The following is a 72,089-nucleotide window of genomic DNA, read 5'->3' as shown; positions in this document are numbered from 1 at the left end:
AAACTAGGTCTTTCTAAACTCTGTCAAGATGTCTGGTGGCAACTTCTTTGATCTGTCCTGGATCAAACACAATTTCAGGTATTGAATTAAGTCTAGATGGGAGGCAATGTATGGTGTTAGGGAGAAAGTGGTGGTGCAGATAAAGAGGACTAGGGTTACATGTCCTACAAGGTGCCTATTTTGTTTGTTCAGGTAATCACAATTATTACTCTGAGAACACTTCATTACTCATGCTATTCATATGAATGTAATTCACATCTTAGTACAATTTTAAATTCTCAGTTTGCTTAGGAGGAGAAGGAGGCACCCTTTTGTTGGCCCTGCTTTTTGAAAGGCTGGTGCTTGCTGGCCTGCTGTAAAGATAAACTTCTGAGTCCTTCTAATGCACTTCATTATACCTTAATAGCTGGATCCTGGTTTTGGCACGAGATGAGAAAGAAAACTGAAAAATGGGCTTGTAGTGACAGCAGCCACAGGGAAGGAACAGAAAAATGATAGGACAGACTGTGCTCATCAGGAGCTGCACTTAGATGCAGCAGAGATGTTTTAAACTGGCAACAATTTCTCCTTTGATCTGCCAATGTATAGTTGAGGGAAATGTAAGAAGAGAGGCTTCAGAACTGGAGGCATTCTAATGTAGTAATTTCTAAACTATTTTAAAAGTATCTGAGAGATATGGTCAGACTCAGAAGGATAAAGGGCTAAAAGATAGTGGACAGCTAACAAGTACCATGTATGGAGTAAAGGGGAGAGGTGGAGTAAAGAGAGGAGGAACTTTCCAGGGGGTGCAGGTGAAGGAGGGAAAAGCAGTGAAATCTTTGGCTTAGCTGGTAATGTCAGTGAGCAGGGTGGAAGCCAAGATTTTTTAAAGGGTCTGGCTGACAAACTCTGTAAAGCACTGTCACAAAAACCAGCATCACAGAGTAGGCACATGAGTGCTTTGCTGAAAGGGTCTTAAAACAGTTTTCTGTTGGTTTGTTTTTTTTCTTTCTTCAGCCTTTCTGTACCATCTTTAGCCATCTTCTACATATATTGGCTATGTAGTGCACTGCAGTTTTTCCCTTTACCATGTTCAGGCCTTCTCTCCTTGCCACTCCCTTTCACATGTCATGAGACTCCACAAAAAGAGTTTAACAAGTTCAGCTCACTGGCCTTTTAAAAGAGGGATGGGAGAGGTTGCTACTGCCTAAAATGTGGGCTGTTCCAAGGGGTTGGTGGCTCAGCCCCATGATGTAAAGGAGTGTTATTTCTGTAAAGGACAGAAGGAATTGACCAAGGTCTGAAAATAAATAAAGCAAAAGTATCGTTTAGTTTCTTTCCATTCAGAGCCTAATACACTAATTTCACCACACAAAATACAAGCTGTTGCAATTACCCCAGGAATTAAGAAAAAGGAGAAACAGGAGTGTTTTCTTTTAGAAGTGGTTCTCATGTGAAGTTACAAAGATGAAGTGCATTTCTAGCTACTGATTAGCTTTAAAACTATGCTATTCAAAAATCCACTCGAATTTTCTGTAAGATATTCTTTAACTTCATAGACAGACTTTTCTACAGTTTACCTATTTGATCACTAGAAACACTTGGGGAAATTGAACCATATTTCTGTACTCTGAGGTTCTGAGAAAAGACTGAAATAAAAAGGGGAACAGAGAGTTATGTGGCTTTAGTTATGTAGACTTTAGGCTGGAGGTTTTTGACACTTACAAGGCCAGGCACAGAAAGCATTCCACTTAAGAGCAATGCAAAAGCAGTGACAACTCATTTCTGAAGCACTGAAAGTTTCTTTGGGTCAAGCCAAGGATGGCTCTGCTTGTAGTAGTAGTATCAACAAATATTTCAGGGTGCTTTTCCTCCTCCATGCTGATGAGGAAAGCCTAGTACATTTAAATCCAATTTACAACACAGTGGTTGGAGTTGTTCAAGAATCATAGAATGGTTTGGGTTGGAAGGGACCTTAAAGACTATTTAATTCCAACTCCACTGCTGTGCAGGAACACCTTCCACTAGACCAGGTGGCTCGACACCCCACCCAAACTGGCCTTGAACACTCCCAGGCAGGTGGCATTACACCATTCTTGCTGAAATGCTGCACAGCTATGGGAGCTGGGAACACACACTGGGATTGCTTTGAGTCATAGAATTATTACTCAGAATCTTTGAGCTTTTCTCTTTATGTCTTAACAGCAAACCTGTACTTCTAATTACTGCTTTTAAGCACCCTGGTACCACTGCAAATTGAATACCTAAATCCAAGAGGCACCTTTGGCCATTTGAAACTCCCAAGAAAAAGTGTATGAGAATTCAGCATGTTATCTGTGTAAATCTGGACTGCTACATCCTGATTCTACACACATCCAACTCTGTGCTGGAAATAGCTCTCCTTCACTATTGTATGCATAGAGTCATAGAGTATCCTCAGCTGGAAGGGACTCATGGGGATCATCAAACCCAGTTCCTGGCCCTGCACAGAACTATCCTCAAGGGTCACACCATGTCCCTGAGAGCATTGTCCAAACACATCTTGAACTCTGTCAAGCTTGGTGCTGTGAGCACTTCCCTGGGGAGCCCATTCCAGTGCCCAAACACCCTCTGGGTGAAGAATCTTTTCCAACCTAAACCTCCCCTGACACAGCTTCAGGCCATTCCCTCGGGTCCTGTCATTGGTCACCACAGAGATCAGTGCCTGTCCCTCCTCTTCCCCGCACAATGAAGCTCTAAACTGAACTGAGGTCTCCCCTCAGCTTCCTCTTTTCCAGGCTGAACAGACCAAGTGTCCTCAGCTGCTCATGGCCCTCAAGGCCCCTCACCATCACCACAGCTCACTTCTGGATGCTCTGGAACAGCCTCTTTATAATGTTGTGCCCCAAACTGCACACAACACTTCATGCATATTACCTTTTCTTTAACGTTTGTATTTCCCCTGCCTTAAAAAAGTATGCTTTAAGTATGTAGCAGGTGAGCTTGTTACTTGGTTTTAAAGGCTCGTCAAGAGCACAACCCACCTGGTCTTGTACAGACAGCTGCTGCAGGCTATAAGGATACTGCTCTGATGAACCTTCAGGTCATCAACACACTTATCCAGGGAAACTCTGTGATTTGAAGTCCCCAGGTATTCGTACAGCCTAACAGGAGGAGAGAGGAGCAAAACCTCAGGGATTTAAGGCACAATTATTTTACAAGTGAGAGCTTGCATTCACCATTTTGTTTTTATGGAAGGCAGTTTTAAAGGTGCACACAGGTCCTCATGTTCTGTTTCCCAGTTCAACTGGACTTTACTGTTTTCAGACGTGACAACCCATAAATCAGAACAACTAAATGTCTTGAAGTTAACTCCATAGGCAGGCTTTATGCCTGAACAAACATATTCAACCCTAGATGTGGTCTTAGCCTTGTGAAAATGTCAGTAATTGCTTTCAGTCTGAAGTGAAGTGATAGCTCAGGATGAAGGACTGCCTGGCTTTTCCCTAGCACTCTGCTCAGGCTACTTATAAAAGGGCAGCTCTAGGTTAGGTGAGGCCTCTGCTCTCCTCTGCTCTTTTTTCCATTCCCTATTTCTGTTCTTATTATCACAAAGCACTGAAGGAACACAGTCATTCCTACAAAATTACTGTGGTAAGTGGAAACTTTGCAAATAACCTAAATGGGTGACCACAGACATTATTTAGGGAGAACCCATGGGGCTTGAGGAAGGAGAGGAAGGGAAGCTGGCATTTATTTTGTTGTTTTACAGCTAAATCCCTAAGTTTAGTGGCTGAACAGCTGAAGTGACATGCTGAAGGAGACAGGTTCCTGACATCTCCTTTCTCCATCTCCTTCCAATTGGTCTCTCACAGAGAAATGCTGGAAGGCTTAGCAGTAATGTCTGAGGCATGAAAGTGCCCAGCTGACATCACACTCAGTGCCAGAGGTTACAGATTTGTAGCAGGAGAAGAAAACACAAATTACATCCATCTTATTTCTCCCTTTACCTTGTAGTTTATATTTCACAGCCTAGAAGAAACCCACATTTTTTTGATAAAGACTCCTCAGATATATCTGGTGCTGCTGAAATCTGTATTTTTTTAACTTAAATCACTATATACTCTATAAAGAATCCAGGCAAGCAGCTCCATGCACCCTACATGTTCTACCAGCTTGAGACTCTCCTAGCAGATTCTGCAGAGGACCAGGATCATCACACAGGACAGCTAAGTACTTAATGAAGCTGAAATTTGTGTTGGTTTTTCTTCTAGTTACCTGATCACAGTTACATCTGCATTACACTGAACAGGTTTAGTGCCTGTCCTCTGACTCTAAAGGCCAGTGGCACTGCCCAGCCTGTGTCCATGTGGCAGTATTTTCCTTGTCTCCTAAAACAAGTCTCCATGATGTCTCCTGGGAACAGTTTCTGGCTTCTGTCTGGGCACGGACTGAGAAGTATGGGCTGCATGGACCAAAGCCATCCCAAGAAGCATGCTGTCAGCATGAACTCATCAGTCACCCCTTGTGCCCTGTTTAGCTCATTATTTTTATATTGTAGTTATTAAAAAAAGGGAAGTGCTCTTCAGAAGAGAACAAAGTAGTTATGAAAACAATGAATTGGAATACAGACTTACAGGCAACTGTGCAACAGGGAAGCAGAGTATGGGGTGCTATGGGGACACAATGACCCAGTCCTTCCAAAACCATGCAGCAGTTCAATCTGCATTTTAGGAGGTTTTAGACCATGATGAAAAGAAAAGAAAAGAAAAGAAAAGAAAAGAAAAGAAAAGAAAAGAAAAGAAAAGAAAAGAAAAGAAAAGAAAAGAAAAGAAAAGAAAAGAAAAGAAAAGAAAAGAAAAGAAAAGAAAAGAAAAGAAAAGAAAAGAAAAGAACCCCAAAACAAAGTAACCATGCCTGGCAGCCTAACTCTTACTTACTGTGAACTGTAAAATAAACTCTGGAGGCAATGTTATGCTCTTAAGGAGCCACTGTCAAATTAAAAACAATAGAAAACACACTTGCATTTCAAATCTATTTGTCTCCTGGTATTGTATGTCACACAAACCTCAAAACAGATGCTATTAGCAGTATTTTATTCTTTCGCCTGGTGTGTTGGCAATCTTCAGAGCTATTTTGGTGGATCTTCCAACCAGCAACAGGAATGAGAAAACATTTTTGAAAGTGTGATTGTGAAACCACAAAATACAGACTTGGGAACTTGGTCACTTGTCCCTGAAGCTGCCCTTATTTCAAATCAAAAGGAACCCAACAGACATGCACTAAACTCTCTAGATTCCCCACCCTAACTAGTCACCATTTCCTCAGCTATACACAAACTTAAAACATTCTGGTTTAAAACTGTCACTGCTGGATGGGTTGTGCTACTCTGTAAATAAGGAGGTTTTCCCCTTCTCTATATCCAGAACCCTTAAGCCTATTTGCTTGTCTATTTTTTCCACAAGACAAACAGAACAAAGGAAACTTCTGGCTTTGCCAGAGCCTGCTCCCTGGTTTGCTGAAGCATATTGATCTCTGGCTGGGCAAGCCATCCTCTCACAGGGCCCAGCTGCCCTGTTCTCTCACTGCCCTCCAGCCAGAGCCTCTTCCAGCAATCAATAGCTATCCCAGCGCCTGCCTTTCCCGGGGAATGCAGTCCCTCTCTCCACCGGGCAGCTCAGGGGAGGGAAATGAAGGCAGCAGCCGGGGCTGGCTGAAGCGATGGGCTGGGCTGGGTTGCCCCAGCAACAGGTGGCACTCGGAATGCCAAATCAGCTCACTGTCACTCCTCGGGCTCCAGGGTGCGTCTCACAGCCTGCAGCACCCTCCCAGGGGCCTCACTCCGACAGGCTGAAATGGAAAAACAGCCACTCTGACCAGGTCTAAATGGGAAGAGAGGTATTTTTGGATAAACAGAATATCTCAAAGGGTATTACTATTTCAGTCAAATGATGGTTTAGAACTGTGCCTCTTGCACAACTATGTGAAAATGCAGCCTGTAATTACATGAGATGTTCTAAGGTGTTTTTTTTTCCTGTGGGATTCTAGCATCATTGGTGAGCAGAACAGCCAGTGACCACTTGGTGAGTACTTGCTCAGTAATTTGATTTCTTTCTGTTCTGCCTGTGTTTGTGCATCTTCCTAAGTCAAATGTTGCCCCAGCTGTGTTCTGCACAGAGGATTATTCATTGGTGTTCCTCAGGGGCTCAGAGAGCACAGTTTCTCACCACTGCTAATGCAGATGTTGTTAAACACCTTCAGGAGCAGAGGAGCAAGTTTTCACACCAGTGTTACTACTTGAGTGATGATGGCATCACGATGTTACAGGAAAATTACCTCCCATAGCAAAAGCAGACATCCTCTCTTTCTTGGTTCCTGTCTCCGGCTTCCCACTCCCACTCTGGAAGCACAGTTGGCTGTCTCCATAGTAGCACTGACACCATCATTTACAAGGCTGGCCTGTAAATCATCTGCACTGCAAGCCCACAGACAGTGTCACTGGGGCATTTGTGGAGCTGCCACACAGAGCAGGGAACAGCATAAGGGCAGATGTGAAGTGAAGGAACTGAATTTTGATAGAAAATCTTCATTTAACTAAACCTTATGGCTGACAGAGAACAAGAACAAGCGACAAGATACTTTGGATTCTGAATCTTGAGACAACTTTTTTATTACTTTTTCAAAGTATTTAGGTTTTTTTTTTGAGGGGGGACTAGAAGTCTGGTGACCTCAGCTGTAGCCATGACAATGCAGGTTGCATATCTGAGAATGGGGCACGTACCTGCAATGGCCACCAAGCCAGACTTTAAGCTGCTGCCCAGAGTTGTGTAAGCCGCTGTCATGCATGCTAAGTGGCATTTAACTATCTTGCTCCTGAGACCATCCCATCTCCATCATGCCTCCCCCACATCACTCACATGGTCCAGTTTTTGCAAAACAAGAACCGCAGCCACCCAGACAACATCCCTCTAAGTGTCCAACTACCATTCATCCCCAGAACACCTTCCACCGCAAGCACTGCGGAACAGAGGCACCCTGTGGAAAACAACACACAATCTACCATTACAACCTGCAACATGCTGAATATATGCAGGAGGAGGATAAATGAAGAACAAGCCCTGCAGCATAATCTTTCAGATCAAATTTAAAGCAAAGAGAGGACACCCATCATCAGAATTCATGTATGTCACCACAAGATCATTAGCAGGCTTGATGAATGCTGTAACTCCACAACATGGCCTTCTGCCATTTGAGCTGGAGGATTAACCTCTGTCAGTGGCAAATTGCCATCTTTTACACTGATGAGCAGTGCAAGAGCTTGATGGTTTCTCACTGTTATTTACTGACAGCAGAGGAATAGCAAGTTGTGGGCGCAGCTGTTCCATGGGCAGAGGACATCTCACTGCCCTGAGCTCTGCAGCTGGGAGAGATGAACCCCTCCACGGCTCTGCCTCCTTGCCCTGGCTGTGGATGAGCAGAGGGCAGTGCAGGGGATGAAGAGGGATGGAGGCAGAGGTGAGCGCTGCGGTGTCCCTGGGGCCACACCGGCTGTGGGCAGTCGGCCCCAAGGGGTAATGGGCGCTCCCCCAAGCTCGGGAGGAACTGAAGAGTGCTCCTGCTGCCTTTCTGCTTCCCAGGCACACTTAAAATCCCTCCCGTTCAACCCGCTGGGTATCTCTGCCTTGCACAGAAACCCTGGTTTTACATTCCTGCCACCCCCCGCACAGCAGGTCCCTCCAGGCAGCTGCAGCCGCCACACTCGGCTCTTGCCAGACACCGGAGGAGGAGACTTGCAGCACCATCTGCCTCCGGCGGCTCCCGCCCGCCCTTCCAGCCGCCCTGTCCCGCCTCATCCTCTCTACCTCCCGCCCTTCCCGCAGCAGCCCCTGTCCCGCCTCAGGCTCTCTCCAGCCCCGGCACCTCCCGCCCTTCCAGCCGCTCCTGTCCCGCCTCATGCTCTCTCCAGCCTCGCCACCTCCCGCCCTTCCAGCCGCCCTGTCCCGCCTCATGCTCTCTCCAGCCCCCTCACGTCCTGCCCTTCCAGCCGCCCCTGTCCCTCCTCCTGCTTTCTCCAGCCCCGTCACCTCCCGCCCGCCGGCCCCAGCGCTGCCTCCCCGCGTTCAATTCCTCCTCTTTCACCCAGGGAGAAAAACCCGCCAGCTCGGCCCGCTGCCGCTTTCCTATGTTAATTAAATTCAATAAATATAACAAATGGTTACTAAATGCTGGCTACATTTGCACGATTCCTCCCCACCCCGAAAAAAACCACCCTCCCCCAAACCAAACAAAAATACCCCAGACAAAACAACAGAAAAACCCCACCACGCAAAAAAAACCCCGCAGACGCGCTAGCACTGCGTGGCGCTGCTTTCTTCCAGTTTGTCTCTCTCAGCTGAGCTCTGTCGGTTCTCCCAGCCCCGGGCGGGCTCGCTGTGCCCCGGCCCCCGGGCAGGCCCCGGGCCGGATCGCGTCTCCATGGCGGCCGCGGCCGCTGAGCCCGCCCGGCGCCTCTCTCCCGCTGCTGGCCGGGAGAGGCGGGAGCGGCCCGGCCCGGCCCGGCTCTGACAGCCTCCCGGAGGCCTCTCCGGCGAGCCGGGGGGGAAAACTTAACCGGAGAGATTATAGGGGTAAATCTTTGCTTTCCACCCCAGAGGATGACGCAAGTTCAGGGAATGGCCTGTGAGAGGGGCTGAGCGCCTCAGGGCAGCCCTTTCCAGCCAGCAGTTTTCCCGGTCTCTGGTGGACTAGCAACAGCAGCTTGTTTTTTCCAGGAGGGGGCTGGTGTTCCCCAGGATAATTCTGTGTCCCTGTGGAAAGCACACCGGTGGCTTCCCAGGGCCAGAAGTGGAAAGTCGTGGCCAGCACACAAGGGTGCTATGCCAGGGAAAGAGTCAGTGGCCTGCTCCTGAGCTGCTGGGAACGTGCCTTTCCAGACAGCTCTTTTCCAAGTGCAGTCAATATTCCACTCTCAACCGTTCAAGGTTTTACTAAAGTAACATATTCAATGGAAAACCCAGCCATAAGTGTCTCCTCGAAGGTACCACTGCTGATCAGTGGGGGGATGACATCATAGTCAAATTGATCTGAAACATTCATTTCAGACCTTTATTCATTCTAGGGTATCTCCATTTTTCTACACATAAGCAACATTTCAGTCACAGGAAAGACGAGAAACCACAGCAGCACAGTTAATGCTTTTCATTTTGTTCGCAGTTTTGATACTGAAATCTTCCATGAAAACGGAGAACAAAATGTTTTTACAAACACCAGGGTTATTGAAATAATTTAACTTTAAAAAATAAGAGCATTAAATATAAGCATCAACAGTACGTTGCTAGTGCTATGTAACTGCATGCATTATATCATGTCATATTCTAGGAAACGCAAGGAAATCCATTGCTTCCAAATGATTCACTCCTCCAACCTGGCACCCAGTTTCAAGTGAGCAATACAGAAGAGTAACACATCCTACACATTCCCTGCAAACTTTGTTTAAAAGTCAACTTCAGGAATCCGGGATGGGCAATGCTCTGCCATAGCCAAGCTCTATACAGATACTGCCTTGTACAGAAGCCTTCTTGGCTATGTAACTGTATAAACTTGTTTGATATTTTGATTATTATATTGCTGCTAAGAACTCTCACCCAAATTAAATAGCTTCAGAGAGTTGCTTTCCAAGCACATGTGAAGATTAGAAGCCCCTTAAGGTTCCATTTATGGGCTATTAATTATTATTATTATTATTTATGTAATTCTCTTCTGTGCTAAGTACTTGTGACTCCATGTGCTTAAGGAGCTTACTGGAGGGATTCCAAAGCAAGGATGTTGCGAAGGAGGAGAGGGAAGAAAAAGCTGCTGCTGCTTCTTAGAAGAAAGCAGTGTGTTGTGTAGGCCTCATGGAGGAAGTTGTTGCATTGAAGTGTGTAAAAGGAGGAAAGCATAGGAAGGGACAGTAGAAGGGTTTCAGGTGTGTGCAAAGACAGTAGAAATGAGGAGGTAAATTCACACTGGGGATTTAAAAGATGCCAGCGCCCCTTTGAATCTCAGTTTTTAACATATAGCAACCATAGATTTGAAATGAGCCCTCTTCCCTCCTGAAATCCCAAATGTCAGCAAATTGAACAGGGATCTCTCCAAAATAGCTGTAGGAAATGCTAAGGAGAGAGCCACAAGTTAACCCCAAGGGGCTAAGGGGCTTAGGCTCAGATTCTTAAAGGTAATTAGGTACCTTTAAATACAAGTTAGACATCTAAATCTTTGAGGCTCAGGATCTTACTTAACTAACTCTGGACTGGAGGAAGTCTCCTTAATGGATTCACAGTCATGAACCCTTTCCTGGATTTGGATCTTATTTTGTCTTGCAGAAAGACATTTTGAGCAGGGCACAGTTTTATGGTGATAGCCCAGCGTGGTGGGGACAAATACTCTCCAGGAAACAAGAGATAGAAATGTAGAGTGGTTAGGAAATGTATAATCACTGGTCTCTTGTGGGGAAAAAAACCTACATGACTTTTGGTCAACAATGAGATTTTCTTAGTATAAGAAAGCCAGTAAAACTAAGGAGTAAAAGCCCTAATTTATTGTGCCATGGAGCAGAATCTCAGAGTTCTTATAGGCCCTTTATTTTGATGGACATTGCTCATTTCACAGCTCTATTCCTGTATTCTGGGAACACAGCAAACTTGCTTTTATTCATCTCAGGCATAAAGAGCCTTGAAATTGCAGTAACAATAATTTACACTACACACAGGAATCTTATAGTATTTATAATTAATTCCTTGAAGTATTTGTGTGCGTTCTTTGGTTTGGGCCTCTGGCATATATTGCATTCCACACACAAGTCTTAAGGGATTCAAAAGGATTCTGAGAGCTACATTATTAGAAACATAGTCATATATTTGCTTCTGTATAATGTTCAGCTTTTAATGAATTACCTTCTCTCTTTGTCTCTCTCTTCTGTCCCTGTTGCCTACTGTCATAAATCTACAGTTTTTGTCTTTAGGAATTTCAACATTCATTGTTTTGACATTATTTGTGGTGTAATACTCAGTATTTATGAACCCTTTCATGCTGTTATGAGGTAAATAAAGAAGAGCTAAATTTAAAAGCATCAGAGCTCATTTTTGTACCATATGAGAAATTCATAGTAATAGAAAGGTTTCTGTGATTTTAAATCCAGTGGAAATAATTTTCTTTCAAGTTCCTTGAAGCATTTACAGCCCAAACATCACAGTGTTGCAACATTAAATTACACACCTGCTAGAAATAGAATGTGAAAATATTTGTTTCCTTTCAGCCGCTGATGGAGTGAGTCTGGAAAATTGACTTCATTTTTCGTATTTCCATTTTTAATAACTTGGAATACCGCAAACAGAACAAGTCACCTTCTGAATAACAATGCATTGAACCAATTCATTCATTTTTCCACAACAAAAGATGTCAAGGAGTCTGAAGAGCACTCCTCTTTCTTGCAGAGCTTCCTGTGCAACATCTCCTCCCAAAGGACTGCAGCTTTTTGCAGCTCTTTCCTGATCTCCACGCAGCCAGACAGCTCACCTCTTCCTGCCCCTTCTCCCAGCTGCTTTCTGCCTTACAAGCCTTTGCAACCTCCACACCTGGCTGGAGTAGAGCTGTGTATTTGTCCTCAAGGGAACAGCACAGGACCCCTGTCAGTGACTAAGGAACCCATCAAGGCCAGGCCACAGCAGCTGAGGAATTGTGAGGGATCACAGTGGGAGCAGAGAACTGTCACACCTTGAGTGCTGTATAGCACAGTCATAAACACTGCCCCACCTGTAGCTGCTGTGCAGGGAGTGCTCACTGTGGTGACTCTTATGTACTGTTGGGGCTGCTGGAATGAATCAAAGGAATTCAAGGGCTGCTGAAACACATTCAGTTCCCAATGTGTGCTGATCCCCTAGAACCCAAGCAGAAAAAGAGCTGCCTTGGTACATGAAGCCACTTCTGCATCCCATCCCCCATCCGTGCCTCTGAGAGATGATACAGCTCAGCATTTGGTGCCTCGTTATCCAAGCGAGCAGATGTGGTGTAAATCTAAAAGGTTTTCATGGCAGGAAGTGGTAGGTGGAGATATCCTAAGGGCTGGAGCAAGGCTAAGACACAGCTGCCAGGGAAACTCGGGTGGGTGAGTGGGTGGGAGGAGGCAGGAACATCCTGGCAGTGGAGCGCCTTCCCAGGGATGAACACAGCTGAGAGAGGGTTATTGAGAGAGCTGAACTGTGCAGCAGGGATGGGCTTTGTCCAGTGTTCACTTTAGGAACAGATGTGGACACAACTCACTCCATTGTGTTGTAGAGAAGTGAAGCAGGAGAAGTGTCAATCTCCTGTCTCACCTCTCCACCTTTCTGTTCTCTCCAAGTAGAAGAGGAAATCTTATGGAACAAGGGCATTATTTCCTTAGAGCAAAAACAACCTTTTCACTCTTGCCAGTATTCTTTTGGCATTGTTAATCAGTTGTGCTCTTGTTACCAGCAAAAAAAAAGTCTGAGGAACTCCAGTCTCTGCTGGAGCTGAAAAATGTTCTGAACTGAGACCTAGCTCTCAAGTTTAGGAATGGAAAGTGAGTGTCAGATGACATTCATGGAAATTCCAGCTGTGTTGCCTTCTTTATAGGGCCTAACTCTATTTGTTCTTGAAGGCAGCTCTGAGGAAGCATGACTAGGAGGCTGCAGACACCTTCCAAGGAGTGAGTGGGCTGGATCACCTAGAAACCACTGCTGTCTTCAAGGGTGTCAGGAGGAGGGTTAAGATGTAGACTGGTCAGAGGCCATGCTCCCACTAAATCTGATTGCTTACCAACTTCTCCAAGGGAAAAAAAACCCCAATAATTTGGTCCTGATTTTATTGGGAGATCTTGCAGCAGTAATTGAGAGGTCTGCCTGTGGGCTAAAACAGCTCTTAGAAAGTTGCAAGTAAGAACTTGATAGAAAGCACTTCTATAGGAGAGAAATCCTAACTCCAGGTGGGAACTATAGGCTTGCACATTGTCAGCTGTGTCCAGGTGCTCCCAAGCTGGCATTACAAGTAACATAGAGGTAGGGGTGTCTTTGCTGGAACTGGAATGCAAGAGAATATCAGCTATGGGCTCTAAGGCAGTTTTTCACATTCATGTGTGTAATAGTCTTTCACCTTGGAGTAGGTTCATAAAGCCTGTTACTCAGCAAAAGGCTAATATAGCAAAAGCAGATTAGACAGTGGTTAAGACTTTTTTTCCCCATTTCCTAAACTAGTTGCACGCATCTGGATTTGGTCCCTTTCTTCTGGGAGCAGTAGCAAATATTTGTCATGTGAACATACTCTCTACAAACTTCAGGTGGTTTGTATTTTTTAAAAAGTGCTTTTCAGCTTGTTGCTGCAGACAAAGGGGTTCTCCCAAATCAGTTGGGGCAGACAATACAAAGAAGCTAGAGAAACAAGTCTGCCTACTGGGACTTGAGACTTTGTTTCCATATCCTTTTGCAAAAACAAAACTGAAAGCGCAGGTCCTTCAAAATGCTGAAGTGAATGTGTTCATCTAGGACAATATAGTTGAGTCTCTTCTAGTAAAAATGATTCATTTGACTTACAGTAGGAAAAGCAGATTATTTCCTTTGTTTGAGACTCGGTGGAGAATTCCTTATTTGGGAACTGTGCAGTTCCCCATATTTGGGAGAATCTGATTGCTGTTTCCTAAGGGTACTTCTAACTGTGAGAACAGCCTAGATTTAAAAAGCAGAGGACTTTCTTCCTGCTAGGAATGCAGGCTACCAAGCTGCTTCAGCTGCTTCTCTTTCATCTGAATATTGAATTTAATTCTCTGTTTGGAGAATACAGATTGAATGATCATCTTGTTACTGTGTCCTTTTTGGACTGTAAACTTTAAACAGATAGTAGTTTTAGCCATTTATCTGAAACAACAGGTGGTTTCATTAGGAAAGTACAGGACATAGCAATAGACAAGAGATTATGCAGCTGGAATAAATTACAAGTCTCAATATAAAAGTCTGTATTTACCATGGCTCCAGGAGTGTTTTGCATTCATTCACTAAAGCAACAGCATGGGATTTTGCAGAATGGTGTTTTTATGCATGGCAGAAAACTAGTAAATGTCAGTGTGACTGGTAAAATTCCTTAGGATTTATGTTTTGACTTAGTGCTTAATCAGACTGCAAAAGTCAACCAGTCTGATAGAGTGGTGAGATGGGAGTCAAGGCAGACACAAAATCCCTATTATAACATCAGTAATAACATTATAGCACCATAACTAGTAGCTTTGTTTTCAAAGTATGCTGTAAAATGTGCTCTGAGTTGAAATATAGTGTATGTAATTAGATTTTCCTGCAAAACTTGTTTCTGGAGAGCTAATATTCCCAACTGCTCTAGGTCAAAAAAGAAAAAAAAAAAAAGAAAAAGAAAGAAATTCAGAGAAAAGCTATAGAGAGTACATCAGAAATCCATGCAGAAGGCAAAAAACTAAGTTTGTAATCTTCATGGTCTAATTAACATGCAGGTACTTCTGATTTTCCCATTTCTGCTGTGTCAGAGTACGGCTGCATCTCACTGCTCATCAAAAAATTGCTGGGATCAATATAAAACAACTGTTTGACTTTGTCAGAATTGCAGTGAATATTTGTCTGTTACTCCTTTGATCACTATATTTTCTCCTTGTGTGGCTGTGGCGTTCCTTGGAGGGGATCTAGAAGATCGAGAGCTGGCTGATGGGACCTGGGCAAATGCTACGGGTTGCAAGATTAGAGGGAACTCATTCAGGTAGGCAAATAAATGCAGGGCTTCTCTTTCTTGTACAACAGTCATGATCAGATGTCTTCTCCAAATGTAAAGAGCTTGTGGGACAGAGGAAGAGAAGTTACTGGTCTTCATCCTATTCTGGAACCCTTTTGCCTGGTAAAAGGCAGCCATAGGCCTTATTTTCATGTTCTGGGTGTAGCCGCATTTAGGAAAGACACAGTATGGAGACTGCACATGGGCTGCACATTCTACATCCAGAGAAGTTTCTCCTTGCAAAATGAAGAGCTATTCCTGAAGCAGCTGGGGTTCATGCTGTACTGCCAGTCCCCCCTGAGGACCGAAGGGGAAATTAGTCATCTACCGTAGAGCAATAGGAACAAAAAGATGATAAACAAAAGCAAAGTCACATGGATTTTATTTTGTTTTTATTTCTAAACCTGTACTTTCTTCTGGTAAGAGAGTCAGAAGCCAAGGATTTTGAAGGGAGGAGAGATACAAAATCATTCTGTTTAATATCTTTACTGATGACCTAGAGGAGGGGATTGGGTGCAGCCTTAGTAAGTTGGCAGAGAACTACAAGTTGATTGGGAGTGTTGATCTGCTGGAGGGCAGGAAAGCTCTGCGCAGGGATCTGGACAGGCTGGATCTCCGGGCTGAGCCCACCTGTACAAGGTTCAACAAGGCCAAGTGCTGGGTCCTGCACTTGGATCATGACAAGCTCAGACAGTGCTACAGGCTTGGGAAAGAGTGGCTGGAAAGCAGTGCAATGGAAAAGGACATGGGGGTGCCTATTGAGAGCCCAACAGAACATCAATCACTGTGTGCCCAATGGCCAAGAAAGCCAGTGGCATCCTGGCTTGTGTCAGCAAAGGTGTGGCCAGCAGGATCAGGGCAGCGATCATCCCCCTGTACTCAGTGCTGATACAGAGGCTGCACTGAACTGTGTCCAGCTTTGGGCCCCTCACTACAAGAAGGACATTGAGGTGCTTCCAGAAGGACATTGAGTGTGTTTCCAGAGAAGGGTAAGGGAGCTGGGGAAGGGTCTGGAACACAAGCTGTATGGAGATCAGCTGAGGAAATGGGGCTTGTTTAGCCTGAAGAAAAGGAGGCTCAGGGGAGACCTTATTACCCTCTACAACTGCGTGAAAGGATGGTGTAGCCAAATGGGAGTTGGTCTCTTCTCCGAGGCAACCGGTGACAGGACAAGAGAGCATAAATTCAACTATAACCAGAGAGGTTCAGGTTTGCCATCAGGAGGCATTTCTTCACTGATAGAGTGGTTTAAGCAGTGGATCAGGCAGTCCAGGGAAGTGGTAGAGTCACCATCCCTGGGAATGTTAAAAAAATTACTATCGCTTAGTGCTATGGTTTAGTTGGCATGGTGGTGTTTGGTGAATATTTGGAAATAATTAACTTGGAGGACTTTTCCAAACTAAATGATTCGGTGATTCTATGATAATTGTAGATGACATTCGCTCTTTCTGCTCTCCTCTCCAGTAGAGTATTGCAATTTCTTTTTTCCTTTCTGCACATCAGATCAAGCGAACCCAAGAGTGTCTGTACTGCTGCAGAGAAATGTGAAAAATATGCTACAGCCTCACATTACCTGGCGCCCACAGGCTTCCCTCATCACTTGGCAGCCAGGCAGAGTGGGGCTGTACCCACCCATGCTAGGGGCACAGTTTTGCCTTTAGAACTCTGTAGTTAAAGCATAAATATGTTTCCTAGATTCCTCTTTATGATAGCATGAAGATACCCGAAACTTTGCAGTATCTAACTGATAGTGAAGTATTCTGCTGCTTACACTTGGCAAGTCCCTTCATTACTAGTCCTTCCAATATTTCATGCTTTCACAGAGATTTGGCCCTCTAATCACTTTTGTGTTCCTGCTAGGTTTTCATTACAGCTATTATTTTCCTTTCGAAGAAATTGCATAAACTACTTCAGTGCAAAGATCTCTCAATGTAAATCAGTCTCCTTGTTTTTATGAGTTTGCAGTTTTGGCAGTATTGGTGATTTTCTAAGAGATCAGAGACTTTCAAGTCTTTAATATACAACTGTTAATTAGATTCTGCTGCCATTAAATCTAAATAAAGATTTTCTAAGATATTTAGCTCTGTTAAGACTGTTCAGGCATCAAATAAATGAGCTTTGTTCTCATACCCAAACAGCACAGGTCACGAACATTCAAAAGAGCCTCTAGGACTGTTGTTTCAGCTTCATACCTAAGAAAGAAATGTAAAGTTGCACTATTCATCGAATTCTGATCAAATCCATGTGGCCTAAGCAGTCAGTACATCTCACAAAATAAGGGCTGTATTCAGTTTTTGTGGCAAGTTTTTAGTTGCCGGGAGGCTACAGGGGTGGCTTCTATGAGAAGACCCCAGAAGTTTCCCCTTGTCCAACTGAGCCGGTGCCAGCTGGCTCCAAGATGGACCCACCACAGGCCCAGGGCTGAGCCCATCAACAATGGTGGCAGTACATCTGGGGTAATGTATTTTAGAAAGTGAAAAAAACCAAACCATCAAGTTTGGTTGGGAGAGGGGAGTGAGAATATGTGAGATAAGCATCTTTGCAGACACCAAGGTAAGCGCAGAGGGAGGGGCAGGAGGTGCTCCAAGCACTGGAGCTGGGATTCCTTTGCAGCCCATGGTGAAACAGCTGTGCCCCTGCAGCTGGTGGAGGACCAAGGGGTGCAGAGATCCACCCACAGCCCATGGAGGACCCCAAGCCAGAGCAGGGGGATGGCCAGGGGAGGCTGTGACCCCATGGGCTGTGGCCCCATGACATGCACTGGAGTGGGATTCTGGCAGGACCTGTGGTCCCATGGAGAGAGGAGCCCATGCTAGAGGGCTTGTGGCCCTGGGGGGGAGCAGCTCATGAAAAACTGCAGTCCATGGGAAGGACCCATACTGAAGAAGTTGGTGGAGGACTGTCTCCCATGGGAGGGCAAGGGAAGAATGAGAGTCTGGAGGTCTTGAGGTCAGTGCTGGGAGAGAGGAGGGAGAGGAAACTGGGAGTAAAGTTAAGCCCAGGAAGGGGGTGTGAGTGTGTGGGGCCAATTTAAGGTGTGTTAAGATTTAGTTTTTATTTCCCATTATCCTACTCTGATGTGATTGACAATAAATTAAACAGATGTCCCCAAGGTGAGTCTGCTCTGCCCATGATGGTAACTGGTGAGTGATCTCTCCCTGTCCTTCTCCCAACCCACAAGCTTTTGTTAAGCTTTTTTCTTCCCTGTCCAGCTGAGGACTGGAGTATTGGAGCAGCCTTGGTGGGCAACTGGCATCCAGCCAGGGTCAACCCACCACATTGTTTTCCAAGTTTATCAGCACTTTAGACAGAAGTAATTTTTTTAGACAGTTGTAATCTGAAGTGAGAAATGGGAGGTGATGATTAAGGCTGGCTGAACTGTAAGAACAAACTTACTGTCACAGTGTTCCTCAAGCCCTCCGGAAACAGCCCCCACTCAGTTATTTTCAGAGCACATATTTGTGTCTCTATTAGGTCGACCCATTTGGTCTAAGTTAGGAGTGTTAATCTTTTGTTGGTTTGAGCCAGTCATTCTGACAGCTACTTAACAATTTGCTCAGTGTTCATATGATCACCTTCTTTAGCCTAAAGTACTGTCTTGATACTGAAATGCTACAAGACAGCACTAACCCATGGAACAAATATAAAGGAATAATATGACATCTCCTGACAAATTTTGGCAAAGTTGCTCGAACAGTTGCCGTGAGTATGAAAGCATTTAGAAGATGAGCCCATTTACTTGTTACCAGCTGTCATTGTTTTATCCTTGGTTTTGCACCATGAGTAGTTTTTTTCCCCATAAAACCACAAACTTCATCATTGGAGCTAAGATTATGCAGGAATTTAGCCTTTTATTTTTTTTGCCATTGATTATTCCAATGGTTGCAAAGTAAAAGAATTGTATTCCATAAAATGTTGGAATTTAGAAAGAAAAAAAGCAATGCCTAAAGTTTTCATGGCTTCGGATTTAGAGAGGCCTGACTTACTGTGACTGGGTTCTGCACATGGCTGCACAGCTGCTATCATGGCAGGGAAGCTGTGGAAGGAAGTTTACTAATTATTTTACAACAGTTTGAAGTGCTTATATTTCTCTATATGCATTTTTCATAGTAGCTGTAACTGATTCTCAGATTAAAATGAAGTGGTTGGATAAACAGATTCCCAGGATTTCAGTAGAAGGTTTGTTTGGCATTTCAAGTCATTTCTTTGAGGAGTGCTCACCTGTGACGGATTACCATGACTACTAATTTATGTCTCAGCCTGTTTTACATTAGTTGTCCCTTCCTGACTCCAATAACAATTTGTTTGTTTAGTTTGTGGCAGATGTGCCAAGCTTGAGGATTAAAAAAATGAATGACTTTTCCTCCACACGTCCCCCAGTTAGGTGCCTCCACACTTTGGTTATTTATTTTGGGCAACATTGTTAGGTTCTTTTATTTGCTTTCTGGTTTCTGAGCTTGAGAGTGGACCTGACTCACATTTTCCAAGCTCTGTGCAAGTGCTAGGAGGGATTGTTTGGGTTTTTTTTTCTTTAGCAAAGTTCTCTTCTACTGCAGTTTCCCTATTCCTGCAACCCAAATCTTGAGAAAGAAAACCTATTATAAAATGTGGTGCAGCAAACCCACAGAAGCTGCCTCTTACTGTGGAGCATTGCTTAAACAAGAGAGAGCTCAGAAACATTGCATGGTGGTCTGTTTGTTGCAAGATGAGAACAGTAGGTATCCATATTATTTGCTGTGTCAAAATATATGTTCTAGGCAGAAGTAAGAAAATTACAGCTGGTACGTGATTCCAGTTATCACGTGATCTTTGGAAAAAACAAACCCATACTGCTTTATGGACAAGGCAACAATTCCTAAACAGTAATTTATAATGAAAGCAGGCCAGAAAGGCTACCAGCATCCAGCCAAGACCCACCACTCATGCAGAACAAGACTTGCAGAAGATGAAGGTAATTTTTTAATTCTAAGCACTTAAAACTCCTTGTTGTATTAAATCTCTGAAGTGTGACTCCACAGCTCGCTGATAGGGGCCTCTTTCCCCTCAAGATGTTGGTTCTCTGGTGGCTGCCCCTGCTGCACTGCACCCTCCTCCCCAACCAAGGAGCTGTGCAGTCACCTCCAGTCCCTCCAGCCTGACTGGCCTCATTTATTCAAGGAGCTGTTACAGTTCTGGCTACAAAGCTATTATTCTCCAAAGAATCTGAGAGTAAAAACTTTCCTCCAAGTGTACACAGTGACTTTCCACTCCCTCAGATGAAACAGCTTAGTAGAATTCATTCCTTCCCTTTTCCTGAGATGCAAGTAGGAAAAATATATTGCAATCTATCACATTAAGAAAAGTTTCCGGAGGATGTGGAGATTTTCCCTCAGTCTGGTCCCAATTACATTTATTTTCTACTTTAAATGTGACCTAGTGTGTTTATAGCAGTTTCAATGCTAGAGTGCTCTCCTGTGGTCCCAAACAGAGTTTGTGTGTCCCAACTCCATTTTGTGATTCTGTCAGTCACATGTATTGGCCCAAGTTTTTCTTCATGTTGGACACTGAGAGCCTAAAAGCCTGAAACCAAAGCATGGAACCATTACAAACCCATTAGAAGGGAAAGTTTGGAGATGTAACTGTCATTGCTAAATCAGTTATTGCTTACAATTTGCTACATAGCTCACAATTTGCTACATTGGTCTAATTCCAGGTAATTTCAGATATCATTTGTCCTCCTCCAGCATAAAGCCACCTTAAAGGAAGAAAAAAAACCTAAATGAACTGGTCTGCCTGTAATATACTATAGAGCTGTGGCATTAGGCATATAAGCCCTTATGTTTCTTTGAATTTAAAGTTGGATTGTCATTCCCTATGCTTGAGGAATGTAAATATGTCTGTGTCTGCATGCAGAAACACAAAACTCAGAAATAAAATACTGAGAATCTGACTGCAAAAAAAACCTAGCTTTGATTTTGCCAACCTTCTGGAGCCTCCCAGCCACAATACTAAATTCTTATTGCAAATCAGCAGTCACAAGCAACATACTGTATTTACTTTGCAATCAGGACAGAGAATGTGCTAGAAATGGCTCATGGGGAGGAAATGAGAGTGCTCAGGAGTCCCATAAATTCGATGCAGGAGGCGCCAGGCTGGTGCTGCATTTGGGTCTCAGTGCCATTCTACAGAGTTAACTAAAACCAGCCTGGCTGATTCCCTCCTTCCTGTGGGCTGTCAATAGGCCCCTACACAGAAAATCACAGAATCTCTGAATTGTTTGGATTGCAAGAGACCTTAAAGATCATCTCATTCCAAGCCCCCTGCCATGGGCAGGGACACCTTCCACAAGACCAGGTTGCTGTTTCAACTACCTCTGGTGAGAGGATTAAAACAGATAAAAGTGTTACCAAAGACACAGGTAGGGACTTGGATCTCCAAATGCACTTTTAGATCCTTGCTGAGAGTTTGGTATTTGTTCTGCAGAGCATGCCAGTACCAGTGTCAAAGTATACAGCAAATCTATTCCATCACTGGGAGATGGAAGCTGGTAGGCAAACAATTCCAATTCTGGCTACTTAAAAGCTGAAGTATCAAGACATGAACATTAAGGCAATTTATGACTTCTTTTGCCTATAATGGCACTGTTTTCCGAATCCCTTCACATCTCCTTTTGACAAAAGGCAATCTAAACCTTCTTAAAACCAAAATTTTTAGCTCCTCAGCCGAACACATGCTGTCCTTTGGGATGGGGACAACATGGTTGACAGACAATAGAGGTGCATACAAAGGGCAGAGTATTTTAAACTCACTGTTCTGTTGTCTAATTTAGAAAATGAATTATAAACTCATTTTCTGATGAAGCTCTGATGGAGTTTGCAGTGGAACTACTATGACCAGTCCTTTTTGAAGATTTATACTTTGGAAGCTCCAATAACTGCGCATATATTTATGCAATTGGTTAACACGTGCACTGAGAAAACTGCGACCGTCATCCAGGTTTGGTGATGACCACAGCCCCTTGTCACTGTTGGTATATCTCTATAACAACACAGTCAGGAAGAGAAAAACATTTCAAATACCAGTATCTCAGTTTATTTTACTAATTTAATGGTACTCTACCTAAAATTTAAAGAGAAAAGCATGCTAGTAAGGTTCAAGCTTTGCTCCAATAATTAAAAAGCCTTGTGAAATGCTGAGAGAGCGAGCCCTGGCTTTTCTTTTACAAGCACTTGGCAGGTCATAAATAAAGCATGAGAGAAACAAAGGAAGTAAAATTGTGCCAGCCCCCAGAGCACCTTAAGGTTCATTTAATTGCTAGCAGTATTTTCCCAGTGAAGGGAAACTGCTTGTGTAAAGCAAGATGCAAAGCAATCGATATTGGCAGCATTCAGTTTGCCGATATCTTACCCATTTTGTTTCATTTATCTGTATTTTTTTGGATATTACCAGCTGCAAACAGGGTAAGTTCAGGTTAGATTAGTAATGAACATGCCCTTAGAAATTTTACTGCTGTGCAGTTAAATGCATTAAGATCAAACATGTATTGGATAGTTAAGCACTTTTAATGGACCAAGCATGTGGCTGCAGCAACCTACATCTTTGTGAAAGGGTCTGACTGTTGCAGTATGGACTGTTCAGCAACAGTCTTCACCCCCCCAAAAAAGCCCACAACCCAAAACCAAAGAAATTTTCATATCAGTCAGTTCAGCCCTTTTTGCATCCATGATTTGCCAGTTTATTTTAATGCAGTTTAGTTTTACATGAATTCCTCTATTTAGTTTATCCAATGTTGGAAGGAAATACCCAGCACAAAAGATGTCCACGATAGATTTCTGTCTGTTCTGTACAGCTTGTGGTGCCTGATTCTGTGAAAAATGTGTCTATTGAAACTAAAAGTGGTGTGCAAAACCCCCTCACCATTAGTTCCTGAAAAAATGCAGAAAGCTTTTTGCAAGTTAGTCTGCATTTTTTAAAAAGAACCTGAGTCCGCTGAACAAATAGTTGAAAATTCAGATATACAGGACCAAAATTAGTCTTAAAGCTACAGATACAAAATTTCATTGACTTCCAAGTGCAGCTGAGAGTTAAACTGTTATCCCAGGTTTAAGCCTGTTCTATAGGCTTTTATTCTGATTATTTTTTACTATGAATCTGCTGTGCCTTCATTCATCCTCAGCTCTTCCATGTCCGTCATGAGCTATCTGTATATTGTGTACAATTCTTGGACCTACAAGACAAGAAAAAAAGACCCTGTGCTGGCTCAAATAACATCTCTTTTCCCTGTGAAGTCTAAGGATTTATTTTCTGGCAATGGAACAGTAACCAGCAGTTTTAGTTCCCAGTCTAGAGAACCTGCTTAAAAAGCTTGACATTTTTGCACAATCTCGGCCAAGTCAGTGGGACTGGCTTCTGGTGGGACTTAAGTGCTCTCTTGCTTTTAAAAGATTAAAGCTGTAATAACATCTTCAATTTGAAAAGAATGAAGAGCAAAGAGTTATATATATTGTAACACTATTGTACTTTGGTGTTCTAGGGCTGCACTGTTACATACCTCAGTTTCTAGAAGAAATGCATGAGACTGCATGTTTAAGCTTTTTTATTAGACATTTTATGAGAAAGCATGACAGACTTGACAAGAAATTAATGGCTAAATATAACTTTACATGTATCTTTACAGCTTCCTGAAAGCTAAAGTTTGTACAGACTTGCTTTAATTACCTAATTATAAAACAATATATAATGCCAAAAAGCTATCAGTTGACATTATCTGTGTATGTCAGCAGCAGTTTGTTTCACTGAGCTTTTGCTTAACTCCTGACTCCCTTTAATCTTCATTCTCTATGGATCTATCAAAGGTAAATAATACAGCTTTGCCCACAATAAGATACTATGATATTTTCTGCACATCAGTGCTAAGAATCTTATCAGAAGCACCAGCCACTTCTAAAGAAGCTCTGATCTAAAGAATTGGATTCCAGTCTGAGGATTTCCTTGGCAGATGCAGCATTGGCTGATTTTTGGTGGCACTCTTTGCCATGTCTAACTCATACACACACGAGAGTTGTTATACCACATTGTTTTGTGAAATGAAGAATAAGGATAAAGGGCAAGTCTTACTCTTTGGCCCAAGTAGCTGAAAACCCCTGGAGTTCTCTGGATTTGCAAAGGCAACAGTGGAATGGCTTTTCCATGCATGCATATTAACCAACCCTGTTTGCCTCAGCAGAGAGCAGGAGGGAGCACCACTGTACATATCAGCACTCAGCTGGCAAAAACCTTTTCCAGGCTTTCTCAGGGTCCTGTTGCTGTGAGTTCCTGGCCATCAAGGCAAGCTCCATCCTATGGAATCAATTCAGTATTTCAGTTCTTCAGATGGGACTGGGTGGACCATGCAGGAGCTGTAAGTCACCCACCCACCTGACCAGCAGATGAAGGCCAAGGGAGGTGCCCTCAAACATCTGAAATCAAGCATCTGGATTGAGCCCTAGCTCCCTTCTTATGAAAGGGGTTCCTTTTATAAGGATTAAGAAGGCACGATCAGCTCCTGGGTTAAGTTTATCATGTTTTAAAGCAGACACATGGCTGAGGTGCAATCCAGTACTGACATAAATCTCGCTAGTGCCTTTGATTGCATGGAAAAGCATGCCTGGGTTAGGGGGAGAGATTGTGAATGCTTCATATACATCATCATAAATTAGGAGTGGCAGCCACATTCTCCAAAGCTAATTAAATGTAACTCTTTCAGTCTTCCCAGCACATGCAAACATATTCTTTTTCCTTTAGCTAAAAAATGTTGCCTGCATGCTTTCTCTTTCTTCTTTTTACTTATGTTTATTGTTTGTTAGAACATCTGGCCTCTTTCCAGAAGGAAGCAGCTTTGATGACTCTCCTGCTGGCACAACTCAGAGAAACACATGGAATTTTTATTCTTCATTTCCATCTTAGCAGCAGCAGTCAGAAATAACTGTCCAGCTAACACTTAGAAAGAATGACAGCCACACAAAGGTTTTAGGAAAATCAAACTGTGTGAAAATGTCTGTCAAGGATTTAAACACCATTCTAGAGACAGACCTGGGGACACCAGATACGTGTTTTGTTTATCAGAGGATCACTTTTATTTAAGAATATGACTGTGTATATGGAGTAAGATAATTAAATACAGAGAAGAGACACTGCTTGAACTAGCTGTGTTTTCAAAGGAGCTGGTGAAGGGTCTGGAGCACAAGTGCTGAGGGGAGCAGCTGAAGGAGTGTCACACTCTTCAGCAGTAGCCCAAGGCAGTTGTGTGGATACAAGCGTGGGAGCAGCACTGGATGTGCCACATTTCCCTGGAAGCAGCAGCAGCTCAGGGACTGGAGAGTATGAGACAGCACTGCACAGAGGATCACAGCAGTGATTCCACAACGTGGGGAGCTTTAAAATCAGTACTGGCATTTGGTAAAAAGTGAAGATAAATGGACTTTTTTGTAACTTCACCATGGTAATTTATAAAAGAAGGGTGAGGGACAAAGGACTGGCTCTTGCTTCTTCATTTAGACACTTTTATCTGGGTCTATGCAGATTCCTGCAAATCAAAGCTACTGTTCCTACTGCACTTCTTGATGAGGATCTAAAACAAATCAGCTCTGAACGGATGCTTATAAGGAAATAGAGTGGGATTTCAGGAAGATATTTATCTCTAAAAAAATAACCAATTGTTCAATTAAAATTAAAAGTGACTTAAAAAGAAGGCTATCATTCTTAACACATTCTAATTTATTTGCAAACACTGTTTTTCCCCCTTCTTCTCATTTTCCAAAAGGCTATCCAATACAGCAATTTAATGAAGATTTTATTTGACAATTCTTTATGCTAATCTAAACAACACAGATTAGAATCTATGCAAAAGCTCTCTGAATGACTGAATATTTTGCACAAATGCAAACAGGCAAGCTCTTTCTAATGAAAGGTGCTACATGGCTGAAGATGGTTGGAATTACCATTCAAGACATTTCACAAATAAAGAAAATACCAGCACAAAGCCATCAGCTATCAAAGAAAAGCAATAGAATATGGCATCCATGTTTTCAAAAATAAAGTTAGATAATTTCATGACCACAATGCCTAAATTAATTTTCATATGTTGTTATGATCTGGAAATAGGATGCTGAATCTGAGATCTACCAGCCAGCCTAGTTGGAAAGCATTTGGAGAGCATAGGTCTTCCCTGCATCCTTTGACTGATTCCTGTATATTCCTACCTTTTAGATGAGATTTTTTTTTCTCTGTACTGTATTCAAGTGTTTGCAAACTCTTAGGACCATCAAGCAATTCCCCAAGACTCTGTGTGACTTGAGGTAGTAAATATTTCAATAGGAATAAATTTCTTTCAGACTGGCCAGTATCTTAGCATCCTCAGTGATCAGTATTACTCATCAGCCCCTCAGATACTTACATAAATTAAGACTTGGATGTTTGAAGACACTTAAGGTAAAACTCAAGTGCTTTGAAAAATCAGGGCCTATAAACTTAGATTTAATAAAACATTTGCTAAACCTCTTCAAATTAAAGAACTTGCATTTTAAGAAGTTGAAATTAATGATCCAGAATTAATATTTTGCTTTGGATTTGCCAATTTTCAAGAGTAACTGATCAGAACAGTAAATCTGTGTAGGACTGTGCATGAGCAGACAAACTGGAGTGTTCCAATCCCATTACAAAGTGAAGCCTCTCAGAATTGGGTGATTTTTTCCAGAATGTCTCTTTGTACCTGCTGCCCTGGCTGTTGCTTTACAGTGACAGCCACTCTTCACTGGCTTACGTGGGAATCACAGAACAACTTACATAGGTTCAAAAAGATGCTGATAACTGAAATGATTTTTCATGCAGGCATAAAGATCCACCACTGTCACATCCAGAGCTGTGTCACTGAACTGAGCCACTGAGGCTTAACTGGGTGTGCCTCTTTTGCTGGAGTAGGCTGGAGGGCAGGGGCTGTGACATAGGAACTCAGAACCTAAAAAAACCCCAGATCTGAAAATAAAGCCAACTCACCAACTGCCACAATCAAATATGGGATTGGAATTCATCCCCTGGACCTGTATTTGCATCAGGTCCATTTGAGAGAAGCAAAAATACTGTTTGTCCTGCTTAATCCAAGTTTCATCCTAGCCCAGCATCTTTGGAGGGCAAACACTTTTAATCCTGGTGGGTAACAGACACTTCCACAATTAATTCAACATCTGCTCACCACTTTGAGTCACACCTAACAGATGGGCCACATCAGCTGGGAAAAAAAATTAAATGGAAAGGGCACCTCATCAGTTCCCTGACTGAAACACTTTGTGACATATTGCAAATGGCTATTAAAAAGGAAGGAAGACAGCTGTAGGGGAGGAAGTTATCTTTAAATTGTATCCATTAATACTGTGCAGGTAGGAACAAACCCAGAGTCTGTTTTGAATCCTGCACCCCAAAGCCATTATTCCTTTCACCTCACTGTCTTTGCCTGGCAAAAGGTGGCAGCTGGCTCCCTAGAGCTGTAGGCATTCCAGGGAGGTGGGATTCTGCCTGCTTGCATTATCACAGGACAATCAATCTGATCTCTGGAAGGTGCCCAGTTTGTTTAAAATGTGTCTACGAAACCTGCTTGATGAAGTTACCCAATTTGCATGATCAATGAGAGTTTGATTAGTGAGGTTTGTGACATCAGAATAATTCGAGGGCTGGTTTCCAAGCTAACACAATTGTACTTTGAGCAATGGGCACAAGAACAATCAAGTGCAGCTTAGATTCTCACATTACCAGTCCTCTTTTTCATTCTCAACGTGCTTCATAAACATTAATGTCTGCCTGTCAAAATGTAGCTTCTACAAGTGTGATGAAGATTTAATCAGACTGAGGAAAGCTTCCAATCAGCATTATTGTGAGCACTTAACGTGACAGAGAGACAGTAGAAGGTTTCTGAACAAGTTCTGCACTATATAAATGCATTCCCTTGTGTTAAGTGACAATTTGTCAAAATAACTTAAGTAATTTTTTGTCTTTTCTAGGACCCAACCTTGCAACTCCTAGAATAAGAAGGAAATTGCTTAGTTTTAGAAATGATACATTAGCCAAGGGACAGGACATAAAAGCCAATGATTACTCGGCTTTTCTTTGAGAGATTTATTTTAAAAAAAAGTATTCTAGGTAGGTCCAATCAGGAGCCTAAAGAGCTGCTGAGTCTCATCAGCTTTAGTTCCATGCCTGCAAATAATTTTGCAATTGTTTCTGTCCACCTTCCCAAACTGGCCTGTTATAGACAGAACACAGAACAGGCACTCAGGCCACCCCAGACAGCTCCTTGTGCCCGTGTGACTCACCTGGACATTGCTTGTGCTGCTGTCTCTCAACCAAAATGATGATGCAGGGCACAAGGAAGCATCACTACTGGATCCCATGTTCAGTCAGTGCAATTCCAAGCAGTATTCACCATACAGCCACAGAACAGGGCTAAATGAGGTTTCCATTGTGGCAATAGCCATTGCCCAGACAGACTTCTTCAGCAACGTGCTCAGCAAACAAAGCATTAGCAAACAATTTATCCCTAATGTTCTTCAGAGGGATGTTGGAAGTCCCTATGAGAGCAGAGGCATTACAACACCCCATGAATTGTTTCCTGAAAAGCTCTAGGACAGAGTAGCTGTGAGTTCTTGCCCTGCACTGTGTTAGAAATAGGCCACAAAAAACCACATCCACAACTGAGAACTAATCCTGCTCTCACCACTGTGACTTCCCCCACCTCAGTCACTACTTCCAGTAATGACACAGTGCTGCACCAGAACAGCTCTACAATGAAATGTAAAGACTATAACGTTTAAAGACATTTTGTTGGTTTCAGCTTCATTTAAAAAACCCTAAGCCACAGCAGGATACTGAAGCAAAACAAAATAAGTGAGGACGTGCAAGATTGCAGGTACTGCTTCCTCAGCAGGAAGAGAAATACTCCTCTCACTCCCAGCCTGTGCAGCATCACACTGCTGAAGAACTTGGGTAGGAAAACCCACCAGTAGTTATCATGGTTTGTAAATTGCTTTTTTCCAGTAATTATTTTGGAAGTTAAATTCTATGCCGATGTAAGCAAAAGCAGTACAGCTCTAGGGTAGCACCATTTGCCTATGCCTGTTAGTGCTGTGATCCCATAAAAGCAGACACGTAAAATAGTTGTCCAGTCTATGCCTATTTAAAGGAAATTTCCTTTAATTAGCTTTAATTTGGTCCTACACACAGGGAAGCATTTGTGGTTGGAGCATACCTGAAGTATGTCTTCATTTAGTTTTGTCCAAAAGGAATTCAATGAAGTGTTCAGGGAGCTCAGCAATAAAAACTACAGGTGTGTAAGTGGGGGTGATGGATAACTTCAGGAGTGAGCTCCTGATCCAAACTAACTCAAGACCTGGATGCAGTTTCTTTGGCTTTGACTGCAGTGGAAAGCAGCACCTTTTCTTTGTCCAAACATAGACTGAACAAGTTGAAATGTCTGCACCTTGATCCTGCAAGAGCTACAGGACAGCTCGAGTCCTCTGGTGTCTCTTGTCATCCCAGAAAAAGCCCAGGGAAACGATGATGAGCACTGGGGCTGTGTCAAGTTCTAATTGGATCTGGATGGAAGATCTTCATTGTTTCTCCCAGCACCAGTTTTAGACAGTCAAGTTTACTTCAGCTGCAAAAATGATCTTTTTTGCCTCTGCATCCCTTTGGATAGGAATTATTAACAGGCAGATAGTACCCAAAATATTCAAGAACATGAGCTGAAATTCCCAACCCCAGGGTGTGGTTGTTGTATTGTGGGGTTTTTTGTGGTTGTTGTTTTCTTTTTGTTTTTTTTTTTTTTTAACTAAGCAATTATTTGCAGTTCCTTTTTGCAAGGTGAAAAAACAGTCTTCAAGTTCAGTGAGAATGTGGTTCAAGTTGTATTTCAGAACAATACATAATTTGAATTTATACACTTAGTAAGGAAGCCAAAAAAGTTCTGAAAACAGGTCAAAGAAAATAAGGAGGCGAGAAAAGAAGACTAGAAAAAGTGGTTGTAATTGTTTTACACTTGGCTGGAAACAAAAAAAAAAAAAAAAGAATGGTTACAACTACACAAGAAACTTGGCATAGATAAATTTTCAGTAAACAACTTTTGTTAATCTGAAAAAAGAGGTCTGAGTACAGTAACTTCTAAACAAGCTAGACCCAAGTAACAGCAGAGCTGCCCTTTTGACAGTGTCTGTGCCAACTCCAGTATTTGTTTTACATTGCAATGATGTGACAGGGCTGATTTGTACTTTCCTTGGCTTTTACAACAATAGTAGCAAACTGATAAAGCTTAAGGGTAAAGTAGCTTATTAGCACTGGCACCTTAGCCAGCAAACATCATAGAAAGGACTTAAATCAGAAATTGCATCTGTGCCCCTTGCTTTTGGCTGATAACAGCAAAACACAGGATACCAACAAATCAGCCACATCAATCACCAATGCTGCTAAAACTGTCAAGGAGCAAGATTAGTGCAGACCTGACACAAAATGTGTCAATGCTGAGCCTGTTGTCCCTATCCCCCACATAAGGTGTCAACTCTATTAAAAGGCAAAGGAGAGCTTGGTGTCAAATTTGAAAGGATGAACATAAACCATTTCTCATGACAGAGTTTACTAAATATCTAACCTCAACACTGTCATACCCTACCCTGCAACAATCAAAGAAGGGTGCAAACCAAATAACAGCAAGCTCAAAATAATAACCCTTTTCTCTGGGGAGAACACTGGATGCCTGGTGCACTTGCCTTTTGTCCCTCAGGATGATGCCCAGGAGAAAGACACACACTACAAAGGGTGAGTGTTGCTTCTGGGCAGAGAGGAAACTCAGACCTGACCAAGCTTCCAGAAAAGATTTCTGTGTCACAAGGCTGGTGGCATTTGAGTCCCAGCAGCCCAAGCTTCAGCAACACCTCGCTTTCTCCCACTTCACTTGCCCAAAAAATCTTCTGCACTTTTTTAATACAACTGCATTCTGTGCCATGTTTTATTCATAATTACAGCTGTGCCTGAGGGCACACAGCTCAGCATGGAACCACAAGACATTACTTCAAGGCAAAGTTGGCATTAAATTAATATGACATGCATCAATAAGATATTCCTTTGGCCATCCTGAACACAGAGAGGTCAAATGTTCAGGAACAATCTCTGTTTTAGCACCTGAAAAACAACACACAGCTTGCTTTTTTTCTTTTCTTGACAGAAGCTATGTAGAGTGTAAAAAATACCAAGTTTCAAACTGGTATTTACTTGCCAAGTAAAGCTAAACGTGCTATGAGAAGTTTGATGTTTGATTTGGTACAGGAAATGCAGCTGAGAGAGGTGGAGAGCAGCTGCATTTCAAAGGGAAATCCTGATCTCGGGTCCTCGAAGGAACAAAGGGACACAATCTGAGATCCAGCTTGCTTATCTAACAACTGCAAGATGAAAAACAAAGCTCTGTTGCATGCGAAAATGCACTGCAGATATCATCTTTTATGTATCAATTTCATTCCATACTGAATACTTACAGAGTATCAAACAGTGGATTCTGAAATGCTCGATTAAAAACACCATTAGAAAAAATAATTAACCTTTAAGTTAGGAATTGAAGTCACACTAAACCCAAAATCTGCCCTGCACATAGCAACAACAGGTTGCAGAGCTACTGCTCCAATGCACTAAGCTCTTGTACACTGTTTAAAGGGATGCAGTGTAAGCACAGAGTTGGAATCATCCAAGCGCTCGAGCACAAAAGTTCAAATTCCAGCCAGGCTGACTCAGTCCTTCCGCCTTCCAAAGTACATAAATCTAATTCCATGCAGTTTTACTGTGGAAGGAACTCTAAAAAGCAGGGGTCCTCCTCCCTGCTCTGTCAAAGCTGAGGATTCCCTCTCCTATATTTTCAATTGTTCCCTGCCATTCCTCATGCCAGAACTGACTGGCAGGCTCCATGTGCAGCAGTCAGGAGGTTTCTTGTTGATATCAAACACGTTGCTTTGTGAGCCCAATAACAAGTTATAGAAATACAAATGACCTGGTGCAGTAATTTACAGTTAGTGCAATACAGCTCCAAAAACTGGCGACAAAAAAATCCCCTAACTGCATTTTAAGATGCATAACCTAAAACATTGTAGAACAGTGGCACCAAATCCAAAACTAAGAAGTTGCTGTTTGTTTTCTTACAAATACTTTACTTACAAAGAAATGTTCTAGAATGCTAGCAATATTCAGGATACACCAAATTTGCAGACAATTTACAGGCAGAATTGTTTGGCCAATGTCCATGATGCAGTCACTAAGGATTTACTGCAACTGTTTTACCTCCTGTAGGAGGTGTGGGGAAAGCCAATGATCTTCATTAACATCAGTAAAGGCAAGGCAGCATCACAACAAAATGCAGAAAAGATACCGATGTCAAATATTTTCATTATTCTTTTTATATCAAGTAGGTTTTGCAGCTATGAGTACTGAACAGACCCAGATCTCCCTAACTCCACTGAAGTCCTTTCCTGCAGAAACTCATTTCCAGCATTTTTGCACTGACAGTAAGGAAATAAGGCAATATCTAGAGAGACAATCACTTCAGAGCCAGCTAGTGGAAGTGCAGAAAAGATAAGTATGTGCTTAATTGAAGCAATCCAGCAAGTGAGGAGAGAAAAAAGGAGTATCTGGTGCAAGACAAGCAGGTGGAAGTGTGTCTGAGAAGACTTGTTTGAGATTTTATCCTGTGATGATAAAGAAATGAGTCATCATCCATCACTATGAATAAACTCTAAAGTTAAATCATTTGATGTGGTAACTTAAAACCACATTCAGTTTTAGATTCTTTTCTAAAGCTACATCAAAGAACAGGAACTTCCAATAATTCTCATTAAATACCACAGATTTACACAGGTACTCCAGTACTTTGGCTCTTGAAAAACAATTTTCTCAGTGCTTCAGGACAGCTTTATGAAGTATCTCAGGGAAAAGACAGTTATCTACAATGACACACCCAGGGCAAAATAACCCCCCAAACATGAGCTAGCAGGTCACAGCACAAAGGGCAACAAAACAGCTTTAAGAGTCCTGTCAGATGCTGCAGTCACAGACACCATTTCAATAGCCATGGTTATTAAAGCAGCACAACTGCACTTAAGAGTGTTCAGCATTATCAGATCACACTTTTATTCATTTAAATGGTGCATGAGCATCAATGATCACACATTCTGACTGACTAGTGGCTTCTTCACAATACTGTGCTGGTGTCAAAACTAAAATGCTTCAGAGAAAGGTGTCAGAAATTCTAAGGGAAGTCTGCTTCCAGTCTGAAAATATATACATACACCTTTTTTGTAGATTGCAAGGGGCTTTATAGCCCTATCAGTTATAGTGGTCACCATGCTGCTTTCCACATCTTCCAGACAAAATACACAATTCGAGGACGAATCCAAAACAGAATAATTATCAATAGAAAGCTACTGACAGCTCCTCTGTAAACATTATAAAATCCTATCTCACTGTTTCTAGAAAGCAACTAGATCCTCCATAGTTGCAAATTATCTTCGAGCTATCACAGGAAAGATTCCTTAGAGATAAATCCAACAGTTCTGAAAAAACTATGACTGAAAATGGCAATGGTAATTATTGCAAACTTAGCCAGAGTAATATAATATATCCTATGCAGCTTATAAACATCTTGGCATATCAAATCTCAGTAAGGTTTAAAAGCAAGCATTTCCCTGAATTCCAGTTACTCAAAGGCAAGAAATTAACCTTCCCACTCCCCCTCTTTCAATTATCTCAATTTCTGAAAAAGATGAAAAAATGTATAGACATATTAATATTATATCCCATGACCTCAGCAGTGTGATCTCCAAGTGGATGCAGAGGATAACTTGCAGAAAGATGGCATGACAACATCTAAAGAGCACATGCAGGTCACTCACTAAAGCAGCATTTCTTAAGGAAAATAGTTACTTAAAGAATGTTTCAATTCAAGCAATGCTTCAGAAATTTATTTCCTACATTTCAGCAATGTGAAACAAGAACAACATTCCCAGGTAAGATTTATTTTGTGACACTTCTTCACTGATAATGTTTTGCAACCTAAACCCAGGAGGAGGAACTTAAGGCTAGTTTGAATAAGATGTAGCCTAAGCAGGCAGTGTTTCAGGAGAATGCAGCACACACTGACTCATAAAAGTAACCCTTCCAAGGCAGAGGCATCTTAGGTTTATAGAAGTGGGATGCAGCTACTATTTCTTGTCAAGCTGACAGTTTTGGCATACAATATCAATAAAATCTCTGAAGGAACTGGACTACTACTGTGCTTCTACTGCATGAATTTTTGGAAATAAATGCATTGAAATGGTATAATCATTGAAATGCTCAAAAAAACTCTCTTCGTTTGATCTGAAAATATCAGATAATTAATAATCAAAAAATATGCCTGTTTCTCAGCATAATCTTGGTATCTCTTAACAGTTAATCCTGCATGCATTTCCAAGCTAAAGGGCCAAAGGGAGGCTGATGTTAGGTCTATCCTTTAAAGGCCAGCATTTCAAGTGTTAAGGGTTTTACAGCAACACCAGCTGAGCCCTGCTGCAAGATAAGCACCTTTTCCTTGCTGAATGCACCCAGACTTCAGGCTCATTAACAAAGCTGCTGCATTCATGCAGCACTGGCTTTTCCACCACCCTCCCTCCTGCTTTGCAGTTCAACTTCTAGAGCTCCTTGCTGTCCCAATATTAATTCTTACCTAATTAGATTGAATTTCCCGAATTCTAACAAACATACTGTTTCTGCAGCAGCTTCTTTCTAGCTACACAGTTAACACTGTTCTGTGGACTCTGAAGCTCTTTCCTAACACATTTCAACAAAATATAATCATTCATATACATCTAACAAAAAAGAAATCACATTACTGTATTGCAATTAACAAAATTAAAATGCATTCAAGTCTAAAGACAATTCTCTGAGAAACCCCATTCAGATAATTAAAAATAATGCTGAAGTTATTTGTTCAATGGCCTAGAAGTTATTTTCCAGGCTCTTCCCAAACTGAAGCTGTAGTCCCCTATGAGACCATTTCCTCACATGCTCTAGGTACAATCAGATGTGCAGATCCAGGGAATAGGAAAAGCTAGCCTTTGGTCTTCAGTAACCCCTGGTATCCCAGTCAAGACACACAGGCAGACTTGCCTGTCCAGGATATCAAACCTAAAGCTTTCTCTACAGGGCAAACAGAAAATTTCAGTGTTCAAACCCTTCAAAGACCCAAAGGGATGACCATCTAACTTCAGAAACCCACTTGTGTACAATCTACCAAAAATAATCCACCTTTAGAAGATAACAGAAGCCAAAGCACCAGTTTAAACATGCATGCAGAATTGTTCAGACAAGAAGCTTTAGATAAACCCAGCTGAAACCACTTGCTCCAAAATTCTTAGGTTGGTGGAGCTGGAGGGAGGAAAGGAAACAGCAGGAGAAAGCCTCTGAGCACACACAGTACTGCAGCATTTCTGAGGGGATCCAAACCTTCTGCTATGCACTACCCTGGGGCTGAAGTACCCCATCTGTGACCTGCTCAGCTTTGCAGTAGTTTGTCTAAACTCCAGTTTTAGGTATAACCACCTTATCTAGATTCTGCTTGTTGGAAACTAGTCATCTTTAAGTTGGCATAATAATGTAAGTCTAAACCTGCCTTATTATGAGAGAAGTCTAAAAATACAGCTTAAAATAACAGCTATTTTCTACAAGTTCTATTCTATGTCAGAAGCAGAAATTATTTGCAGCAAGTTGTTGGGTTTTTTAGTATTAAATGTTAACACTTAGCCATCCAAAGAAATCTCTCTTCATCTACTTGTGGAGGGTGAAGAGGCAAGGCACAGAAAAATAGAACAAAATGGTTATTTTTTCAATTTATTTGCAGCATGGTAACTTAAAGACTGGTGCACAGAGTATTATTAGAAGTCTTGAAGTTATGTTTACATACCAAAATGTTAGTGAGAAGTTATTACTTTTATCTGTATCCTGAAGTGGCTAACCCAATTGATTCAGGTAAGAAACATGTATAGCTTATTTAAAATATTCACTTCGAATTGCAACAATGTCAAATACAAAGTACTTGTAAGCCAATTTTATTTTCAAGTTTAACGATCTTTCTAGTGTAGTTTTAAGTTTTTTCCCACATAAAATTATTTTTATAACCCATGAATTATACATGGAATCCTTAATGTTAAAGGGTTCTGCTCAGCAACACCCCTTCCCCTGGATTTCAAACCTGTATTTTCTTCATTACATAGGAATTATTTTATTACAGGTTTGTTAAGATCCTAAATGAAAACCAACTTACTTCTCTTTATCCATTGTGTCAATATTTAACCTTTACCATACTGTTCAGCAATGCACAGTGATGTGCTATTAAAACATATAAAAGACAAAGGAGCAAACATTTATCAAATAAAAATTGGGTAACAGATCACACAGTGAGGAGGGATGCTAAGAGAAGGATCTACAGTAAAATATCTCCAGAAAGCTACTCAGTGCTACTACCTCTGCAGAGCCTGAACCACATTCTGAAGACACTGAATAAACTCAAAACTGGGCTTCTTGCATAGCTTCTTCATCAGAAGGTGGTCACCAACTAGTGCTAGAGAAAAGTACAGTGAATTGTCCAAAACATTCAAGTAACAAACCAGAGGAGTTGTAACAATGCAAACTCAAAACAGCCTTTTCCTTATTACATTGCACTCCACATTTTGCTCCTTTCTTCTTTTGGCAAAAGTTTTTTGGGCTGGTGGTGGTGTCAATTGTCTTGCTTTCTTTTCAGTTCCTAAAGCCATTTAAATACAACAAAGTAAAAAAGGAACAGCAAACAAGGTACAGTACTTCCAAAAGTGAATTTTGCATCTATGTGGAATCAGCAGACTACAAAAGTATTTTGGAACAGGTGGGAGACTTGTGTTACTGGGTGGCAAGAGCAAGAAAAATCAAGTGAAACACAACTTAAAAGCAAGCTAACAACCGAGATTGGCCTCATTAAAGCAAATCCTATTAAAAGCCTTACCAACTTAAAGCTAGGAAGGAAAGCATCTTCTGCTAACAGCATTACTGCTGTGACCCACAACTAGCAGCATACCTCACGCCAGTGTCCTGGCCCCAACTTTTCTTCACTTGATAATGCTTATTCTTGTCAGGAGAAAGTAGTGACATGTAGTGATACCTGAAAACTGCATTTGCAGAAGGCTGCACATCTCAAAAACCAGGTGTACACTGTGGGAACAAGTAACTGCAACTCATACTTCTCAGGATGCATGCTGACAAGTAAATCCAACTTCTGGTTTTCAAAACTGGTTTCACAGCAGAAATTACTTTACTAGAGGATTGTTTGGAAACTGAACTACAACATTTGTCTAAAAGTAATTGGAAAATGCCATTTTCCCTGCAAGATTCATCTATCATTACCATTGAAAAATGCTTTCTAATGCACTGTAGTAACTCTGACATAAGGCAAACACATTTTATGTTGTCTTCCTTGCATCATTTGACCTACTTTGACCAGAACTTCTACTTGTGAATCTAAAGTGAATTTACTTACTAATTAAAATTTTGTCCTGCATCACAGTGCCCTGCCAGAAACTGCTCTGTATGATTATCTCTAAAAGATACCCACTACTGCTTGAAGAGAGCAGAAAGAAAACAAAAACCCTCACAGAAAGGGGGAATCCCAACATCAGACAAACTTTGTTTTAATAACAGACATTATTCTTTTTATAAAACTACTTGTGTGGCATTGCCCAAATACACAAATTGCAGACATTTGGGTTGAGAATTATTTCATCAGAAGACAAAATGAAAGACTGAATATCTTTTCATTTGATAAATATGACATTTTAAGGGCATCAGTCTTATTTTAAAATGGAAAAAAAAATCTCAAAACAGACAAAATCCATTACTGTGTTACTACAGCACAACTTCAGCATTTCTTGAGGGAAAGAATTTCTTGCACAAAGAGAAATCTATTCTTAATTCTTATAATAGTGAAGAAACTTGAGCTGTCTCTCAAGAACTAATTCTTCAGAAGTTCTTTTTTTATTAATTTAGAACTATACCAAATCAAGCTAACATATTTAAAAGAACTTCTAAATAAAACAACTCAGAAAAGCCAGACTGGAGATAGCACCTGAATTCTTATGGTTCTCCAAGACAAGAAGAGTGGACCTGCACTGGAGTATTTCACACCATTTGCTAGAGACAGTCACCCTCTCTCTCCAACCTACAATGGACAATTACATGCAACTTGTAAAAGCAAGCAGTTAAGCTTTACCAAGGAAATTATGATTGTCACAATGCAACAGAATATTAAGGCCAGTGAATAATAACTGAATAATTATAAATAACACAAATGTTTACTAAGGCCTGCTTTTCCAAACAGAACCAGAACAAAAGCACAACAATTCTGTAGTGTACCAAGTGTATATTTCAATTTACTGTAATGCAGTCTAACAACAAATTTGGTCATAATTTACCAGATATACATAAATGATTTAAGTAGTAAAAGAAGATTCAGTTCCAAGAGAATAAGTTCATACCTTGAAGAAAAAATCCCAACAAAACAAAAGGGAAAAAAAAAGGAAAATACATTAAGAATGTAGAGCCAGGTCCAGTTTCTAAGCATTAAGTGAGCAGTATTCTAATAAAGCAGATTTAGGTGAATTTCAGATATATATATATTTATATATATAGACAGATCTACCAATTGTAAACTATGGTTTTAAAAGGGATAAATGGGATGGAAAAATCTTTATGCTATACTTACATATTCACAAAGCAGAACATTACTTTAACGTTTAAAATACTTTTTCATTCATATTATCTTTGCCCAACTAATTTCTACTTTGGACCCCACCAGAATTACACATTACTCATTTCAGTCTAGAACAATGAGAATAAAATGTAATCTTCAGTGTAAAAAAGGTACCCTGCCCTCCCCACCCTCCCCAAAAAACTATTCATGTCAGGATTACAATGATGTGGAAACTACCAATGAAACAAGTGGATGATAAAAAAAAAGCATTTTAATTCCCATATCACTGTAGTTCAAACTTATCATCTCAGTTTCCATCAGCAAAAACAATGTCTTAACATTATGTTACTGTTCTATGGACAACAGTAAAGCTTGTCTCTTTAAATACATACCAAGTCTGATCAGATGGGGCACCAGTAAGATTTTGTCCATCAAAGCATAATTCAAAGTTATCCACACAACTACCATAATTTAGTTACCTGACATAAAATAGGAAAAAATATACTCATTTTAAAATTAAACAAAGTTGAAAAATATGGTGACCCTCAATTGTTTTTTATACAGTACTGTCACACTGGCCTAGCTACGTGTCATGATAAATGCTCTGCATATTTACTCACTGTGACATAATAGTACATCAGACTTATTGTTCCAATGATTGCCTGAATTAACTTGCCTTAGGCTAGGCAACACAGAGGAGTTTAAGGTGAAGGTGTAATGCCCTCCCCTCCCTATGAAAGGGGCCTGAAATCATTGGTACAATATTACAAGCTTAGGAAAAAGAAAAAAAAAACAAAACAAAAACAAACCCAACAAAAAGAAAAAAAACTACGTGGCTACAAAAATTCAAGTTTCAATGCCTCCTAGAAAATCTGAAACAAAGAGCATAGGGAGCATATCCTCCTGAAAAGTAGACAACTCAAAGAGAGCATTTTTTCCTTTGGACTTTTGTGTTTCTTAAAAAAAATTCCAGCAAATGAGCAAGTTAAATGTAGTTTGTTTATATTAAATACTAACAACGACCCATGAAATACAAAAGAATAAAAAATAGTTTGTGTTCAATGATGAACGATGGGCACAATAGCCTAGTGTCCAATTCATATCACATAAACTAGCCAAAAAACGGACAAGTAAGAAATTATTGACCAAAAAGTTGTTTTAATATGACACTTTCTCCATTCCTTGCATTTTTATTCTGTGGGACTGAGGTATACACCAGGGAAACAAAAAAAATTTTGAGAGAAGGGGGGCCTTAGGAGAGAGAAGAAACATTATTACATCAGATACCTTTTAGCATGACTGTCTCTTTTGACTAAGTGGCACAAGAGTTACCCATGCTCTGATCAGTCTATTATTTCATTACTGGTCATTTCTTCTGCATCATCGTTTTAAAACTGATGAATCAACAACAACCTTCTTTAAAAACAGACACTAAATTAATGCCATTAAAAACTTCTCCAGTGCTTATCACCCATAGCACCTGCCAGCATAGAGCCAAAAGTTTTCAACCCAAATTTCAATACGGTGTTGGCAATATCTGTGACACATATTTCAATGATTGGCTTTCACCTATCAGATTACAGGAGAGGTAAGGTTTGTATGGCAAAGACATGCTTGTGGAAAACGAGCCACCAGCCCAAATTAGCTTCACTGACTCGCTGACAAAAGTACGAGTGGATTTGGGAAAGCTGTCTTTGTATTTCCATACCAAATTGCAATTTTCTTCATTCATGTTAACAGGTACATGAATGTGCAACATAATTACAGTTACTACTATGTCTGAATAGGACCCAAGTAGCTATAGCCTATAAATAATAAAAAATACATTTTTCTTTTGATAACTGACTGTAGATGTGAGGACTCTGTATAATTCAACCAAACGGTTGTATGCTGTACAGTCCTGTGCAAATATCATAAAAAAATTAATAATCCTTTTTTTGCTATAAGGCTTTGACCCTACATTTTCACAGCAACATAACTACCATCCAGCCTGTACCATATTTCGCAAGCCTTCAGTCCCAGAATTCAAGCAGTCAATCCGTAGTGTCCACCTGCAGCACCCTGAAGTCTCGTGCTCGGTCAGTCATCTAAAGGCATACAGACTTCCCCGCCTTCATCCCACCGAGACTGCTCGTTCTGTTCTTCTACATCATCACCCAGCTCCTCATCGCCTTCTCCCACTTCATTCTCTTCGTATTCTTCATCCCTAGGGAAATCTGTGTCCTGCGCCTGGTCTGCTCCCTCCTGCCCTCCAGGCTGAGATTTATCTGCACAGTCTACACAAACTCCGTAACGCCGTGAGCCGTGTCTTATTCCAACGCTGGCTGCAAGCATGAAAATCTTCTTGCACACCATACACTTGTACTTTTTATCCTTTTTATGCACCTATGGAAGAGAAATTTTAACAGCTGACTATAGGCATATCAGGTTACATTTGCATATAGTACTAGAAAACTATCAACAACAACAATAATTATTAATATAAAAATTCCTATTTTTAACTTTTCCAAAAGATACCAAACACTATTCAGAGTAAGCAAGGATTACTGGAGAGCTATTTATGTATTCCTCAGCAGATATGAGCTACTGCCCACAAACAAACCACTTTGTAGGAGCTCAGCAGGTCGCCTGTTCTGTACACAGGAGAGTGTTCAGTTCACATCTCCTCAGGGTACAGAGCAAGACTCAGAAGCAATGAGAGCAGCACAAACCCTTCCACTGCACACAAGATAGCTCATTTAGAAAATTGCTTTTTACAATTTTAAATTCTAGAAATACTAAGAACAAAAAAGAGTTATTATACTCAAGAATTCAAAGAGCAAAATTCTTCTTCCATGACTTTTCCTTCCCAACACTATTAAAATTAACATCAACTTTCCAGGTCGCTTAGGTAAGTTTTATGTCCTGTATTTGAGTCTATGTGTAAAATTAGAAGGCTGCTGTTGACTAATCATAAATTTTGATTTTGAATTTGGAAGTATGTTGCTTGTACAAGTAAATGAATTCAGCAACCATGTATATTAATTATTATCTATGAAAAAATGAAGTTGAAGACTTCCTTCTTCTATCTGGTGTTCCCACAACAGATTACAATTATGTGCTCAAATATCTAATTTGAAGTCCCATTGAAAAAGTTGCAATTTTAGATAAAAGAAATTACCACCTAAATGAGGGGAAAAATAAATTAGGTCATGATACAAATAGTTACTTCAGCTCTGCTGTATAGTCTGTACAGCTGATACGTGTGCTTTCCTCAGCCTCTAGACTTGTTATAATACTTCACACAAGGCAGAATGTTTGAGGTTTGTTGAGCTGAGAGGGGAAGGGAGGGGGGAAAAACATCCAGAAAAAAGTGTTCTGACTTCGTCAGAGAAAGAACACTTCAATTAAAGCACAGAACTGCTCTGAGCTCACTCCACAGCTGTTTTCACATTGTCTGACTTCATCTCCTTTCCTGGAGGAAAAAAAATCTTCAGCTACAAGTCCTGGTCAGACAATGCAGGACAGAAAACTGAAGTCCCACTCTACTCTTCTTGGTAGACCAGCTAACTGCCACTGCTGCCATCTTCTCAGGTGAGCCAAAAAGGAAGGAGCATGGCCATCAATGAGGCAATAATGCCCCAATTCTCTGCATCTGAGAGGTGCTTCATCCCTCCAATCATTTTCATAGCCCTCCCCTGGAGTAGCTCCAACAGCTCCATGTCCTTCTTGTTTTAGGGACCCCAGAGCTGGATGCAGTGCTCCAGGTGGGGTCTCATGAGGGGCACAATGCCCTTCCTCACCCTGCTGGCCACACTGCCTTGGATGCAGCCCAGGATACATTTGGCTGTCTGGGGTGAGAGAGCACACTGGTGGCTCAGTCCCACCTCTCACCCACCAGCACCCCCAATCCTTCCCGGCAGGGCTGCTCTCGATGTGTTCACCCAACAGCCTCTACAGATACTGAGAGTTGCCTCAGCCCAGGGCCAGCACCTAGAAGAAGAGCAATTTACCCACTCCATGTGCTAACTAACCTTTTCTAGCTATCTGCAAAACATCTTGCAAAACAAGGGGAATTTTTAAAATCACAGCTTGGAAAAATGTTATTATTTTCTCACCACCAACATGGTCTTGCTTTCATTACTGTCCTAAAACACACCTTGGATTTTATATAGTATATATTATAATGGAATCTTAATTTCATGATAGACTAGATATAAAGCACCTACAAAATACCCAAGACAGATAAAACTTTCTCTGGATCCACAGATAAATGAGTACTCAAATCAAATCCCGAGTTATGCAATGTGCACAGAACAGGGTAAGCTGAACTCCTGGTTGTGGTACTGGCAGAATGCAAGTCAGACAGATGTTTACTTTCTGCATCAGATATTTTTCATTCTTTCCTAATCTTAAAGCAGATACTGTACTATAGCTTTGTCTAGTTGTGAAATAAACATTTCAGAACTACCTCAAGATATTGTGCAATTGCTGAATTAACAGGGTGCCCTGACAGAAAATAGTGATGCATCATTATAGACCAAGATGTGATGTTCTACTGCAGTAAAGCTAAGCCAAAACTGCTTTTCATTATCTACAGAATACTTATATACACTGCATCTCTTTATCACATCACTTTCAAAATAATCTTGAAATTACTGTCTTCATTGACACTGCATTTTCCATTAAGAAAATGAGAGGCACAGTTATCCAAGAAATGTTTATCTTCATCCATTTCAAATCCAAGATAAGACAATTTACATTATGTCAAATCAGAGAACAGTTTGTTCCAACTACCAAAACACCTGAAAGCCCCATAAAACCCCACTCATACATGTGCATACATATACATGAACACTTGAGATTACCTACCAAGGAATGTCTCTTTACATGCTCTCTTCGTGTAAACAGCTTCCCACAGATGTCACAACTGAACGACCTCACTCCTGTGTGAATGAGCAAGTGTCTCTTTAGTGTTCTTCTGTATTTGGCTACATAATTACAGTGTGGACACTTCAACTTGTTCATGATTAAAGCAGAGGAATCACCTAAAACATAAGAAGCATCAGGAGAAAAGATGATGAAACACACAAAAAATATTCTAAATTTGTTCTGTCTGGTGCACAAAAATAAACAGGTGCCAAAACAATAAAGCAAAACACATGACTTTTCATCAGTGAAATCAGGACAATGCCTGTCTGCAGAACTCAAAAATGTTGCTAAGTTCTGCATGTACAATTCTACTAGAAAAATACCTACTTGTAATCAAGTCATTTTTACCATGGAAATCTTATTTCATGAATTGACGTTAACTACAATTTACCAATATTTCATTTTCCTAGATGTCACTTCTACCAGAAAACATTTTCTTCTGGATTAGAAACCCTCTAACCCTGCAGCATTTAGACAGTTGCAACCTTCTCTTCCCATATTCTATTTAGAATTACATGCAGGAACTGCCTACCAAGATCTGACCTTAAAAAAAGTATAAGTAAGAAGAGGAGTAGGACACTAAGAGGTAGCAAAATTCTGAAATTCTCAAAAGGGAAGTTATTGGTTCAGATTTTATCTATTTTCTACTTTGCTCTAACAGCAGAAAAAATAGAAAGAGCAGAAAAAACCTCTGGAAGAAGCAACATCTCACTTCTTCCTTACGATGGAAGAGAGCTCTTTATATAGTTTGTCCAAAGGATATATGCAAAACAGGTTTAATACAGCTGCCTACTACTGTGTGAAAAAACACCACAGGATTCTATGGCGTGGAGAAGGCCACACAGAAATACAAAGGTTATTTTGATAATAACATACTGACTCAGCTTACTACAGGTGAGAGCTTATGAACATAATCATAACCATCCAGAAGCATCCAAAAAGCACTGGCTAAGGCTACCTGATTATGTACAAGAGTTTCTAGTGTTCACACTGGCAAGAAGAAAACATAATTGCACATTCTGTGCACATGCTCACAGGCATGTCTCTAGAGTTGCCTCCTTTGAGCTTTTAAATCCATCCAAACATGCAAGTTACATTTTGCTAATATTCACAAGATTGCATACTGGAGCACTCATGTGAGCTGCATGTCCACATAACGTCACATGAAGAAAAGTAAATCCTATGCAGGCAGACATCAGGGCTGTAAAATATATGGGAATTTATTGGTTTAAGAACAGGCGGACTTCCTAAGACCCAGCTTCTAATTTCTTGACTGCCAGCAAATTTCACCTTGTGATGACCACATTACTTCTACTTTAAACCCCAAAATATTTAAAATAAACCATAAGGCACATCCCAGTAACAGCTCAGTTAAAGAGAAGAGGTAAGCATTACTATTACCCAGTACTTGATATGTTCTTTTTACTGAAGACTTTACGTATTGTAAGAAACTGGCAACTATTGTTTTAGATATGGTGGTATTTTCAGTATGTTTTCAGACAGAGAAATAATTACAGATAACTGCTTGCTTGAACTGACAGAAAAAGGCTTAATTACAGCTACGCCAAACTAAAAACATTTATTGCAATGAAGTTTTTTATTTTTAATAGCAAGACATATGCTGAGATCTCCTTTTAAAATTATATTTATTTCCATATCTTCACCATTCAAGTTTTTAATTTCAAAGGCCATTTATCTGTATTTAGCTTAGTAAAGAGACAGGCAGCTATCACGTTAAAGACCTCAGGTACCTTCACACTGAGTCACAATACTAGAACTGATATAAATCACATTCTGGTTTTACACTTCCATACATTTGAATTCCTTTTCCTCCCTCCAAGGAAGTACATTATTAAGTACAAATGATATGGAAGAAGATTGACTAAATAATTTCCTAACCCTCTACCTACTCTCCATCAGACACACTTACCATTTTCCCAAGCTTCTTTTGGCCAAGATTCTGGCAGCAATCCATACTTGAAATCACTTGAAGTACCCGGTAGCAGCCCATACTTGAAGTCACTTGAAGTACCCGGCAGCAATCCGTACTTGAAGTCATTTGAAGTACCCGGCAACAGTCCATACTTGAAGTCACTTGAAGTAGCTATTAAAGACACATTCTTTCTTTAGCTTCCTGGGTTCTAATCAGTCATCAATCTCATCTGTTTAGCAATATAGATCCTTTTTAAACTGTGACAAAAACGTTTCTAACCTTAAAATAGTAACTATAGCATGTTTTCACATAGTATTCAATACTAAAACAAGAAAGAACTCTATTCCTAACTTCAATGAAATGGGACCCTTGAACTACTCTCCCCAGCACCATTTCTTCTCCCCATGCTGAGAAAAGTTGAAAGCCTTTTTCCTACTACAGGGGCTTTGATGCTAAGGATATGTATTCCCTCATGACCATCATGAGGGGGCTGAAAGGTTTTCTGATGGAAAACCTTTCTCTTCAGAACTGCTTTGTGCAGTGACTTCACCTGGACTGCCACAGCAGTCTAGCTGGTACAAAACTAAGTATTTTCTACTAGAGGCATGGTGGTTTTTTATTGCCTTAAAATATCTTCATGGTATATATATATAGTGCTTTAAATACCTTTATTTATATAAAGGATCCTACAGCTATGTCTAAATCCTTTTCTGAATAATCATCTCCATTACTCTAAAACCACATCAATTCAAGAGAACATAATTACTTGGAATATTACAGTCTAAAAGACTAGTTTGCATATTTACATTTGCTCTTAAGACAAGATCTTCTGCAGTTTATGTTGCCTTTGTATTGTTTTTTCCTCTTTAAAAAAACAAAACCATTCAGAAGTGTGCAATGCCTTTAAAATATCTTAGCTTGTTTACTTCCATACTTTGTAACAAGTAAGAACTGCATCAGTGACCATGGAGTCACTATTGCAGAGCACAGAGAACTATAAATAGAACACAATAAAGCTGCACTAAGAATTTGACAAAATCATATTTGTTGGGCAAAAGCTCTTCTGGCAATAGTGCAAATCAATGTTCCCCCCAATCCCCAAGACAGGAGTTTGTTGGAAATCATGAACTCATAAATCCATTACTTTCCTCACAGGCAAACAGTTGTTAAATAAACAAACTGCAGTGGTAACTGGCAGATTTCTTTTTATTTCTCTAGATGGTAGTTGGGTCCTCACACTGGATTCCAAATGTCACCACTGTGAAGTCTTGAGGAGATGTATTTTTGCTTTCAAGCCTGAAACTATACATTTTAATAGCCCAAAGACTTCTTTTTATCCTTATACCATTCTAAGGATTTTTTGGGAGAGGAAATTCTCTTAGGCTAAATCAGAATTTCATGCAGCTAATGGCAAGCTGCATATTTAAACACTTCCAACGTGCAGTTTTACTGGAAAAAAGTACAGATTACAAATCCTCACAGTATGAGACACATACAGTAGTTTCATATACTGTCAGGCAGCATTAACACTGGCATTAGTGATTCAGTCTGCACCATAAGACAACAGTTCAAAAGGATATCACTCAACAAGTAGGAAGCTTATAATTCTATCTTATCCATTAGACAATGGCAAACAACAAGCAAAGCTGGATCATGACTGCCAAATTAGGCATTCTACCAGAGCTTTTAAAAAGCAGAGCATGAGTGAATGCAGATGAGAAATAGTAGTATTTTAGTTCATCTAACTACCTATTTTGCTATAAAAGGAAGAAGAGGGAAGGGAATAAACTTCCCTCTCCCTTAAAAAACACAAAGCAGTGAGGAAATGTTTTAAATTACTGACTCTAATTACTGACCTAACTTCTGTTATGTCCAAAAGAGGCAAGAACTCCTTATACTAATTTGGAGTGATGGACTCCAGCAATGGCATCTCAACAGCTCAAGGAATAGAACACAGATACCCTATAGACATGCCAACTACACATTCCTTTGAGGTGAGGAGGAAGATTTCCTTCTGTAATACACATGAAAGGATTAGAGAGGAAGCAGTGTTGTGATCTTAAGGCTAAAAGCCTTCAAATTACAGCAGGCTTCAGGATCTAGCAGAGGGAAAAAAAAAAAAAAAAGCAAACCTACTTTTATAATGTTTAAAGTATTAGATCCTTTCGTTATAATTTTTCTCCCTGAACTAGAACTGTAGCTGAACAGCAAAAGGTCAGTCAGTAACAAAGTATTTTAATCACTTTTCCCTCCCTTATAGGATGAATATCTGTAAGATCAACAGACCCAAGTCTTTACTGCACACAGATGTACTGTTATGCTGTGTACAGGCACTATTGTATAGCTTCCTTCACAATAAGCATACACCAAAGACTGACCATAGGTAAGAGTTGGACCAAGCTGAGCACATTTTATATAAAACACTGTCACTTTGACAATTCTTCTGTATTTATGAGAATACAAACTAAATGTCACTAGGAACATTTATGTACGCAGCTGATATTTAAGTCTGAGGGAACTTAGGAGTTCAAACCCCTGCATAATTTGAGAACTTCGCACAAGACTCAGCACAGCCAAATAAATTTAAGAGCTGTCATCTAGAGTAGGTAGTAGCTACTAAATCCTTCAACCTCCAACTGGAAGAGAAGACCCACTATAACATGAAAGAACACCAGCACAGATACCACAAGCGATAAGAGGTTGCTACACATGCTTTGTGCTTCAGTATACATGACTAAGTAGATAATAATTAAACCTAATGCTTATTCTTAGAATAATTCGTTGACCTAGAAAACCTGCTTTCTAGATTAAGCACACATTTAATGTGTTCAAAACAAAACCATGCAAAAGGCATCTTCAGTGTCTAAGTGCTCATCCAAACAAGACAGACTTGAATTACACACAGTCTGGAAGTTGGAAGTGCAATACCCAGCCTCTTCCACCTTCCCCAGCTGGATATAGATCCTACAGTCTGGTAAGCTTCCAGAATGCAACACATTTACAGACCCCTGTGGCTCGTAGTATCTTCTCCCATTTCTCCTCTCACCCAGGCTACTGCCCCCTGAAACCTGCTTGCAAAACTAGACATAATTATCATCTGACCTGTTCTGGTCACTTCAAAGCCAGATGACAGCCTCTTGATGGGAGGCTAAAGCAACTATGGATGCAGTCATACTGGTAGACTGGGGATAGGGTGCAAAGGGGGAAAGTATAGACAGGTAAGGTAGACCTTTGAGAAAAAAAAGAAAAAGCTAATTAGAAGCAATAATATTCTGTGTCTCCAGACTAAACCACCTGATCACAACTTTTCTCTGATCTAAGGTAACCTTCTTACACTTTGGTTGATTTCTAAGAGGTGTAAGTTAATAATCCAAATGTCAATTAACCTCAAATATTTACCCATTCTTCTAGTCTGCAAGGATAAAAGGATATCAGTAATGGGATCTTTAATAAAAGTCAACAACAAGCAAAGCCAAACAAAAAAAATACAACAGAATACAAAGAAACTCATTAACAATCAGCACTAAAATTCACAATATGTTGATTTGACAAGAGATAGGACAGTGTGAAATAAAATAAAGTGGTTGTATAGCTTTTACACCACTAAAAAAAAAGCTATCAAAAACATTGCAAAAGGATTTTATGTTCTAGTGCATTTGTTCTCAGGAAAAAGGATAACCAGAAGCCAGATACAATAATTTTCAGTTTTGAAGGCAAGAGGTAGGCGTGCACCACCAGAAAGAGAGAATGTGTCTAAGCCAGAAGCACCCTTAGTTTGACAGATTTCACTCTTTTTCTGATTTATATGAGGAAATATACAGATTTGGGGCCAGAAAAGGATACATTACTGAGTAGGTGATGATATGGGAAATAACGAGAAGTTCAGTGACAGAAGTGCCCATTGAACAGGGCATTACAGAAAAGGACACACATATGGTGCACTGAGGGAAAAGATACAAAACTTTGCATTAGATACAACTGTTTGTAGTGAACTCCACTCCTGTTTTCTTTACATATATTTTGGCACTGTTTCCACTGCTAATAAGAGAAAAAGAAATACTATTTTTCACTGTATTTTTTTTACACTGACTGCTCATCTAATCAATTAAAAAAGACAGAAAGTAGACAGGATAAGTGATTAGGCCATAGCTTTCAAGGATTGCAAAGAAAGCAGTGGTAATCTACTGATACAATCTGGATTGCTATTAGAGAGCTGGATTTGTTGCTTATGTTAGGTAACATGACAGAGGAAACAGCACTGCCAAGACTGACATACTAGGAAGGTGGGAAAAACAAAGTATCTTGAGCTCCCTTTGTTCCCAGAGTATTCCTCACATCTTTAACCTTGCTTCTTCTGAAAAGACTTCTGGAAGCACATTACTGCTCAACTGCCCCTTGCAACAGAGGGCTCAGACATACTTAAGACATTTTGCCAATGCAATCTTACTCATACTCTATTGCTCCAAATTGCTCTCAATTTTTACTGTCTTTCATTCATGAAAATGTGGTATATTGCTGTAACTATGTAGTCAGATCTAGCATCAACTACCCCTGAGAGAAGAGCACTAACTGATGCCAAATATATTATGCACTTGCTTTTCCACTTGATTATCATACCTTCCCTGAAAAATTCCTTCCCAAGAAAGAGAAAGCTATTTTGCTGATCTCCTCCAACAACTACACTAATGAAACACAAGAAAGTCAAGAACTTTCCTCATGCAGACCATTTATTTGTGGGGGAGTTAAATGTTCTCATGGATCCTTTTTAGTAAGTCGATGCATTACACTGGGACTCAAAGGGACTTTCAGGCAGAGATGATCTGTAGACACCACAAAACCTTCTTCCCCAAACCATTCACAAAAAAACCCCCAAACAAGCAAACAAACAAAAAAACCAAAAAAAACAAAAAAAAAAAAAAAAAAAAAAAAACCTACAAAACCCCCCCCCAAAAAAAAACAACAACAAAAAAAAAAAAACACACAAAAAAAAACCAAAACAAACAAAAAAAACCCCCACAAAACACTGCCTGGAATTGTAGGCTCCGGGACAGACCATACTGTAAGAATGTGAGGAGGGAATCTGCTTGTCTTTGGGATGATCCCTGGGAGAGGTGAATTGAATGAATGGGGAAGAGGTTGACCCTCAGATATTGCAGTTTTTTCAGATGACTTCTAAAAACCTTTGACACCTTCAATACTGGATTACATAGGGAATGGGGCAAATAAAGTGATTAAAGGTCCATCAAGGAACTTAAATCTTTTAATCGAGGTATCAGCTTAAGGTCTAAAGAAAATGACAGAGTTAGAGTACCATGGAAAAGTAGGAAAAATATACAATTCTTTTTTCTTTTGTAACACAGTCAGTCAAGTGGGGTCTATCCCTACAAGAAATATACACATCCTGATAAGTCCATCAATCTTGATTTCTTCAAATACAAAGATACCTGCTTTATTGTAAAGCCTAATCAAGTTGTGTTATGCTCCTCCCTTGCAACATGACAAACGCTGGGACCAGCACTACATTTTTTGTAAGCAGGTTTAGCTTCTGTTTGTATCCTTCTGAAAAGTAGTTGTTTCTACAGCAAGCTGAATTAATTCCTTAAGAACCCCTACAATATCAGCTAGGAACCCTCTCGTTCCACTGTGGACTGTTTTAATCCTGCCCTTGTTATCCTTTCCTTCACCCCCATCAGAGCACAGCATAACCTAGCCTGAAAATCACAATAACAAATTACACACTTATAGCTTCATAAAGCTACTGGGCTATTGCATGCAAGTGTCCTAAAAATCAACACAGTCAGTTCCAGAAAGCATAAGCAACACTTCACAGCTGTGTTCTGAAGTCTGAGGATAGGACAGACTTAAAAAAAAAAAAAACAAAAAACAAAAAAAAAACCAAAAACACCACACCCAGATGAAAGGCATACCCAAGAAGTGATGAAAATTGACAAAATCACCCCATGAAGAGGCATTAAGCATATGATGAATTATGTTCACTGAGCTTTTATGATCTTTTGTAACACACTCTAACATTGATTGTAATATGTTGTCTGCATGGTTATTTTCACTATGGTAAATGGTTAATTGTAGGATGAATGATGGCTGTAAACCGTAAAAGACCTTTTTAGCAGATTATCAACTAGGAGACAAAATACTGAGATAAGTGGTAACATTCCATGTTTAACTAAAACAGCTACTTTAATTAATATAGAGAAGTCTTGAAAACTTAAGTAAAATATAAGTAAATCTAAGACAGTACAAGGTATTTGAAATCTATCTTAAATTTTTAAAGCTTCTCTAAAGCTCACCAACGTGATACTTGTACGGGGATGGTGTTAAACAAACTCACTGGCAATGATGCCTCGGGTTTTAGCTTTTATGTTTTTCAGATTCTGTACTGCTTCAGTGTGTAGTTCTGAGCTTCATATTAGGGATAGTAAGCTCTCTTCACAGAGTAAGTAGACAAATCAATTCTTTCTCTAGCTGGGGACCAAGGACAAATGATCTAAGTTTCAGGCCCAAAAGCATAAACAATGGTCTGCTGAAGACAGAAAAACAAGAAGGATGGGACTTCATAACCTAAAGCTGTAACTGGACAATTAACTCCAATATGCAAATGGACCTGAACTTATAAGAGTGTGAGACCACGTGGCTGGTTGTCCATTTTGTGGCCATTTTGGGTTCATCCTGGGTATAGCCACGGCTGAGGTCTTGTGCTGCTCAAGGTGTGTCCATTGAGGCTTTTTAATAAATACCTACTTTATTCTTTAACTCCATCTAACCTCTATTCCACATCAGCCTTCACAAGGCATGAGCAACACAAGGTGAGAGGAAGAAGCAGCTGACATATCCTTATTGGATAGGAGCAGAAAAACTCATGTTCAGCAAGGAGCAGTTTAACATATTTGCTTTACTGGAACAAGAGGGGTAGCAGATGCTTCAGAAAGCTTTTACTCTTTACTATCTAATACTTACCAACTGTACCCAACTGGTAAATTCATTTACTATAGAATTCAAGGAAGTGGCTTCGGGGATAAATTTTTGTAGTGAGAGGAGTGATCTTAAGTAGGCTTCTCTTCCACCATATCTACAGTATCATCACAAAAGCACCAGACCAACCCAAACCTAAATCAAGGGCACAGAAACTCCCCCTGCATGTAACTGAGGGTTCATAACTGCTGGTGTTACCCCCACCAGAACATGACAAAGCATAATAGTAGAAGCTCGTTGTTTCTGTTTCAGCAACCAACAGGAGAGCGCACTCCTTAGCTCTGAATATAAGAATTTATTATTCTTTATTTTTCTTCTTATAGAATTGTCTTATATCTATTCCAGATTACATTTTCTTATGGCTTTTTTACCTCTCAGTGCCTATTATTTTTGGTAGTTTTTCATCCCCACAGGAAATTTAATCCAAAACTAAAAAGTTATTGTGTAACCTGCAGGTTACTCTACAACTCATTCTTGATATTCTTCCAACTCTGCACTCCTCCCTCTTCCACCTTTTCTTTGGCATAGAGGGAGCAGTTAAAAGAGTGTTTGAGAGTGGAATCGACCTGCAAAGCAAAGAAAAAGAGCCACAAGCAGAAGAGAAAGAATACCAAAGGCTGAATAACAGTCTATGGGTGAAAAGTAAGTTATACCAAGCCCTGCTTCAGTCACTCTTCTTGTTTCAAACAATATGCATTCAAGAACTTAGTAAAAGTGAAGATGTTTTACAAAAATATTAGATAAGGCTTCCAAAAGAATTCTGACACTGACAGAAAATGTAATTATGTACTTAGGAACATATATGGTGTGCTCTGAAAATACCAAGGAGATCACTAGTTGACTAGTAATTTAGAACTCAGTAAAATAAACTTTCCCCTGTGGTCACAGAACTTTCAATGGTTTTGGACTGACACCACAACACATATTCAGTATGATCTGTCTCCAGTACAGTTCTTTTCATCAAAATGCTACAGGAATGTTATTTTGTAATTTAATTCTTTAGCATAACAAGGTACTGGAAACATTGGTGCTTCTGTCAAAAAAACCCCACAAACAAACAAACAAAAAAAAACAAGGACTAAACATACTGCACTGCCCATGCCCTCCATTATTTCTCCAAGAAATCTTCACAGCACACATACAAAATTTCACAGAATCCAAACAACTAATTATATTTGTTGTTGGTGCCATCAAATGCATATTCTCTGCATTTCCATCAGTAAGACACTGAATACTAACCCCCTATAAATCATCAATAAAAATCACATGCTAATTTGTGTCAGAAATTTTGTATTTGTGTAGCTAATACACACACCCACAGCTCTTGCTCCAGACTTTGTTGTTCTTTTTCGTGGCACTGCAATTAGAGCAAGTAGCCCAGCAGAGGCAGAATTGTTGTGTGGGTGCTGAGGATTCAACATCCCCCACTCTCTGCAGCTAAAGGGCTTCACTTGGGCTAGATCTAACCTGGTGCTGTGGACCTGAGGCATATTAGCGACCGTCACATTCCTGAAACAGCTCTTATCCTCAGCTCAGCCAGAAGGAATTCTGTGCAGCCTAACAAAGCTTAGCCAGTAAGAGAAGTACAGGAAATTCACTTCACAAGCACAACTCTCAAGTAAAGCTAAAGCAGACCTACCCAGAGTTCAGAGATGAAGACCAGAGATAAGCGAGAGGCATTTGCAGAAGTGCTCCCCAGCACAGCTGCTTCTCCAGAGCTGCTCTGTTGTGTCACACTACTCACTAAGCACATGAAGGTCTCTTGTACTGGAGAAACACATCCCCAGGCCCACCCCACGCTGCTCTGCACTGGCACGTGTCACCACAGTACCCAGGCAGCGCTGGCACCACACAGCACAGCCATGGGTCCCCAAGTGCCCCCTGTGGGACCACTGCTCGTCCGTGGGCAGGAGCAGAGCGGGGCCCCTGGAGGAGACATCCACAGCTCCTTGATATTTGAAGCAGGCATACATATTAAACTGCTTTAGAAACAACAGACATCTAAAGAACTTTGTTACAGCTGTGTCTCAAATTCATCCCTAACTTGGCTTCTAAATTGCAGTAAGTTTTCAAAACTATTAATTCACCAAAAAGTGAGGCAGGCAAATGACAGTACTTCAAATACATACATTAACTATTCATACAGCATAATAATTTAAAAAATAAAAAACCAAAAGTTATGTAGTCAGGTACTGCAGTCAATACTTTAATTTTCAAATGACATAACTGACATTATGCAATATTTACCTGCTTCTTCTTTAATAAATGACAAATCTTCTTCTGGATATGGGACTGACGGTTGCAACACTGAGCAATCTTCAGAGTTCTCTTCAGTATTAGGTGGTACATTATAAATAAATCTCTTTGCAGTTTGGTTTTTCCTTCTTGCTTTTCCAGGTTCTTGAACTGATTGTCCCTGTGCACCCATGTCATTCCACACAAAAACTTTTCCCTCACCTTGAGATTCATTTTCAGCCATTTCAGGTGAGCTGTCCTGGACCCAACTGCAGTCATTCATTTGGTAGCTTTCCATTTGGCCCTCATCAATAGGGTAGGGATCGTTCTCAGTTTTTATGCTACTTGCCAAGTTGGTGAGGTTTCGTGTTGCCCAGAAGCTGGCAACTTTTTGATCCCTTGGAGATAAACCATCCCTACTAACAGATCTTCTGTTGTAATCCACTACAACAGTCTCTGGAGCTTCTGATTTTATACTTATGTTTAAGGCATCTTTAATGAAGTTGCGGCAGGACTGGACAACCTCCGTCATCTGAAGGTAGCTGGCCACCGACATCACTTCAATGGCGTTTTGGCTCGTAAGCACGAGGTTACCAGAATACAAGAAGTCCAAGATGACAGAAAAACCTTGAACAGCAACAACGTCCAAATAGGTAACAGTGGTTTGGTTACGGTTTTCTTTGTTTGTAAAGCAATACAGAGTCTTAAAGAAGCGGCTGCCTGCAACCAGGATGTTCTTGTGAGCTCTGAAGACCCTCCCACTCACCACAATATTAACATCACAAAGAATGCCTTTCTTCCTCTGCTCGTTGAGCTCTTGCAGGAGCTGATAGCAGTAAGAGTTCTCATTTGGCCTGCTGTTAAAATCACAGTATCCTTCATTATTCAGTTCTGATGGTAACTCTGCCTCCTGCAATTAAAAAAGCCACACAAACATAATTAGCTCTTACTAAATGCTCTCCTTAGTTAAACATGAAAATAAGGATATGAAAATAAATAAAGAAGATTATTCTAATCAAACTAATTTTTTTGTTATTTATGTTCTTGGTCACAAAGGCAGACAGGAATATATAAATAACAAGATATTTCTGAAAACTAAAAATCATGCTCTCATTCTGCACCTTCCACCCCCAAGTTTAAAACAAACAGAGCTAGATTTGCCTTGAGGGCAAAGGAAGGGAAATTTCAGCCAAAAGTAAGGAAATATATAGTTGAGTGTGAAGTACTTGTTATTCTTAACCCACATATACTAAAGATTCAGGAGCTTCTGTTTCCGAAGATTTAACTACATGATTCTTACATATCCAATCCCTTGTTCTTCCCCAGAAATCTCCACTTAAACAATTAAGCAGAATCTGGATAAGTGATTCAACATTTTCTTCATGCTGAGATATGAACAGACATAGATTAGGCCTGTATGTCCCAATCTGTCTTGAATGTTTTAAAGAAAACATATTGCTAAAGGAGATATAACAGCAAACGTATTTCTTATACAGTTTGACAAATTAAGTATTTATCCTTTGTTTTTTAACTGCAGCAGGTTTAGGATTAAACAGTGTATCACATAACAAGCAGACAAAATACTGCAGAGGACAAAAAAACTCCTGACTTAAGCTTCCATTACAATACTTGCCTCAGACTTTCTTGAAATAAGCCTCCCAAACTTTCCAGTGGCAACACTAGCGCAGTACTTATTACACACACACAGCCTTTTTAAGATGTGATCTCAAAAAAGGCTTCAAAATTTTGCTAAAACCTAATACTTTCACAAAATCCAACACCAAGACATAATTCATTATTAAAATGAGGACAGGGAGAGATCAAGAGATCTGAACTGGATTTTAGAGCACATAGAAGACTTCTAACTCATGTTAAAGACGATTCAGAGATGCTACAAAGCAGCAGCTAGGAGAAAGCAGAAAACACAGACTGGCATATTTGAGACCATACTTATATGGGTTGACATATGCTGCCATCGAGAGCAGCAACAATGACAGTCTGTTTCATACTCTTATCCCCAAGATTCTCTTCTTTCCTAGCAAACAAGGAAAGCCCAAAACTGAATAGTTCCAAGCCAAATCATTATTTTCTTCTCTCAGCTCCTAAAACATCTCACTGGTTAGTGAACTAGAGGTGGTGTTAAAGCTCACCTGCCTCAACATTACAGGTCAAAATCAGTATTAAGAAGGAAATGTTAGCACTGTCATGAACCCATAAGCTATGCTAGAGTTAAAATACACATTACAGGACAGTACTACTCCTAATTTGAGATTATAGCAGAAACCAGCTACATATATTTTAAAAGTCACTTTCCACCCCATAGACCTTAGTGGATTAAATCAGTACTCATGTCAATTTATAATCCCAGTGCAGATCACTGGAATGACACCTGAGGCTGTAACTACATCTAAAACAGTGTTTACATTCATAAGCAGAAAATAAGGCCTGGTATAACCAAAACAGAAACTGTGCCATTTCAGCACCTCCTGCAGAGAAATTTCAGTTTTCTGTCACATTCAAGTTGCTTCTGAATCTCTACTCTTCTCAGAAAAACACTTCATTAAAGAAAAAGGAATAAAAGCAGTTAGGCTTTTATGCGAAAACAAGCAGTAGATCTTTGCCCACCTCATCTTAATTTTTTTTCTGTACTTTGTGACACACCCCAAGTACTACCTCGGATGAAGGCTGTGAAACAGTTTGCTCCAGGTGTGGGACAGCTAAGGCTGTCACTCCAAGCTCTCAGCAGATTTTGGTTCTAGACTAGCTTCCTGTCACTTTAGCAATGGAGCACTGCACAGTTTCAAAACACCAATTACGCTGACACTGGATCAGATTAAGATGAAAATGACAGTACCCTAAAGTGTTGTCATGCTCATCAATCACCAGTGACTTGCACCTCACACAGTAAATGTTAGGTAGATGCTATGATAGCTGCCAATTTCATTCCCTGAGAACACATCAAACACCACAGAAAATTTAAAAAACAACCTGCAGCAATTCTTTTCTTTTGACAAACGTCTGATTAAATAATGGAGAGAGAGTACATGTTAACTAAGCAAGTATAAGTACCCAATCAAGCTGGGACAAAAAAAAACAAATTGATATTTACAATGTGGGGTTTTTGTTTCCTGAGAACAGGACAAGCCAGGATAGTGAAGAGCAGCTGCAGATCACAAATGTGCTACAGAAACACAAGACTGAAATCTTCATTGTGACAAGACCAGAAGGTTGAGTGGAAAAATGAGATATTATGCAACCTGTGTCCAAGCTATTAGGGATGTGTGTTGGAGAAAGAGATCAATCAGTATTACAGCTTTAATTAGTATTATAGCTTCACTATAATGTGGGTGCATAAACATTTTTAAAACTAACTGCAGTACTAAAACCAACTATTTTACTGCTGGTATGGTACAACAGTTAACCCTAGTGCCCCAACTCAAATGAAGTCCTGACATCTGAGCAGTTATCAAGTCTATGTACACCAAGTATGACAAGTAGAACTGATATTTACTGTGAGAAAAATTGACCAAATAATATTACTATGAGAAATTTAGACATTAATACAGAAAAAAATACAATACAGTTCAACAGGAGGCAAGATGCAGAAAATTGCAGGAAAAAGTGTATTTTCAAACAACTGTAACTTACATGACATATCATCATATGGGTTCTTGATTTTTTCTAATGAGAACAACAAACTAATGATATTTGCTTAGATATCAACTATATTTTCAGAATACAGACCCCATATTCTCATCAACTAAATTACCTCAAAACCAAACCACCTTATCCTTTAATAAACGCTAGTAAGGAATAAAAGATAAAAATCAGCACAATTTCATTTCAATTTATGGACTCCTCAGTGCTCTAAGTCAAAAACATCTCTCTGTGGGTGAGATTAAGAAGTGCTGTAACAGAACAGAGACTGCTTAAGGAAACTGATATTGTGCTCAGTTTCAAAAGAATACACACTAAGATAAATTACTATGTTATATGTATAATTCATTAATTAAACTTGCCCAAAAGCTAACAGGAGCAGAAACAGATGATCAAAAATTGCAACTAGAAGTTTAGTTTGTTTCGTTTTCTTTTTCTGACTGTTCCATCAACATATTCTGTCCCTGGAAGGACAGTGAGGGCAGGAAGAATTAAGAAAAACCCAAACCAACCTAACCACAGATGACATCTTAGCTACATGCATATGAAAAGTAATCACGCTACATTTTTTAATCCCTTCCCCACTACCACATCTTGCTCTACAGCAGTTCCCTGTGCCCCCAAATTAATTCTTACTCTGGTAAATGTATCTTCTAAGCTACCAGTAGCTTCTTAACCACATGCAGAGGAAAATGATCTCAAAACATGGTCCCATCAGTTGCACACAATGCTCCACTGCCACACAGCACCACTTACAGACAACTCAGTGATTTCAAATTATTTCATTAATTGCCTAATATCAAACTGATTAGTTTGAGGTTTGATAAAAACATTAAATAAAAACACACTAAGTGATTCTGTTTACTTTAAGTCCTGACTTCCTCCTCAACTTCTTCACTCTGCTAAGAGTAAGTCAAGAAGTGAACTTAGAACACTGTAATGTAACTCTAACATCTGAAGCATGACTTCCATTCATCACTGCTCACATAATGCAAACAATTCCAGTTCACATGGAAAAAATAACACATCAAAGGCCTTCCTCCTTTTGGAGAGCTTCTGCTTTAAACCAACATGCCTGTTAGACTGGAGAAAGCTTTTCTGGCAGTATTTCCAAGGCTTAGCTTTAAATTACATCCAGAAAGAAAATGTTTTAAGAAGATGGTTTGAGGAGAGGGATCCCCAGCAGCCAATAAATCTGCATCTTATGGACCCAAATTCATCAAAGAATTAAAATATTTTGCCATAATTTCCCACTAAGCATCCATTTCTTAAGATTCTTGCAACACAGTAGTCTGTTCACTACAAAAACAAAGGTAGTTTAAAGATGATGACAGATTTCCTTAAGCTTTAATGTGGAGAAAAATTATTTTAAAAACTAGAATAGAAAAAGATTCAAGAATTTGGTCTTAGAAAGAAGCATTGGTTGACAGCTCAATACCCTTGAATTACAGCAGCTGCAACCACTTGTGATGTATTTTGGCATTCCAAATTAAATGTATCCCAAAAATAAACTGAAATCATCACTTGTTTCTTCACGAGTGTAATATCCAACAGACCGATAGAAATTTCCACTGCTTTACTGTCTTAACACCTACAATTTCCTTTCTGCTCTTGAGTGGTGGCACTATGCCATATGTTTATTAGCAGCTGCTGAACATGCCCTGCAGTTGAGGCTTGTCAAGTCCATAATACATGTGTGCTGTCTCTAACACAAAGGCTGAGAGATCTCTCCCAAGTTTCATTAAATCTAAACGGCTTTGCTGCCTTATTATGTATGTTGGAAATACAGTCAGGGTACAAATTACCTACTTTTGTTCCAAGTATCTGGTATCATGGCATTTAGAAAAAAAATGGGGCTATTGTTTTGGTATTAATTTAAACATATGTATCAAAAGAAATTCAAGTGCCATTAAGCCTATGAAAGGATACGGAAATTAAACATAGAAGGGAAAGAAAACAGAGATTCTTAATCAGGTTTTTGATAAAGCAACTGTAATGTGAAAGTGCGCCACAAAGAAAACTACACTGACTCCCAAAAAACTGCAACTCCTTCCCTCGTGAGAAGTTTTTAACTGAAATGTAACTGCAGAAGGATGCACAAAGCACTGTTTTCCACAAAAAAAAAAAATCTCTTTACAACTACCTTTGTCCCAACCTTATCTTTTGTACAGTGAAGAACCACTGACTCATCTATCCTACTGTTTCATTTATTATCACAGTTAGTCCAAATATTTTTTTTCTTAAACTATCAGTGGTATGAAAGTAGCAATTCGTTTTTACAAATATTCCCATGGCAATGAAAGGTCTTCAAATAAACACTTACAATCATCAAATACAAACTTATATTAACTTGTAGGTTACTGTGATAACAAGCCAATATTCTGTCCTCCCTTCCACCCTCCCAATATTTAACAGTTTTGCAACAGAGTCAGGGTAAGAGGACAGAAAGAAAAAAAGTAGTTATTTGAGTAGAGAAAGAATGCTTGGAATAGCTTTTATTTAAATACAGCTAAAACAGACAGAGAGAAGCTTCCAAGTGTAGCAGGGATTAACAGCATCCACTAACACAGGAGGCTACACAGTGACAGAACATACTTCTACAAAGTAATCATTCACAACTCAAAGTTAGAAACTAGGCAACAAGACGGTAAGGAACACACTGCAATAGCATTATGCAAAACTGGAACACTTTGAAAGATATGAAGTAAAAGAAACTAAGAATATAAGTCTCTTAATTAGAAGCAACTAATTGAAAGCAAGCTTGGCTAAAACACTGCAGAGTGAGTAGCAAACCCCAGAAGACTGAAGAAAACTGATAAGATGACCTACTACCACATAATATCTGTAAGAGTAGCTGCTATAAAACTGCACTCGCTGAAAAGGTAGTATTAACCATCTTGAAGGTGAATGTTGCATTTGTAAATCCAAAAATAATATTTTGTATAACTGGTATTTGTGCACCATAGGGTTTCCCTTAACGTTCACCTAATGTTTTATCAGTCATCCTGTAATCCTGATATCCTGCCCCAACATTTGACTAGCAGCTCTTGTCCAAGGTACCCTGAGCTCCTTAAGAGTGCTCAAGCAATAACCTCAATCTAACCACCGCATTACATTTCAGACGCCAAATAAAGCTACCCAGCCAAGGTGGGTGTTTCAATTAAAACGGAATTCTAGATGCAGAAAAACGGAGTGACGAATCAATTAATTCCGGCTAACAGCCTAACAATTCAGGAACTAGCCTAACCTGAAGCAACACTTAGTTAGTGCCCGCAGGCAAGTTTAACGCCAGCGAAGCGATCGAGCGAACTTTAGCAGCGCAGGCATCGCTAGGAGAAAAGGCTGCAGAAGGCTGCGGATTCAACCTAAGTATTCTTTAGGGGCTTCTCATCCACATATATTCTAGGGCAAGCCTTGCCTCATTCGTGAAAGCAGCCAAGAAACAGCGATTTGAAGTTCAGCGGGGAACGTGAAGAGTTTCACTACTCCTACAGCGTCAGAGGAGCGCTGGCATAGTAACACGGCTTTCAGGAAACCACATGTTTATCTCAAACACACACCAAGCGATTGCAGACTTCTTGCTCAGCAACGCAATCTAAGGCAACGCAATCGGGAAAAAAAATTATTTCAGCGCGAAGAACTTAAATACACGGAGTTATCCGATTAGTGCACCGGGGCCACACCGCTAAGCAGGCAGAGCGATTCCAATTCCACGCCGCCGAGTCCCCATTTCACAAGCGGTCGCTGGCCGGACACTGCCCGCCCTCCGCCCGTACCGCAGGAGGAAGTTGTAACGAGCGTATTTAAATCAGTGCTGTGACACTGGGATTCGTACGCAACTTTTTTCCCCACATCGCCGGTTTATCTTCAAGAGATAAACAGACGAACTAATGAAAGCGGCACTCGCCAGGGCCGGACGGATAACGGGAACGGAACACAGCCACAAACAACAGCTCGTGCTGCGTTTGTGTGCCTGCCCACATCCAGCGGGAGAGTCGCCCCAAATCCCAGAGGGGGCTCGTCCCCCGCTCCGGACGCGGCGAGCGAGAGCAACGCGGCGTGGCCAGCCCGCCGGGCAGCAACCACCACGAGCAGCCATTAGAGAAGTTCACACACGTGAGCACAGGAAAACCTCACCTATGCAAAGGGGAGGCCGGGATTGCCCCTCCCTCTCTCCCTTCGTCCCCGCCGCCCCCTGCCCGTCCCGTGCCGTACCTGCTCGGCGCTGCCGGGCTCGTTGAGGCGATGCTCGGCGGAGAGGTGATGCCGCAGGAGCAGGGTGCGCTTGTAGTTGCGGGTGCCCTTGCAGAGCTCGTCGTGCCCCCCGGGCAGGGGCGCGCCGGACATGATCACCTCGGGGGGCGCAGCAGCGGCCACGGCCGCGGTGCACCAGGTGCACGACATGAGGCCGGTCTCCTGGCAGTAGTAGAGCCACGGGAACTCCTTGAGCCAGGAGCCCTGGAAGGAGATGTGCAGCTTCTGCAGCAGGGACTTGGGCCTGGCCAGCGGGAAGTGCCGGATGCTCTCCCCCTCGCCGCTGCCCTCCGCTTCGTCCCCGCCGTCGCCCCCCGACCGCCGGCTGCTGCTGCAGCTGCCGCCCTCGGCGCCACTGCCGTCGCCCAGGCTGCCCCCTTCGCCGTCCTCCTCGTCGTCGCTGCTGTCACTCAGCGAACCCCCGTCCTGGACCAGCTCCTTGCCCTCCAGCAGCCCCTCGGTCTCCAGTCCCTCCGCGCCCTCCAGCTCCATCTCCTCGTCCGCCCCCCGCCCATTGAAGTGCTTCCGCGGCCAGGCCGCGGCCTCGCAGCCATTGTTGGCGGCGGGGTGGGCGGCCAGAAGCCCCCCGCCGCCGCGGAAGGCCAGAGTCCGGCGGTTCCTCTCGGCGAACATGGGGCCGGCGGCGGCGGGGGGCGACGCCGCGTCCTGGGGCAGCAGCAGCTCCTTCTCCTCGGCGGTGGTGGCCTCCAGCTCCTCGGCCTCCAGCCCCTCCAGCTCCGCCTCCTCGTCCGCCCCGCGCCCGTTCAGCGCCTCGGGGTCCTGCCGCTCCCAGGCCTCGGCCCCCGCCGCCGAGGCGGCCGCCGCGGAGGTGACGAGGCCCCCGCCGCGGAACGCGAGCGTCCGCCGGTTTATCTCCGCGAACATGGCGGGCGCGCCCCGCGCCCCCCGCCCGGCCGAGCGCTCCGTCCGCCGCGGGAACGGGGCGGGGGAAGGAGGCGCCCGGCTGCCGTGCGGGGGCGGCGACCGAGAGAAGCGAAGTCCGGCCGCTCGCTCCCCGCTCCCCTGGGTCCGGCCTGGATCGCGGCGGGCGCGGGGCTGCCCACAATGGATCCCGCTCGATCGCTCGGCGGCGGCGGCGCTTCCGTCCCGACAGGCCCCGGATCGGGTCGGGTGGCAAATGAACAACGGGCTGCCCACAATGCACCGCGGCCGCCGCCCGCCGCCGCCGCAGGGGAGGGGAGGGGAGGGGGGGCGCGAGCGGGGGGCGGGCAGGAGGGAGGGGGGGCCGGCGGGGGGCGGGCGCGCGCTGCGGCCGCGACGCGTCACGCGCCGCCCGCCCCGCCCCTCCCCGCCCCGCCCAGTGTGGGGCGGGGGGGGGTGTGGGGGGGGTACGGGGTCGACCCCCTCCGTCCCTCCCTCCCTCCTTTCCTTCCCCCCCCACATCTGCCCGCGCTGGGGGCCGCTGCTCGCCCCTTCGGCTGCCGGAAACAGGGAGGGAAGGGGGACATCGCGGGTCCCGAGGGGCGAGGGGCGGCGGCCGCGGAGCAGCGGCCGAGCCTCCGCGGGGCCCCGGAGCGGCGGGACCGTTATAGGCGCGCGGGGCGGCGCGAGCGCCTCCCGCACGTGCCGGCGGGGCGGGTCCCTAATTCGCGCATGAGGCGCGAGGCACGGCGCGCGCGGTGGCGGCGCGGGGCGGCAGCGGCCGGGACACCATTGGGCATCACGGGCACCATGGACGCCATGGGCACCTGACCCCGGCGGGCTGCGCGGATCGTGGGACGGCAAAGGCTGGGAGGTGCCGCTGTGGGTCACCGGGGCCAAAATCCCTGCTCAGGCAGGGTCAGCCTGCAGCACATGGCTCGGGGTTGCTTCCAGGTGGCTCCTGAATAACAGGGAGACTCCACCATCTCTGTGGGCAACCTGCTCACTTCTGCCCCATGCCCAGTGTGGGGGAAACAGAAAAGGAAAAGCGAGGAAACTCATAGGTCAAGGTGAAAAATAGCTCAGTATGTGCAAAAATGAGAGAAGGAAACCAGAACAAGTGCTCAGGCAGTCACTGTCCACACCCCAGGGGTATGGCAGTTCCCAAGAAAAAGGTGGCTAATTTTCCTCTCTGCCCAGCAACAGGATGTTACCCAGCACGGAGCACTGCTCTCCTTGCTTTATGGTGTCACCTGCTCCCCCGTTTGGCACCCCCAGTCTGTTCACTGTGCCGACAGAGTAAGAAACAGAAGAGGCCTCGGTGCCGATGCAGTTCAGCAATGACAGCCCATCCAGCCACTATGAAGAACATTTAGTCAGGTCCAGTACAGGTAATAAAATATCTAGTCAGGTCCAGTACTACAGACAGCAAAATATCTTAGGGAGGAGGATGGGTCCTTCCAGCTGAAGAAGTGCGGTGTTGATGGTGTCATGTAATGCTCACGCATATATTCAGTAGTAAAAAACCACAACCCCCTCTGTGCTCGCCTGGAAATAGGCAGGGGTCCGGAACAGCTGGCCTTAAGCTTCTGAGAAGAATTTGCAGGAATACTATTAAAAAAATCTATAAACCAGAATGATTTCCTCCTTCCAAATAATTGCTTGAGGAAAGGAGATATTTGGTAGAAAATTAATTTATATTCTGGGAAAATATTTCTAAAATTCTCGGGGGAGAGGAGAGGAGAGTAAGTCGTGGAGAAACAGAGTAACTATAAAAGGCAGTATCAGATTTCTTGTAGAGGAGCAAAAATGGTTTAAATCTAAGCAAAGAGTCAGATGAATGATTGGAGTAAAAGAATTTTTAAATTTGCTGTGCCTCGCTGGGGCACAGGGTGAAGGTAATGTTGCTGGCCTGGGTCCATTGAAGCAAAGGGTTCCCATGATACAGCCTCTGTACAACACAAAACAGACCTGTACTTCATAAAGTTTTAGGTTTTGCGATGTATCCATAATTTGGCATTCCTGTGACTTGATTCTCACCTGTCAGCATTTGTCAGCTAACTCAGCCCTTACCTACATTAGAATTTCTTACCCATTTTATGTTGATTTTAAAGAAATATTTTGTGGTGTAGAGTCTTTCTCACTATATGTTTAAATCAGCACAGATGGCAGTGAGTGCATACAGAAAGTTTGCAGGAGGAATCCCTGCTGGGATTCACATTTTCAGAGTAGGCTGCTTGTCATCTCTGGGAACATTAAGTGCACCCTGGACTGCTCTGTTAAAAACCGATTCCGTGGGCATCCAGGGATGAGCTGCCAAGCTCTCCGGAGGAATGGTGGGATAGAGAGCTGCAGCGCTGCTGTTCCCAAGTGGAAGTAGGTGTTACTTGATTGCAGCAGGTAATCTCGAGTGCTAACAAATCGATACAGAATCATAAAATGATTTAGATTGGAGGAAGCCTCTGGAGTTCGCTCAGTTCAAAGCACGGCCAACCCTGCAGTTACAGTAAGTTTCTCAGAGACATCCTCAGGCTCTCCCCGGGTGCTGAGCTCTTGCAATCGCTCCTCCCAAATGGGCTCATCATGCCTTTGTTGTCAGCTCTCTATGAGGGATTCCACCACTGAGCAGAAAAGGGAACATAACCGAATCATTGTTGCTAATTTAATTGTTCTATAATGGCTCTGCCACGCTAGAACCAAGATTGCATTGGTGTGCTTATTAATTACATTTGACAGGGTGTCTTCACAGACGCAGGTCTCCCCAGGTAACCTTAACTTTTGCATGATGCTCTTTGTTGCTGAGTAATTTGCAAAAATTTGCAAACCACTTAATCTTCACATCAGAAATTCTCACTTTCAGACTGCTTTGTTGCAAATGCAGTTTTCTGTTGTGTTCATAGTAGGAGAAAGTATTTCCAAAAGCATCCTGAGATGCTGTAGCGAAAATGCATTTATTTTGTAACAACATTGCAGTTTCTTCTTCAGCTTTCCTGTTCCCCTGACAAACCCACATGCTAGTAAGGCTCATAATTAAAAAATAGCCATTGATGTACACCTGCTGGTATTTTTTAACATATGTTTTTCACCCACGGTCTCTTGAGAATCAGTAGTGTTTACTGCCAAAGTTCATTAATTTGGACAACAGCCAGGATATCTTTGCTTTTACATTCTTTGATGGAAGTGTAGGTAAGAAATCTTTAGAGGTTAACTATTCTTGTACTGTAGATGGAAAATGCAGTTTTATTCAGTGAAATCTAGTTTTTTAGACACAACATGGAGCTTCCTTACCTTATGTCTCTGATAGTCCTTGGTTCTGTCTGCTTCTTTGTCCTCTCTTACAGAAAGATGTAGAAATCTTCCACTGTTCAGTTGGGAAGAAACATAAACTGATTCAGCTTCTTGCAAATGAAAAGCCAGTGCCTCACACAAGACAACAGAATTAATAATTGATACCTCAATGTACAATTATTGAGGTACATACAGTATTGCAGTGTGGCATCCTGCTCCAAGTCAGGAGGTACATACAGTATTGCAGTGTGGCATTCTGCTCCAAGTCAGGAGAAATCCAAATATGCCTATACAACTGCCAGTCACTGGTAGTACTTTGTGCAGGGGACACTGTCCAGAAAGGCATAACTTGCTATTATTTTTGTTTTGTTCAATATTTAAAAATAAATGGTCATAATGCTGTGAAAAGGGAGTAAGAATCACATAAATCCTGTTCCTCATGCCAGCTGTATATATATCTGGGTGGAATGGTTTACAAAACTCCTTTGTGGATGAATATAATCACTTGTATTTCATAATGCATTTCACATTTAATACTACTTAAAGCTCATTCTACCAAAACTTTTAAATTTGTGTTTGTATATACTGCTGAATTAGGTTTTCAGTGAACAAATTGCAAGCTCCCACACAAAAGCGTAGGATATTCTGCTTTTAGATTATAAAACCTGTTGTGCAAGACTCTGAGGATTAAATTCTCATACTTGCATGACTGATGCCTGTGTGTTATCCATAGAATCACAGAATGGTTTTGCTGAAAGGGACCTTAAGTATCACATAATTCCAAGCCCCGCACCATGGCCAGTGACTTTGTCACACACATCCAGTGTCTCCTTCTGTTGCAGCTGAGGAGAGTATTTAAAGTCTGATCTAACTCTTACAGAAATGAGGGAGAAATAGATCATGCCATACCAGTCATAAGCATTTTCAACAAAAATGCACTGATGGCAATAGCATGTTATAACTGGAATTTGTGTCCTGCAATTCCTGCTGTGACCTAAGAAACACTTTCATGATAAGGCTGACTCTTCCAAGACAGCTTCTGAAACTGATGGATTGTCGTCCTATCCCTAGAGTCTGTATCTCTGCATTGGGTGTTCAGTAAGGAAGACTCAAGATTTCTTTTAAAGAACTTTTGAGGCTCACTAACATGATTTTTGTGTTATGAAATCTGTATTCCTGGGCATGTGAGCATTTCACTTCAAATACTCCTGTATGTTAAGGGATTTTGGAAGCTGGGAGCTGACTCATAGGAGAGAAGGTGCTCCTGTCTCTCAAGCAAAGCATTTCTCTGATGTGGAGATCACCCAGGAAAGTGAATGTATTGGAACTGAAGCTTTATTACCAGGGCAGGAACAAGTGCACATTTTTCCTGATACCCCAGAAGTGGAAAAATAGATCATAGCAGAAAATAAATAGTGTAAGCTGTCACTTTGTAGTTTGAACTCTGCTACTCCACAGCACAAGTACCAGAAAGAGAATACTATGATTGAAGCTAATGAGGAAGAACTCAGAAACCTGGATTCCATCCTTAGTTTGCAGTTCTCCTTATGCTCAGGTGTCACTGAAGTGCAGAAACCAAAGTAGATTTTGGTGGCACGTGTTCAGCTGCCTAGGGAGCACTGAATGCTGTGGGAAGACTTGTGTGTACTGGAATTTCATTGCTGTCCAGCCTGGCATGGACATATCTGGTCATTTCACAATCCTTGTTTCCAGATTACAATTGCAGAAGACTTGAAAGTGTAATTCCTATGAGTAGAAACTCTCACATTGGTGTGTCAGCAGAATGTTTGGACTAAATCAGCAGCTGTTTCTGAGGTAAATTGAACTCAAATTGAACTTGTGCAATAATTCATCTTGGAATTACCTTGTAAGTGATATTTGGAAAAGTAAATCACAATGGAAAAGTAAATCACAATCTTTCCAGGTCAATTACTTAATTTTACACAGTCACAGGCTGTGACCTTAGGTTACAAAGGTATTGTGAATGAAAGCTAACCATCCATTGTCTGATACGTGTTCCCTTGCATGCTCTCAGTACACAACAAACATGAGATAATGTGCCTTAATTTAGCCCACGGTGGAAGGATTTTCAGTGTAATTGCATCAACTTTGTGTTTCCTGAAGAATAACACATACACATGGACAGGTGTTGTGTGTATAAGATGGTATCACTTGTGCTTACATATAAATCTCTGGATAACAGTGTGTGCCAGTGTGTGCCAGGTGTAAATGTGCCTCTTGAAGGTTTTGCCAGTTTGTACCTTCGCGCGTCCCCTCCGATGCTGCCGTTGCTGCAGCCGTATCTCAGCTAGTAAAAAGGTTTGTTTAGGAGCACTTTCATTTGCTCCAGGCAAAGCGAGCAGGTTGGTTTAAACCCTCTTTGTTGACTAATCCATCTGACTTGTTGGAAGCACACGAGGGAGTGCTCACTTAATTCCTTCTGCCAACAGAGCTGCGGGGGTGGAAAGCCTCGGCAGAGGAGTGGTAGGGAACAACTGGAAGCGTGATAATGTCACCGAGCAGCCGGCACACCTGTCTGCCAGCTGAGTGCCAGAGCATGACTTACTCCTGTCTGCACCACGGCTATTGTGGCTCTTCCAAACAGGGCTGTGCCTGTCCTCTTACACATTCCTGGCTTAAATCTCTTTTATACTAAGTGCTTTTATACCATTCTGGCTGTACAAAACAATTTGAAAGCATCCAGAGGTGTAAAAGCCACCTTATTCAACAAACTGTGTCAGAAGGTCTAATGGGTGAATTTCAACTGTTAGTCTTGCAAAATTAAATGCATCGTTTCCTTATCCTGAACTTGAGCTGTTGCTGTCAAGGATGCCAGATGCACAGGCAGCACCTGGATGCAGGGTGGCAGTGCTGCCCCTCGGCCCAGGGACAGTCTGCTCTGGGGCTGTGTCACACTGATTTTACACTACGGGTGGAAGTTCACACCCAGGGAGGGGGCTCCAGACTTCATTCCCAGTTTGTACATGTTCTCATGGTCATGCGAACGACCTCCTGTTACTCTTAAACCTACAGGGGTCCAGTTGCCCACAGGCCTCTGAAAGTTTTGTCTGCCTGGCTGTGACGCACTGTCCTTGCCACCCTCTTTCCAGGTGTGCCCTTCCTGTTGCAGAGCTTTCTCCTCTAGCTGCATCATCAGCTTGCCTGGAAGGCCCATGGGATGCATAGTGTTTTCCCTTCCTTCCTGCACTGTCTTTTCCTGATCTCTTTAGACTACATTTTCTTGTATTTTCATGGCGAAGTTCCTAAACATCCTTATGAAGAGATTGTGCTTTATCTACCACTGTTGTTGTTATGACTACTAACTATCTCTTCTTTTGGAAAATTCTGCTTAGTCTGATCTTAATGCTGTAGCTTCACATAACTGGTTTTTGTTATTTCTTTTTTCCCCATTTTTTTTATTCTACACAAGGACAGCCCTGCTATTTGTTTTAGTCAGTCACCTGCAGCCTAAATGAATTTTTGTTCCAGTGAAGTACTTGAACATGTGTTTACCTCTAGATAGGTATATTTCCATGTGCTTCCTTGAAGAAAGAACATAGGATTTTGCTAAAAAAAAAAAAAAAATTCTGAAGTAGAACTGAAGGACCTGATCTGAAGTGTGCTACAAGAGGCTGAAATCGGCTCACTCATTGTGGCAAACTGCTCAGATGATGAAGGAATTGATTTTTTTTTTTTTTTTTTTTTTTATTCCTATAGCTACAGCTATGACCACTTTGGTCTTCACAAATGCAAGGCATTTCCACTTAGCTGCAATCCCTTTTAAAGTAATATAGCATGTTTATACCTAAGATTTGTTATTCTTTCTTATTCACAGGTTTCTGATCCTTTTGTCTGTCTGGGTTAGGTGTCTCTTCTGAACGGTGGTTGGTTCTGGAAACATCTGGTTTTCAACCTTTGCCTGACTGGAAAAATAGTACATTTTTGTTCTTTCATGTTTTTTGTTTCTTTGGTGGGCCTCCATAATAGCGCTGTATTTTTCAGTCTGCAGCTTGGATGGATGTGCTTTATCAGGCCGTGAATGAGCTGTCAAAGATACCCTCTAATCAGGAAGGGAATGAAGTCCTTCTGGGTACTTAAACAACTGCATTTTCCCTGTGGCTTTGATCAGTGCCCCTTCAGTCAGGTTACAGCCTCCTCCTAACACTCTGACTGCTGAATTTGGGTAATCTGATGTATCCCTCTCTTTTTATCCAACTATCCAATTCTGGATAATCTTACACATTTTCCCTACTTCTAAATCTGTTAGTGGGCCAATGGTACTCTCCATCTTAAGCTACCAAAGTTCACAAACACATATATTTCCATTCAGCCTGCCTCATTAATTACTGAGCAGTTATTAACAGTTATCATGGGCTGCAGAATCTCACCTGGGTGGAGTTAGTCAACACAGTGTTAAACAGGAGTGAATTTGAAAATTCTGCTTATTGAAATGGCCTTCTTGTAGGACAACGTTTGTGGATTCCTTTCTTGGGAGGAGATAAAGAAACTATACAAGCCAATTAATTATTGGCATACTTTGCTAATCCTGCAATCCTATACAGCAGCCATAATTATAACTGTATATGCTGGAGGGAATTAGAATGATTCCTTAGAATATTGTATATAGGATAGCTTTATTCACTCAGAAAATCAAATTTAAATCAAAATTCCTAAAACTGAGTGAAATCTGCCAGCAAAAATGCTAATGCCAGGTCAGTAAGGAGCAGGGCTAGCACTCTCAAATGTTAATAGTGCTGAACACATTATAGATGTTGCAATTTCTGCTGTCGCCAATGCCAGACACAGTTGTGCAAATATTTTCCTTTGGCAGTCTGGCAGGCAATGCACAGGCATGAATGCAGTGCCACTGCAGTGAAACACAGTCAGGGACCAAAGGGAAGAGGAAAATGAAGAGAATCAACTTTGGTGGAGGTTCCAGGAGAAGGAGGGGCAGCCCTGGCTGCTGCCACCCTGCTCTGCTTTCAGTAAGAGTTTTCCTCACGGTCACCACCTGCAGTGTCTCTGGGTTCGCCCTGAGCCCAGACAGCCAAACCCTCGGGAAGATGGGAGTGACCTCAAGACCCTGACACTCCATTTTTTCCTTAGAAATATCCCCTGCCAGCTTCACCAGTCATTCCCTGAGCTAATGTTCCCTTTTCTTTTTGTTTTTCCCAAGGCAGGCTAGTGCAAGCAAGGGAATCTCCACAGCAGTGCTGCCTGCCTCTGCACTGCCCTGGTGCCATCCTCCTCCCTGATGAACATTTCCCCAAAGCCAAACCAGCAAAGCTCTCAGGTGTGCCAAAACATTTCTCTCCACACACAGTGCTACAAGGGGTTCCCACATGCAGTGTTGGTGACCTTACACCTAGTGCATTCCCCTATGTGAATGAGAATCCTAGTACGAATACC

At 41.6% G+C, this 72,089-nt stretch overlaps 1 protein-coding gene across 2 annotated transcripts; it reads right to left on the bottom strand.

Annotated features, from left to right (window-relative positions):
* Positions 1-39,700: 39,700 nt before the first annotated feature.
* Positions 39,701-63,549, bottom strand: ZBTB10 (zinc finger and BTB domain containing 10). Of its 2 annotated transcripts, XM_059483836.1 has the most exons (5): positions 62,472-63,549; positions 54,612-55,509; positions 45,372-45,545; positions 43,382-43,557; positions 39,701-40,915 (listed from the first exon to the last, which is right to left on the bottom strand). In XM_059483836.1, the coding sequence occupies exons 1-5, from the start codon at positions 63,393-63,395 to the stop codon at positions 40,610-40,612; spliced, it is 2,478 nt and encodes an 825-aa protein (XP_059339819.1). In that variant the 5' UTR covers positions 63,396-63,549; the 3' UTR covers positions 39,701-40,609. The 2 variants fall into 2 exon arrangements, with proteins under 2 accessions (XP_059339819.1, XP_059339826.1); XM_059483843.1 differs by lacking the exon at positions 45,372-45,545.
* Positions 63,550-72,089: the final 8,540 nt, after the last annotated feature.

This window comes from Ammospiza nelsoni, chromosome 1, assembly GCF_027579445.1.
Source record: "Ammospiza nelsoni isolate bAmmNel1 chromosome 1, bAmmNel1.pri, whole genome shotgun sequence".
NCBI classification, from domain to species: domain Eukaryota; kingdom Metazoa; phylum Chordata; class Aves; order Passeriformes; family Passerellidae; genus Ammospiza; species Ammospiza nelsoni.
Note: the sequence above shows the minus strand (reverse complement) of the source record. Positions and strands in the feature narration are given on the sequence as shown.

Coding starts and splice junctions, on each gene's coding strand:
- ZBTB10 (XM_059483836.1), bottom strand. CDS start 63,395: ATGTTCGCGGAGATAAACCGGCGGACGCTCGCGTTCCGCGGCGGGGGC. Junction 55,510..62,471: donor AGCCCGGCAGCGCCGAGCAG/GTACGGCACGGG, acceptor TTTTAATTGCAG/GAGGCAGAGTTACCATCAGA. Junction 45,546..54,611: donor ATTTATTAAAGAAGAAGCAG/GTAAATATTGCA, acceptor TGTCTTTAATAG/CTACTTCAAGTGACTTCAAG.